The sequence below is a fragment of the Scleropages formosus genome, chromosome 3 (assembly GCF_900964775.1).
Source record: "Scleropages formosus chromosome 3, fSclFor1.1, whole genome shotgun sequence".
Lineage (NCBI taxonomy): Eukaryota > Metazoa > Chordata > Actinopteri > Osteoglossiformes > Osteoglossidae > Scleropages > Scleropages formosus.
In genome coordinates this window covers 30,918,067-30,979,014 of record NC_041808.1, presented here as the reverse complement: position 1 = coordinate 30,979,014, position 60,948 = coordinate 30,918,067, and the positions used below count along the sequence as shown (strand labels likewise).

The 60,948-nt window shown below is 44.3% G+C and overlaps 1 protein-coding gene across 1 annotated transcript; it reads right to left on the bottom strand.

The window, feature by feature from the left end:
- Positions 1-1,169: 1,169 nt before the first annotated feature.
- LOC108928828 (voltage-dependent calcium channel gamma-2 subunit) lies at positions 1,170-50,817 on the bottom strand. The gene is made up of 4 exons (XM_018742986.2): positions 50,166-50,817; positions 16,736-16,819; positions 4,152-4,292; positions 1,170-2,111 (listed from the first exon to the last, which is right to left on the bottom strand). Exons 1-4 carry the CDS (start codon positions 50,389-50,391, stop codon positions 1,576-1,578), a joined length of 987 nt encoding a protein of 328 aa, XP_018598502.1. The 5' UTR covers positions 50,392-50,817; the 3' UTR covers positions 1,170-1,575.
- Between the last annotated feature and the right edge of the window lie 10,131 nt (positions 50,818-60,948).

The following is a 60,948-nucleotide window of genomic DNA, read 5'->3' as shown; positions in this document are numbered from 1 at the left end:
GGGATGGTCACACATTGTAATAAGAATAAAACGAAACAAAACGTATGACAGTTGTGTTTTTGTTCCCTCTGGGGTTTAAGTTTATTTATCATTGGGGGACTGGATGCATCCAAGTTCAGGATCGTTCGGTTTTGGCACCTTTAAAAGATTTCTGTCATTTAAACAACACACAGAAAACCATAAAAGAAGCAAACAGAGGACTAAGGCTGTGTAAGATTAAAAAATAAATCACATACATATTCATATAAATAAACACATTAAAGTTAAAAAAGGTGTTTTTGTTTGTTTGATTCGTAAAACCCAAACATGAAATTAAAATTAATTAAAAAAAGCAAAAACTCAAAATGAAAATCACACAGTTGCAACTTTTTGTCTCTTTGCTCTTTCCTGTATAATTATCATTATTTTTTGTAACTTAAGTTTCTCAAGAGCAGATTTTCTGTAGGATTTTTTTAGCATGCATGTAAATTTGAGCCACTTGTTTCTTGTAAATATCCCCTTTTCACATCTTTTTAGTGTTTAACTCTAGTTCTACTGTCTCTTCTTCCTCTCTGTTTCCACTCTTCTCTTTTCCGCAGATGTCATGGTGAAAGTCGCTGGATTTGGTGAACCGAGTATACTGTTTTTAGGAAGGGTTCACGACCGGGTTTGCAGTCCTGCGATGACCACAAAAGAACGCAAACAGGGCCCCAGAAAAACACGAGAAGGTTCTTTTTAAAAGAATATAACTCCTTTTACTGGTTGGGTTTTTGCACCGGTGGACGACTTTGTAGCAGAATACTTACGCTTTAGTCTTCTGATCTTCTAAACTGTACTGTAAGAGTCTTTTCTCAGCAACAACAGTTTTAGTGTCCTCTTTTTTGCTTAAGGAGAGTCTTTTGCCTCTCAGTTATTGAATTTAAATATATATAGTTTATACATAGTTTATATATGTATATATGTGTGTGTGTATATATATATATATATATATATATACACACTGTATATATATATACTGTATATATACTGTATATATACATACATACATACATACATACATACATATATATTTTGCGGTTCTGGTTACTCTCTTTTGAGTTCCAAAGCCGCTAAGCTTCACAGTTTTAATGCAAAAAATAAATAAGTAAAATACTTATTACAGGTCAATAAATAAAAGAAAGATGTGGGGGGATGGGGGGAGGGAGGGAGGGATAGCTTGCAGCCCCCATCTGGACCGAGGTGAGAAGTGGGAAAACAAAAATAAATTGTCATTTTAAACTTTCAAACCTACGAGACCTCACTGCTTCCTCACCCACCAGACTCTCCAACACTCTCCGGGCCAGATCTCTACCCCAGCCCTCCCATGACTTCTGTCCCTAACACCAACTATATGAAGTTTCACTCTGTACCTTTACAAACATGTTTAAAATTCCTTTAAATAACAGCAGATGGGAAAGTCATGCATTTTTATTTTTTTTTAGGGATTTTTTAAACATGAAAACTCATTATATACCATCACATTTTCATAATCTGGGGATCCTCGGTTTCTTTGTCCCCCCATCGTCCTCCCCCCCCCATCTGTCTCCAGGGGCTTTCTCATACAGGCGTGGTGCGCCGATTTGCTGTGTTAGTGTGGGCCGAGTCTTTCAGGTCCTTCTGGATGCAATTGTGCACCTGTAGGAAGTTGTGGTCCCTCTCAGAATTGTAGGTGGCGGTGGGTGTGGCCGTGGCCTTGAGGGGGTCCCGGGTAAGGGTGTACATGGAGATCTCGGTGGAGGGCAGCGTGCTGAAGCCCTTGAGGCCCACAGGAGATGCATCCCGGGACTGTGAGGGTTCCGTGGAGCGGGAGCTGGAGCGGGAACGGCGGCGGTAGCGGTAGCGGTAGCTGGGGATGCGCGTGATGGCCGAGCTCTGCAGGTAGTCGGTGGCACGTGCTCCGATTCGCAGCTGCCGGTGCCGGTCGATGAACATGTGCACTGCCAGCACGCCCACCATCTCGGCGATGATGAAGGAGAGTGCGCCGAAGTAGAAGCTCCAGCCATATGAGTAACTGTTCTTCTTGGAATCACTCTTGGAGGGGTCCCCCGCGTTGGCTGATATGTACACGATGATCCCAATGATGTTGCTGAGGCCTGGGACAATAGCCAAAGTGGTTAGGTCCTATAAGTGGTGAGGAAGCCAGATGAGAATCCTGAAAGTTAATGTTTCAAGTCCTGGACTAGGCTAGGTGGCTACTGTGAGGAAGTTTCTTAATTTACATGGTACATTTCTTTAGATGAACGAGTCGCTTAAACAACAAAATAATATTCGTTGCTTGACTTACACAGCAATCAGCTTAATATACAAGCCATCTGAACACCTTAAAATATTCCAAAGTTTTATCTAAGTTCCTTGTTGAAGAATACAGCTGCAAGTTCAATCCTGGGATTTGAACCTATAACCATCTCCACATCCATAACCTAACTGTTAAAATTATCAGTCAAATTCGCGAATGCATAAGAAATATATTGTCAAATCACTGCCATAATGAAGCTCTCGGCTTCGTTGTGCAAACGCCGAAATGATTTCAATTTTACTGTAGTGCTAAGATTCGCGGCCTCTGTGGAAAATCAAAACTGATCATTAGTCCGAAGAAAGAAACCATACCGACAACCCGAAGAGTAAACAATAATTCTGATATCTCGTGAGCATGTAGTCTGAAGTTAAAAGTGTTACATCTGTTAGGTGCCATAGAAGCTGTGCCAGCACATAGTACTCTCTCAACTTTCAAATGATAACAACAGACAGCAAACCAGATCACACAGAGTCTGAGCTGCTTTTGAAGAGCTGTAACTAACAGAATAACTATTGCATAAAGGATGCTGGAGGGTTTATTTCTAAAGAAGCTACAAACATTATTTGATATAAACCGGGCATTTGTAAGTCGTGCTCTCACCGCGATTACAGATCAACACGGTTTGAGTGAGTTTGCTTAAAAGTTTGCGCTATTCACGGGCTAAAAATCAAAACGGAGGCCCAAATTAAATGACTGACAAAACAATGACTGTCAAATCTCCTGAGACACTTGTTTTTCATGCGCTTTGACAGGCTGCACGTGATCTGTGACTTAATGATGTCATGTCTCGCATACAGTACATTTTGTTGTGTCACATCTTGGACCAAAGCGAGATACATCTCATATTACAAATGTAAAGGACAAATTATGACATCTTGTTTTAATTGTAACCTTAACCTTGTAAGTCACTTTGGAGAAAAGCTTCGGCAAAATAAATAAATGTAAATGTAAAGTGTGTTAGGCAAATTAATATTTTTATGAGTTGAGTCCGGCTGTTTTGGCTCTGGTCCAGCAGCTAGCAACTAAACCATTTCCCCGACTTCTTCTCACACGGGCGATAGTTATTGCCGCATCTATTGGCTCACTGCGTAAATGAGCGGAACGTACGAAGGCAGCCGAACGCGGCAGCTCGTGGAGAAAGAACGTACAGAGACGCACAAACGCGACACTTCGTTCTTCCGCAAGCCTTGTTTTTTTTAGTGCTCATTGAGAGGTTTTCAACCCTTTCCACTAACTGTTTTTATCGCAAAAAATGAGTAAGCACTCTGACAAGAATGCGCGTGAGCTAACTCGTAAAGTTACCGGTAATAACTTGAGCGCACAAGTCAAGAAAAGCTTATCACTAGAAGGATTCAAGGAAATCTTATAAAGCGTTTAGAAGGAAATGAAAGGACCAGCAATATCCTTCGTCCCTTGGCATAAGGGAGTCAACAACGTTACGTTAGCGATTTTCAGCTTTTCAAGATACGAAGTTCTAAATATTAGCTGTACTATTTATGAGTTTGACACTTTTAAAAACACCTAACATCTTGGCAGGATTATTATTAAAAACTGTAATGCGTGAGAAATGGTTTCGGTTTTGGGTGGTCTGCCCCAAGCCTATTTTGCGTTTATTTTTGCACTATTATTTCTATTGAGCGATATTTCCCATAACGCGATGCATCAGAGGAACGCATCCAGCATGTTGTAGAAGAAGGGACTGTACCTGACTTCTGATTGCTCATTTGAAGGGTGTCATATGCAAAGCTGTCACTGGTTTGTGTATAGGAACAAATGAAATCTCAGACTTCTCCACTGATTCCACAGGCTGCATGTTCCCCCCGCAAGCCCTCCCCACCTGCCGACACGAAGAATATCCCGGCGCTGAGGATGATGTTGTGGCGTGACTTGTAGAACTCGCTGGCAGCTATGCACAGGCCCCCCATGAAAAGGAGGATGACGCTGAGGATGGGGAAAATGCTGGAGGCCCGTACTGCACCTGTAGAGGGAAATTATGGTTAGACGAGGACAGTTTCTTAAACCCATAGTGTCAACAAACACCAAGCAGACAGGTTGTTCCATTGCAATTCACATTCACTGTTTCCCGTAGACATCCAAAATGCTTAATTCTTATGAAATTGCGGAAAAAGCCATCAAATGATGCTGGATTCTTTCGGTGAGCCAATGTACGCAAGAAATGCGCAGGCAGACAACATAAGCTTGAAATATAGCATGGAAGTGACGTAACCCCTCTTAGGAAGCCTCGATTCCTTCGAACAGCTGGTTCCATCCCTGTTGACTCTGCCCTATCATACGTTTGCATTTTGCTGCTTAAAATGTCACCACTTTACGTAGTGTTCCCAACTTTCTCCACCCCCATACCCTGGGGGACAGTTTCAACTCTTTTCTTCTCAAAGGCTTTTTCAAATGACGACGAACCCAATGGTACGGCACCCACACTTTCCCAATCAGCCAGTGTGCTCTCTGTATGTACGTATTTAATGTCCCTTTGATAGTTTGGCTAGACCCGGTTATTGGCAAGGTCTCCCTTGTGTTCCAAACAGAGGACTGTGGGTCAGGCTGTCAACCCCAGCTCTGCCCTCTGATTTATCTGCTTCATCATTTTATCTCTTTGCCGTCTGCCCATTTGTGTGCCTGTTGGCAGATGCAATCATCTAGTCTTCTGTTCCTGGATTCAGTGCTCCATCCTTTTAATGGACTGGTGTTCTGAATGTGGCTCCTGTGCAGAACTCCAGTGATTTGACTGTAGATTCTTTGACAGTGTTTCACCAATAAATTGTTGTACAGGGAAAAAAATGATCAGCAGATATGTATAAATTCTACATTTTAGCACAGATAGCATATTTTTCCCCAATGCTGTGTAAAAATAGATCAATGCATATTCATTGATCTGTTGCATATTCTATTTTTTTAAACAGCAGCACAAATTTTTTTGGTTGCATTTGGGGAGCAGGAATATTGAGAGAGTAGACACTACATTTTCAGAATGTTCAAAAATATACTATTATCATAAATTATGATAAAAGCTCCTTTAGAAGTGCAAATTTGTGCTATTTTTTAAAATTTGTGTCTTCTTTTTATTCATTTTCTCCAACTTACTGGTGCCCACTATGCGTTTTAGTGACATTTGGTCATTTCAATTGTACTGAAAGGACCCTAGCATACTGGTGCATTGAAAATCAAAGACCCTTAACCCTTTATAGAATCCGCTAGTGTTTCAGATAAAGATTTCATAATAAAAACCTTTGCTAAACCATAATGGAGGTTGTGCAAAGGAGTGAAAGCAGTCGGGATGGATGAAACCAGAACATTTCTACTAATACCTTCTTCTCCCTGTCTCCTCCTATTTCACCTCAGTCCAGGACCTTCCATTAAATCTCCTATCTTCATCATCCATCCTCTATGTGTGGAGACAAGGGCATGTCAGGTGTAGGGTTACGGGTTCAAGTCTAATTAAATATTGAAGGGCTCAAGTATATCTGTGCTGTTGCTGTGTCTTATTAACCCCATGGATGTCAGTGCTGTCATTGGCCCACATTGTCTGAGGAGGCAAAGTTGGACTTTTTAATCAGTCCACTTAACACAGAAAAAAGTAGTGTAACAGTGATACTCTGAGGGTATGTGACCACATTGCCATGAGGCCATTCCTCTTAATTTTCTTTATTAGATTTTATATATTTATTATTATATGAGACAACACTTCTCAAACTCTTTGTGTCAAGCTTTTAGGATGGTAACATATCTGTGTGGCCTTGAGTCTATGATACATGAAGTGAAAAAGGTCAATGTCCATCTCCAAAATACACCGGAAGGAAACTGAAACTGAAGACAGATTATGGGACCTGGGTGTGTTCATGAGGAAGACTTAAGTTCTGCTCCTGTCTTGTAATGTAACAAATCACCAAATCCACTTTGCAGATGAGAGACAGGAGGTATCAGAGGGGAGCAAAACAAAAAGCATATGAAAGTGAATCCACATCTGGAAGAGCAGCAAGTCAAAAAAGTAAAACTTTATGTCAGAAAAACTGATTTATGTTCAAATCTTTGGAATTAATGCACAGCCCCTAAGTTGTACACACAACCTAATGAAAGTAAAATGTGTGAATATTACCTCAGTGCAAAGTGAAGAAAACAAAGACAGCAGTCAAGTTTGAGGTTTATTTTACCTTTACTGGTTTTACTTGACTGCTTTAAGTTTGTTGAATCCTTGACCTTGTTAAAAACTGCATGTCCAAAGTTGTTAGTCGTTTGCTTTGTAGCGTTGCATTTCTGTGCTGTATTTTTACTATGTACATACTCATCAAGATTGTAAACAGGTTACTTTCTTGTCTTTAGCAGTTTGTAAATACACTGAACCATTAACCTTTGTAACATGCTGGCTATCAAGTTAGATTTGTTTTTCCACTTTCACCTTTAGCAAATTAATAATTCATTGTTTTTCATTCTCATTAGTAAAGCCGTTGCATGTTGGAGCAATTGTGAGGAAATACTGAAGATGTCTAAATTTTGTTGGTTGCCTTGATGACATGTTATGTTGATGTGATATTTGCATCTGTACTGTTAGTTTTCTTCTTATATTGGGATAAAAGATTTACTGACCTATGAGCAGGATAGTGTGAAAGAGACTTATCCACAGTAGAGTTTGCAGCATCTAGAGACTCAGGATTCTTGGATGCCATATTTAATGAACTGTATCTATTTCAGCAGTGTATTGGTGATGATCTCGATGATGACTGACCAAAAGGGTTATTTAAACTCAGTTTGGAATGCGATCATAAGTATCCCACAAAGTATCCTTAAGTGTCTCTGCAGCATGTCTTGGTGGCTATTCGCGTAAATTCTGTGGGAACGTGTTCCAAGTCAAGTTTCATTAGCAAAGAATCTGCATTTCTCAATCAGCCTGCGTCATATAACCATTTAGGTTCAATAAACAGTGCTGCACAGAAAGGTAACAGTGAAAGATGTCGGTGACAGCTGTCAGCTGGTTCTGTGAAAGATGCTGAATTACTTGTATCTCCAGTGTTTCTATCCACAGTCAAAAAATTATCTGCTTCTGCAGCTTTTGTAGGTAACTGCCAGGTATATGCGAAAGGTGGCATCAAGTGACACAACCTACCTTGAGTAAGGTCCAAGAACCAGAAGTCAACAGGACCACTGAAGTCCACCCAAGTGGAGAATGGTCTTTATGGGTCTTTTTCCAAGGAGACTTAAGATTGTTTCCAAAGGGACCAATTTATAATATGGGTAGAGGGTTATTAAACACACTGTACTATTCCCTCTAAAATACATCAGAACCCACTGACCATGATGACTTTCAATTAATCATCTCCATTGTCAGCGAACTGTTGCAAAATGAGTGCGGTTAAGTCATTTGCTTCGCCACTCTGGAGGTTGGAATTTTTGCTTTAATTCACTTATATATCTGAACAGGTTGAAAAATACAAAGTGAGTGAGGGTGTTGCAGTTAATTTTTTTAATGTTTAAATTTAGCAATTTACAATCCAAATAAAACTAGTGATTAGTGCAGAACTTTTCCAATAAAGTCCAGAGGACTTGTTCCTCTTTCGAATTAATTATGCCAGGTATTTATTAGCGGAAATTTAACACGACAAAATGCAAACTACAAAGCGCTTATCCATGCATACAACCCTTTCAGACCTTGATTTATTTAGCCTCTGTTGTATGACAAGGTCTGTTCAACTCATCTGCACACAGTTTTATATACTACCCTGGACATATTGCCAAACTTCAATGGAAATGTGACTGCTGCAGTTGTTCTGTTGTTGTTATACTGCACTTATTACATTTACCTACGTAATCCTCCTTCCGCTATTACCAGCTTTACTAAGTGCATGACGTCATATCAGTGCTGGACTCGTGGAGAGGTTTAGCTGAGAAAAGTACAGACTGCTTTGTCAAGAACTGATGTAGCTGACACACATCCTCACATGCTCTATATACTCCTCTCCTAGTGCAGTAGGGAAACATTATGGGGGTAGCCCACAGTGCCTCTGAGTGCTGAGGCCAACAGCCAACCCTTCCACTCTTGCCCCTGTATGAAGGCACATGCCTCCTGGTCCAGTTGACAGCCTTGCCTGCTGCGCATGAGAGTCATTTCCAAGTGCTGCCATTTGTATGAAAGCTGTGATTCAGGGAAGCACAAAATACAGGTGGTCCTTGACTTACAATATATGCAACTTAGTGCGACCCAGGCTTAGGATGGCCATTCCATCAACCGTGTTATACTATTTTCGAGTCCTGACATCACAATGACCGCTCCGTCTGGGGTATGATAACATCAGCTGGCTCTTCTGCTGCAAGGCCCTGTATTTCTTATCGACGCAGTCAGTGTGCCTTTCGGTATCTGCGTTTTATTTGCAAAGATGCTGTTTTTTTTATTTACAGAGCATTTAGTTTGTGATTTCATTCAATTCACTGTTTTTAAAAAGGCTGGTTATTTTAACCATTTTTTTAGTATTCTGGTAGTGCTGCAAAGAAAAACCGAAAAACATCAGATTTAAACGAAAGTGAAAGTGTGAAAGTGTAATGATAATGGTTTGCAGTATTTGTATTATTTTTTACATAGTTGTATTATTTTAACATGACAATGTGTGAAATTAAAGAAAAAATTTAACAAAACCCAATTGTACAACATAGCATTCATGCATGTTAATTGTTTATGTGTCCTTAGGGTTTATATAATGCAGTCTAAGGGATTTGTGACTCAAATTGACTTAGAATGGGTTTGTCGGAGCAGAACCCTATTGTAAGTCAGAGACTACCTGTATATGATTCTTCAACTATCAACAGTCCTACAGACCAAATAACACAAGTAACAGTTATCATCATTTAAGATTCACATGCATGCAGAAAATACTATTTTGAACCGCATCGCAAATTAGACTTTGTAATTGCAAAAAAACATTTTCATAGCAGTTAAGAAGAAAACATGCAAAGGAGTGTTCTTGGTAATTTTGTAGCAACTATAGACTCTCAATGTCAAACTAAAGCACTGAAAAATGATGAGGAGGCTGAATTAAAACTCAGTGCCCCCACCCCCTGCTTAATAGCGAGCACTCTTGAGACGTCCTTCTCCGCAAGGCTTTCTTCCCCCATGAGAGACACCGTAGTTGGGAGTGGGCTGGAATGCAAGATTAAGGGATAGGTTGTGGTTTTGATCTGGGTCTAGGTCACGATCACAGCGCTTTGCCCATCAAACCGTTCAGGGATCCATTTGCCTCCCTTTTTGTCTCAGGGTATTTAGCTCAGCATTTTTCAGCAAGTGCAGAGGCTGATTAGAGGGTTGAAACGCAGACCGGTCCCAGAAGACACTCATTAAAAGCCTTGCTTGGCCACACTGCAGAACGGCATCTGTTCACTCACATGGTGATTGGCATGAAGATCAATCCGATGGAAGACATTATTATTATAGTGCGGACAGCAAGTAGCTTAGTGATTAGGGACTTGGATTTTTGGCCAGAAGGTTGTTGGCTGTACCCTTGAGAAACAATGTTAGCCTAAATGTATTTAAACTTGTTTGAGTGAGTAAACTGAACAAAATGTTACTCAGGAAAAAAGTTTCCTAAGTTGCTTTAGACAATAGGGGTGCAGTGGTGCAGGGGCTTGGCCGGGTCCTGCTCTCTGGCGGGTCTGGGGTTCGAGTCCCGCTTGGGGTACCTTGCGATGGACTGGCGTCCCGTCCTGGGTATGTCCCCTCCCCCTCCAGCCTTACACCCTGTGTTGCTGAGTTAGGCTCTGGTTTGCCATGACCCTGCTTGGGACAAGCGGTTTCAGACTGTGTGTTTGTGTGTGTGCTTTAGATAATGATTTCTGCTAATCAGCTTGTTTAAACAAGGCGGGCAGAATTTTAGTGCCCCCCTCCCATATTATGCCACTTTGACAGACAAAAACAATCCACCTCGGGTTGTGAACGGAAAATAAGAGCTTGCTGTTCTGAGTAGTGTTCCCACCTTCAGAACAGGACAGACACGTATCAGCACACAGAGTACAGTGCGAGTCAAAAGTCTGAGCACGCTTGCTGGAAACTTTAGTGTGTGAGTGACAGAGAGTGTGTTCCACCGATGTATGGATGAGTGACCCATTGTAAGTAGTGTATCTAGCAGTGTAAGTCACCTTGGTGAATAAGGTCTGTGGGCTGATAAACACTACATAGAGTTCATTAGAAGTAGCTTTGGGGAAAAGCATTTGCTAAATAAATAAATGCAAATCTAAACTTTTTTTCGTGAGGAATTCAGCTAATAACAAGCTCAAGCAGGAAATCAGTTGACATCTTCTCCGCTCTTCTGCAGTAGTTCCCTGACATGTAAGGCACTTGTGGTTTGCTTTGCTTTTCTTCTACTGTCCAGTTTGTCCCAGGATTGCTCAAGCGTGCTCAAACTTTCGACTTACATAGCACATGCACGGAAATGAGATCTACTACTTTCACGAGCTACGCATGCGTATTCTTCCTATGTACCACGAAGTGTGAACAAGTTCTGCAACCAGCAACATCAGAACTCAACTGCAAGGTGCTGTTAAACCTGAGTACTTATGAACAGAAATGCATTCAGCCACGTACATACAGGCGCCCACACTCAGGAAAGAGCGCACACACATTCTCTCTATCACACATGCCAGAAGTGAGAGGAAATTAGTATTCACTCTTAATCAGACCCCCGCAACCTTGAATTTGCTGAGCTGCAGGATAGGGTCATGCTAATAAGGAGTTTCAGCTCTCAAAGGCAGATTGATTAAACACTGTAAACGCTTATTAATCCAGCCCACTCCCCTTCTTTTCCTTTCAACTGCTCTTCTCTCCCTCACACACACACACACACACACACACACACACACACACACACACACACACACACACACACATACACAAACAACCACAAACAGTCTTTTTCTATTATAGGCCTCTTAACAGATGCACCTAATACACAGTTTTGGCTTCAAACATGTAACGTACAGCCCCTTCATTTGCTTGCCATTTTAAAACATGCTTTTCTACATATATTTAAGATTTTATATTTTGTCCATGACTGAAAAACCTATGCCTTTGGATTCTAATCTACATCAGTTTGAAATATGTGTAGAGCACTACAAGAAAAGAAATATTTTGGCTTTCTTTTTTTAACCACAGGCAGGCTAAACAAGTCCGTTTGGCCTGTGGATTCAGATTGCATTGATTCATATTTATGGAAATTGTCCTTTCACCGTTTTCCTTATTTATTTGCCTCTTTCATTCCAATATTTTCAGTGTTAATTAGATGTGTAGTCATGGCTGAAATAATTGGCACTATCTATGAGCCCAGTGCATTTGACTGACTAATTTGTTTTAATGAATGTTGTTTGCTAGACTATATGTGGGCCTGCTCGTCATTGATTTGGCAGATTCAGTCCAGCTAACTTCATAGCTCCTATTGCACTTAATACACTTTGCATACTTTTACAACATATATGTATACATCACACATTTTCCACATCTTTGTGCATTGCATCTCATTCTCTCAGCCCCTTGTTCAGAACTGAGAAGCTGAAAATTGCTATTATTTCTTGGCTCATCAGTTTTCACTCATTTGTACAGTTGTATATTTTCTTGAACCAGTTCAGGTCAAGTGACTTCCTGAAAGGGACAATTCCTATGCCTGTACTGAGTCGAACTGATAATCCTTTTACAATTCTCTCTCCAGCTGCTGTTGTCACAAGTGTAGACTACTACGAGGATACACGTGTGTCTATGTCTAACCTGTGGGCATGTTTCAAATAACGACGTAATTTTTAAATAAGGGGATCGGTGCAGGCCTTACCCAAACCACACCTGCTGCACGGCATAGATTATAACATATGACGTTTCCTGATGGGGCAGTAAAAGGAGGTTAGTTCAGGGTAGGTGTAGTCAAAGTCATCCCAGGTAGATCACATTGATCTAATCTGTTACAAGAGTGAGGAGCAAGCAAGAAACTCAGTGGCCAGCGAAATCACAGAGTCAGCCCCCATTCCATTGCTAGTAGAGAGCACACCCCAACTGTTGTTCACGTAACTTCAAGGAATATCAGAGGCCCCTTTCTCCATCTTCATCCTTCGCATTCCGTCATTACCGTGAATAGAGCAGATCTACGTAAAGTAGTATCTTCAACGCATGCCTACGTACAGTATGGCGGATGTGACTTTCCATCCTCTCTGTGTCTGCTTCCCTTTCCAGCTCTCTGCCTGGTGAGGACCCGCTGGCGCATGTGCGCAGCTCTTACATAACAGCGTGCGGATGTGCCACTGGCCGACCTATCGCGCAAGCCGAGGAGCGCGTAATCACAGGGGCAAAGCGTTCTGCCAAGGATTGTGGCCCCTCAGAAAGTCACAGTGGGTGGGTGAAGGAGAGATGCATTTGGGTATGTGTATAACATACTTCAATGTGCAGGTAGCAGTTCTGTGCCATAAGGTCATACGTAACACAGGGTTTTCCCAACGTCTGCATTTGTTGCAAGTATTAAAGTGTCAGTTCATTGCGGATTATGTTCGTTATGGAACAAAACTCCCAGGACTTTCAAAGTTCCATCATATAACTCATTGGACTTGAACTTGCTGACGAGATTAATCTAGCCACTGATCTTTTATTCGCTAATCATTGCTTTATCTCACACACACACACACGGGCTGAAACCGCTTGTCCCGAGTGGGGTCGCGGCAAACGGGAGTCTGACCCGGCAACACAGGGCATAAGGCTGGAGGGGAGGGGACACACCCAGGATGGGACGCCAGTCCATCGCAAGACACCCCAAGCGGGACTCAAACCCCAGACCCACCAGAGAGGATCTGGTCAAACCTGCTGCTCCATCGCACCCCCATTGTTGCTTAATATTTTGTATAAATTTTCCACAATTTTTGTTGGTTGTTTTGTTTGTATACTTAAAGCTTTTGTGAAACTTAGCTCTGTAATTAAAGAATGACTTGATTTATTTAAAAACAAAGTGAAAAAGATCAGTCGTAATTGTTACGTGCTTCTACATGTATAGTATATCTTGAGAAACCGTTGTCTGGCTAGTCTTGCAGTTCTAGGAGAGCCTCATTTAATCCCATATCCTTTCTCTCACTAGACATGGCATGTGGTGAACCCAGACAGTGAACTTTCACCTTAAAATAGTCACCTTTGGCACTACGCCTAGAGCCCGCTGTCAAACTTTACCTGTCCTGCCTTTCCCCGCACACTTACGCAACGGCTCCCGCTTCCTCTAGGCTGGCAACTGCTGTTTCATAAAGCGCTTCCAAATGCACCATGCTGTCTCTCGCCTCATTATGAAAACAGACATAAATCATGCACACAGGGCGAAAACGCGACTGACAGGAAGGGAGCAGGGACGCTGCCTGTATCTGCGTCAGTAAACAAACAAACGCAGGACATGTGAACACAATATAGTTTGAAGGGGGAATATGTTCTGTTGCGCGGAAGGAGCGTTGCTCAGCTGAGCAGCCAAGAGGGTTTGGATTTTCTAAACTGGATCCTTTTGAGGGATGAATAGTATATGAGTTGGGAGAGTTCGCCGGCCCCCGTGTGTGAATGGGGAGACCCGTGCTGGTCCAAGGTCAGTGGATCACAAAGAGCTAACTAGAGGCTACCCTCAAAGTACCCCCAGTCCCCGCTCTGTGTGCCACTCACAGTGTATTGACGTCCAACTTCCACCCAAAAAATGAAGCAGATGGATGGGATGGGGAGAGAATGTTGGGGACTTGACCTATATAAGAGAGCCTGAAGTATTTATGGGAGTGAATGTCCTCATTGGCAAGCCACCGGTAGTCAAAGCCTGCTCCCTTCATCCTTTCACACACATTCAGAGGTACAGGCAATCCCCAAATTACGAACGAGTTCCGTGTCCTCAGTTTGTCTTTAAGTCGGATTTTGATGCAAGTCGGAACAGTTAGGTATGGTGGGTATCTAACGTCAGTTTGTCAAATGTTTGCCTTAGTATATCGTGTACCTTTCTGTGCATAAAAATATTATAGAAACACTTTACATACACTAAAACATCTTTAATGTAACACACACACACACATTTTCAGAACCGCTTGTCCCATACCGGGTCGCGGGGAACCGGAGCCTACCCGGTAACACAGGGCGTAAGGCCGGAGGGGGAGGGGACACACCCAGGACGGGACGCCAGTCCATCGCAAGACACCCCAAGTGGGACTCAAACCCCAGACCCACCGGAGAGCAGGACCCGGTCCAACCCACTGCGCCACCGCGCCCCCCTAATAATAATACAATGTAATAATAATAATAATAATAATAATAAGAATAAGAATACATGTAACTACAGTATTTATAATAGAGAGACATAGAAAGAGATAATAATAAATGTTACTACTGTCATGATGAACAGAGGGCACAGAGGAGGCTGGACCCAAGTGCAGGATTGTTTATTCAGATCAAAGGACTAGATGTGTTCTTATGGTCAGGGACAGGCGAATGGTCAGTCAACTGGAGAACTGAACAGAGGCAAGGATCTGAAATTATGGTTGAGGGACAAGGTGGGCAGTAATTGTCAAAGAGATCTAGAACGGGACTGGGGAATGATGAGGGACAGGACTTGGAAGAGCAAAGCGAGGTAGGTTTGAGCACGCGGGTGGGTTGTCTCAAGTGAGATTCTGCAACCGGAAAGAAGTGTCTTTTGTAGCTGAGCGAGCAAGCAAGACGGACAGTGTGCATGCAAAACATTAAAGAAACTTTGTTTGTTTATCAGGAGGTGCAGTGGCACAGCAGGTTGGACCAGGTCCTACTCTCCAGTGGGTCTGGGGTTCAAGTCCTGCTTAGGGTGCCTTGCAATGGACTTGTGTCCTGTCTTGGGTGTTTCCCCTCCCCCTCTGGCTGTACACCCTGTGTTGCCGGGTAGGCTCCGTGACCCTGTATGGGACAAGCGGTTCGGAAACGCATGTTTGCTTTTCCATTCTTTGTTGGCATTTCACCTTTTTCTGATCGCTTTATTATTTTCACTTTAGTTTCAGTTGTGATCATTTCCCTTGTCTTGGATGCATCATATTTACTCTTTGGTGCCATCGTTAGGAGGGTAAAAACAAAAAAAAAACTAAAGCCAAATACAATAACACACGAGACACTGTTAATGGGAAAAGAGGAAGTCTGTCCTACATCGGGCTCACGCGCCCATGATCCAACGAACCGCTGTAGACACGTAATGTTTTGATTCACATCGCAAAGTAGCGCTGTTTGTTATTACAAAACATTGCATGTACAGTAACTCAAATTTATAATAAAATAAGCTTAATTATGAAGTTTTCATTTCCACTGTTACTTAAAGTTGACCAAAAAAGTAACTTCTGGTCAGTAAAGGGGCGGTTCGTAACTACAGGTTGTACGTAAGTCGAACGTTCGTAACTCGGGAACTGCCTATATATCCGACCACACTTTATCCAGTGCCTCTGCTTTTAGTGTAATCTTTGTTAGAGCCTTTAACGATGTAAATTCTTGCTGCAAGGTACCGCAGTACCAGGCACTTTTTTGGATTTACCAATCCAAAGTGCTAGACCCATTTTACATAAAGTAATTATTACAAAGTAAAAGTTGTCCTGAATGTTTACACTTATTTGCAAAGATTTCTTCCAGACCTTGCTCTATGTATTTGGAATTTTCGTCTCAACAAAGAGGATTTGAATCATGTTTGGAAGTTATTACTGCGCTCAGCCATGCAACAAGGTTTTTAGAAATATTTCAGACTTATCGCTGTGACAAGTATTGCAAGTTTTGCTGCAGAGTGTGCCTTCGATTGATACTTGTTTGCGGAGCAGCTTAGCAGAGAGCGAGAGAAGGAGAAAATCAATGCGCTCTGTTTACTCGGCAAACACTTGAAGATAATATGGTGCTTTATGGGCAGCATTAAAAACAGGAGAAGCAGTAGTCTGAGCTCTGTTAAGGTGCTCACTTTGGGCAGATAAAACTGAACTGTGATAATACAGAATCCAAAAGGGATTCCTTATTTTGGAGTTAGAAGAAACAGTTGCAGATAGCTCTGCTGGCAGTGCTGCGAATTGGAAGGAAGAAGCTAAAGATGATGGGGAAAACCTCTAGTCAGCACATGAATCTTAATCATCTGTTGTTTTGACACCAGATTGAGGCCACTTTGTCCAACGTTTGGTCCGGCTAAGAGACAGCCGGGATGCGATGGAGTGTGTTTGTCTGTGTGGTCCACTTGCGTGGGTGAAAAGTGTAATTTTGAGTCTTAAATGCAGTGAGTACTGGAGTACGAAAGGTGACGCACCCCACCATTCTGGGCGTCAGGAGCTCATCGAAAATAGACATCACCAAGGAACGTGAGATGGACAAACGCTGAGGTACACAGACGCTCCGGTAACCCTCGACCAGAGACACACCAGAAGCTTGACTGTAAGTGGAGCAGCAGCGAGGGAACTCACGTAGGAAGTACTCCGCCGTGTCTGCCTCGTAGTCCGTGTCCTCAGGAAAGTGGTCTATCTGTTTACAGAAACCTTTGAAGTTGCCTGTGGAAGAGAACAGAAAAGCATAGGTTTAGCAAGCCGTGTTCGCTGGCAGACCCCAATTCCAGCATGGCGTTCGTCTTAATGCATACAGTCCAATGCATAAGGGCTCTCAGAGCAGGACAGGATGAGGCTTTGCATCTCCGTGCCGCATTCGCATGGAGAGGCTGTCGGTGGGACTTTTCTGTTGCTGAAACGGTGCACTGCTGTCTCTCGGGGCAGAATTGTGGCAAGAGCTGTCACCTTCCACTTGAATTGCATGAGTTCAAAGGTTGGTAATTCATGGTTTCACTATGAATTACCCAGCTGAGTAAATGGGTGAATCATTGCAAGGAGCTCTGAGTACAAATCTGACATTCTAAGTGACCTTGGACAAAGGCATCAGATTAATAATAATAATAATAATAATAATAATAATAATAATAATTCACCTTTTTGTAGATCACCTTGGACAAAGGTGTCATATTAATAATAATTTGCCCCTTTATTAAACTGGTTCCAGGTGGGCTCAACATATAAAGTGAATTTTCAGGAAAACCCACTGGCTTCCATTTTCGGTGACACAAAGCCAAGTGTTAACAGAATTCCAAACCCATGCCAACGCTCTACGGAAAAGAGAGATGAATTTGATCACAGTGTTGCTAATTTGGCTCAGTTTTGTCCTTGAAGCTGAGCTGAACGGAAACTGTGTCAGATAGCAGTAGAAGCGACACGTCTGTCTTGACTGTGTGCTGCTTGAGTTAGGGAGACATTGGGCAAATGTCCATGAGATCCCTGGTTCATCGCCTTGGATCTGCTCATTATGCTTCCTCATTATTTGAACAGGTGTCTCACGACAACCAGATGTTGCCTTAGACATCTGACAGGGCCACCAGCCATCACCAAATGCACAACTCTGTTTGAGTGACTGATGTGCTTTAAAGGGGAGCATCAAGGACAGAAATGATTGATGCTGGGGTTTGTCACATGGAGTGCCTTTCTAATGTGAAATCAAACCTCTATAGAAGTGTATGTGTGTGTGTTAGGGAGAGGCTTTGATTACAGCACGAGAGAGAAGAAGGTGGTTTTGAAAGCGGTCAATTGATGAGGTTTCAAAAACTGGTCTTCTGTGGACTGACCGAGGACTGCGGAGTTTGGTGTCCAACACACCCCTGCCCCTCCTCTGTAAATTCTGTTGTGTAAACACATTGATGTGATCTTCATGGTCCATGGAGAAAGGGGAGATGCGGAGAGAGGAAGCAATGAGAAGTGTTCTGGCAAGAGACTGAAGTGGGGGAGGGAAAAATTGGGAAGTAGGAGCACTAATAAGCACGATATGTACAAAGATGAAGGGGAAGGAGCGGTGAAAACGAAGAACAGTGTGTACTCTGACTACGCTCCCTCTTCTCCGTGTGCTTAGTACAGATTTTTTTTTTTTTTTAATATCTAAAGTGGGGTGCGGTGGCGCAGTGGGTTGGACTGCAGTCCTACTCTCCGGTGGGTCTGGGGTTCGAGTCTCACTTGGGGTGCCTTGTGACGGACTGGCGTCCCGTCCTGGGTGTGTCCCCTTCCCCCTCCGGCCTTACGCCCTGTGTTGCCGGGTAGGCTCCGGTTCCCCGTGACCCCGTACGGGACAAGCGGTTCTGAAAATGTGTGTGTGTGTGTGTGTATCTAAAGTGACTTAAGTACCCTGCAATCTTCACACATTTATACTAGAGGACTTTTTATGAAGCAATTTAGCACGATTTAACAGTTCCCGCCCTACGATTTTACCCGTCTGCATTTTTTTCCAGCTGTCGTGTTTATTCTGTTCCCTCATTTCCCTCATGCTTCTTAGCGTTTATTACATTTGTGAGCATATGTCTCATACGTCATCATTTGTTATTCTTGCGTTTCGTATGATGCTTCTGTTTTCCGGAAAAGGGCACTTTTGCTACGAAGACCTAGCAGGAGCCCGATCCCCTGTGCCTCACCTCCCTGTCCTTTGGCATGAGCCCTGTTGCTTCTGCATCGTGCATCTGTGTCTTCTCACACTTAGCAAGTTGCCCCACATTAGTCTGCTAAATGTATGATTCATGTGGGTAAATAATGAGCGAGGGTGCTGGGTGCTTGTCCTCTTGGAGAAGAAGTGGGCCGAGTGTTGACTGGGTACTCGGCTCCCCCTCCCCTTCCCTAGCCACTGCAATTAAACAAGGCCTGGGTAATCAGTGATTATGGAGAGAGGCACCAGTGGGGAACCTTGAGTGAAATTAACACACACAAACACACAAACGTATATGCAAATCACTTGGGAGATGGATGTTAATGGCTAATGTAGCTGGATTTCTCTCTGTCTCTCCCACACGCTTACTGACACACACACACACACACACACACACACACACACACACACACACACACACACACACACACACAGCTCCTTAACGTAGAAACATTGATCCATAGACAATTTAATAAAGTGTAGTTGACTGCCTTCATAGCAACTCAGCAGAGTCCAAAAGAGCACCTGGCCGATGTTTAGCCTGTCTTGCTGGCCAGATATGCTGTGTAAGACACTTCTCTCTACTTCACACACTAAACATGTCAAATTTACAGTGGCTCTTGATGGGATTTGCTTGTTCTTTTGAAGGGGTTGCGATCCGTTACCTTCTCCTGCACAATTTTTTTTTCAGATTTGAGGTCCTCTTAAGGATTTCTTTCAAAGCCATGTGTGAATCAGTAGCCTGTAGTTTTTGTTTTTTGCAAGAGGTTTACAGCAGGTATTATGAAAATGATCACAAGGCTGCAGGATACTTCAATGAGAAAGATCACTGCTCTTGTACTGTTGAGAAATTCAGGTCTTTGAATACATACGTGCTTCTATAAATATTCAGTGGTGCAAGAGGAACTTAGATTTTCTGAGCTGCTCCGGGAGAGCTTATAATTTGATGTGCAGAAACTGTTCACAGAAAAGCAGAACAGCCTAAGAGCAAACCATCTGGAGTATTAAGAGTAGAAATACAGTACTGCTGCTCACTGCACGTCCATTAGACAGTGCTGCATCTCAGTGTTGTGATGTACCTGACCTACATGGAACCCTAAATTCCCAACTAAACCACCATGTATCACAGCTCAACAGTGTAATGACCTCTATGGATAATGAACCATTATACATGTTTTCGAAATGTACACATTTTAGCCTATGCTTGTATCCAAACCAGCTGACTTGGCCTTTGAGCAAATTTGCCCTATTTATGGAGGTTCCGTACTCTCCAAGGAGAGGTCCATTAGATTCTTGTTTGACAATGACCCATACCGTACTCCAGCTCTGCCCGCCCTTGAAGCCCGACATCCTCTGGCATCTCTGCTTAGCCTGCAGGCACTTACGCTGTCAGTGCTGCCTATTAAGTAGAGGATTATTCCCTCACAGTTGATCCGTTCTGTCCATGTGGACCCCCCAGAACCCCTTTATGCCCCTTAATACACATCATACTCTCATTGTATTAAAACTTCATCATTGAAAGAAAACAGGCTTCTAATTTGTCCTTTGTACATTCTGAGCTGTGTGAAACTACGCAAAGCATTTAACTCTTTTCTGCTGTACTACTTGGCAAGCCTCTCTGAAGCAGGGATGTCCTTGCACCAATCTAATACACACACACTTTCTGAACCGCTTGTCCCATGTGGGGTCACAGGGAACCGGAGCCTACCTGGCAACACAGGGCGTAAGGCCAGAGGGAGAGGGGACACACCCAGGACAGGACACCAGTCCATCGCAAGGCACCCCAAGCGGGACTCGAACTCTAGACCCACTGGAGAGCAGGACCCGGTCCAACCCACTGCACCACCGCAATCTAATATATTCAAACCTTTTAAATTTATACACTGAAATACATTTAAATGTGTGAGATTAAGCTGAGAAGATGGACCCCAGCTGGAAACTGGATTTAAGGTGACATTTTACACTCGATTTGAGGAGCACAGATGACCAGGAAGCATCTCTGCAAATACAGGTGTTCCTTTTCCTAAAAAATCACGTAACAAACTGTCAGCTCTCGCTCATGTGAAACATTACAATAACACGTATTTCATTGTACCATGGGTATGTTGAGCATCACAAGGTAAGCAGTACCCTCACACGATGAGTGGCCTCTTCTGCATGTGTCAGCTGTCAAACAGGTATAAATGTAGAGTCCATACCATCTGTAATAATAATAAGCCCTAACGCAAAACAGTTAGAAAAAATGTGCTGAATGTTCAGAAGACAAAAAAAGGAAAGGGTTAGCTGGATAAAAGATAGAGAAAACACTGAGTTTTATTGAAATACAGTCATTATAAATGACTCTGTGGTTTGATTTGCTATTCTTTTATCGGAAGTGACTCGGAAGAGTTATACTCACAATAAATGATTTGCCTGATTAGGAAGTGCTTTAATAATAATTGTTATTATTTACACTTAGCTGACGTTTTTTCTCCAAAACAACTTATGTTGTTAACATACTTTACAATTATTTAGCCATTATACAGCCAGGTGATTTTACCTGAGAAATTTCAGGGTAGGTACCTTGCTGAAGAGTATTATAACTAGCAATGAGATTTGAACTTGAAAGCTTTGGGCCTAAAGGCAGTAGCTCTCACCACAACACTACCAGATAGCTCCCTAGAATGCTGTGGGTCTAAATTCCACTCTTGCCACTGCTGTATTGCCCTTGAACAATGAGTTATATTTACCTGGCACTTTTCTCCAAAGCAACTTACAATGTTAAGCTACTTCATAATTAGCTACCCATTTATACAGCTGGATAGTTTTACTGGAGCAATTTTAGGGTAAGTACCTTGCACAAGGGTACAGCTGGAGGAGAGACTCAAACCTATAACCTTCAGGTCTGAAGGTAGTAGCTCTAACTACTATGCTATCAGCATTATTGTTATGTGTTTTTTTTATATAGGCATTCAAAATCAACTCAGTAAAGAAGTATGAGTTACAAATCTAAAGCAATTTAACGTAAATACTGTAGCAGCTTTTAAAAAGTTGTGGAATTTAAAGAGCAATAAAATAAAACAGCAAAATCAAAAAAGCAGGATTTTAAAATTTAGAGCAATAAAACAACAGCATAATCCAGTTATTATTAATAACCCCAATTTGGCAGTCCAGAGTCTATCTGGGAAGTGCAGGGTGCAAAGCTGGAACCCCCCCTTGGTAGACATGAAACCAGTTGATCACAGGGCAGTCACCCAGACTCATCCACTTACATTTAGAACACTTTAGAATCACCAATTCCTCTGAAACATACTTTTGGGCTGTGGGAGGAAACTGAAGCACCCGGAGGAAATATACATAAATATAAGGAGAACGTACAAACTCCACACTGACTGAATGGCTCAAAACCCACGGACCAAAAGGTAAGATAAAATACCTTACTAAATAATAGTAAGACAATTCATGATAGGAAAGAGGATGAACGATCACATAAATGTGTTATATAAAAGCATTTTGAACATGTGGGTCTGAAGTCTGCAATTAAAGATGTCCAGAGCAGTTCTGATATTCTGAGCTTGGTTTTGAATTAGATTTTCTCTATGTTTAAAAGCTAAGGCAGGAATTTTGTATGTCTGGTGAAAAACGATAAAACTCCTTTGGCTTAGGAAGGTATTATCAATTTTTTTTTTTTTTTTTTTGCAGTTTAAATTAGCAGTACTGAATAGCTTATTTATTATTTTTAGCAAGAATGCTCTTTACAAGGATAAGCGAATTAGTCTTGTTACGTGAGGGGAGCCTGTATTAAAATAATCACCTGACTGGAAATGTGGAAGCATTCACATCTTCTGCAGGGTTCAGGAAAAGTCACCTGTTGAACATGATGAATGTAGAAACATTCATTTCATTTACTCTCTACAACATAGTTTTTAACCCCCCTGTGACAACTGCTGAAGGCCGGACTCAGAATAACTCACAATGTAATGTTGACTCTGTAATATCAGTTGACTTTATCCAAAATTACTATGTAATTTTTTTTTTTTTTTTTTTTGCTTTTTTCCTACACTTCTTGTGTCTTTAGTATTTTCCTCCTACTGATGGTCCTGTCCAAAGCTGTGACTAGCGACCAACATTATACTCCCTGAGCACAAGTCAGAGTGAATTGTTTAAACAGCCCCTTGGAAAACACTTCAATTAGCGTGCTGAAAGATTAATGTGACACTTAACCACTACAAACTCTTCTTTCCTTTTACGGGGACATGTGAAGTCAGCTCAGCAGTAAATGTTTTATAATGATGACTTTTCTTTGTGAGGCCATTCAACAAGCCTTGAGAGACATGGAGGGTAAGCAGGACTGAGACAGGAGCTTTCCTGTTACTTTTGTGCAGGATGTATCCCTGATGAAACGAATATTAGGATGGGAAACTCTTTAAGCCAGCTGGTAAGAGACATCTCACTGAGCTGGTGTTTCCAGTAACACAAACGGACAAATTAAAAGCATTCAGTGATGGGATGATCATGCTCTCGCTCCCTACTGGTCTAAATCACCAGTGCTGTGTTGTAGTGAAGAAACTGTAAGTGAAATGATTCCAGCTCATGTCATGCAGAAGTTCTCCTGTTCTAGCTTTGAAGAAGGTGTCCCTGATTTTTTCCAAGAAAGATGCAGATTTTAGCTGGAGAGAGTCTAAAATTTGAAGTTGAGTTTGAAAGAAGTGGATGCAGGTAGTAGTCATGGTGCCTGGCCTCTATCCCCCAGTTGACCCCTGCCCTGCCTTCACTGGCCTCTCCCCCGTGTTGCCTTGTTATGAAGAGCATGATTATAATGGGGCCGTCTGAGGGGAAAATCAATGGGGAACTGTTGATCTGCAGCCATGTGCTGAGCTGGACAGTTATTCGGCCCTGGCTTCTGATATTAATCTGCTCCTAGTCAAACCGCCTGCTGCTCAGCATTCACCATGTTCTCCTCGTGGGCCTCTTCTTCATAATTAAGTGCTTTCAAGGCAAAATATATCTACCTATTAAGTACGCTTTTATTCTAACAACTTTAACGGATAGTTTTTTTTCCTGCATTTAAGCATTTATAACCTGGAAGTCTACTGCAGCAATTCGGGTTTTAAGAGACTACTTCAGAATTCCAACATGTTTTTCCCAATGTGATTTTTTATCCTGGAATCTTTTGTCCTAAATGTCCATTTAGCTCCTACATGACCGTTACATTACATACGTTATTTATAACTTGCTGTTGAAACAGAAGCGTTTGTTGTACAACACAATTTAAACAGCCTTTAATAGCTGGCATGGGATGCACTTTATATGTTGTTATATCTGAAATTGCAAACATGGTTTACATACCTCTAACCTGCAGCCAAGTGTGAGATATGCAACACTGTGGTTTGGCTTGTTGGCAAATGTAGACTTTGGCACAGAGGAAAAAAATCTTAGTCTGTGTATGCAGGACTTTGTGGTCTCTAATCTGCTCGATAATTGGACTACAGACATTCATTAAAGTAAGGACCCAGCTGGGTGAACATGAGTGTATAAGTCTACTGGGGTGGCTGAGAAAGAATAGGACAAATTAGGGCAAAAACTGATTTTATTTTATTGTGGTCTTTCGAGCTTATGCTTTTTCTCCACAAAATTTCCAGTCATGGAAGAAGATTGATGAAGGATTATTAAAGATCATCTGGAGTATTCAGTTATAACCCCTCTTCTTTTCAACTTTAAATATCAGCAATTATCACCCTAATTAATGTAGTGGTACACCGCTCTGAGTCTTGTTCTCATGTGAGCGTGAATCAAAATCTTCACTCTTAGAAGCATCACGCTGGAAGGAACAAGATCTTTTCATGATGTAGTGAGCCATATTATTGTGCACTGGGGCATGATGACAAAATAAGACATAGGTTTCTATAAATCGGGGTCTGGATTTTTATAAAGTGAGACCTGTAAGAGGAGCATAAAGAAGTTTGAGAATGGGGTTTTCATGCAGTAAGGCATATGTTACATCATGTGGAAATGCTTTATTATGAAGCTTGAAGTATAACCAACTGGGCCTTGTGCGGCTGTCAAAATATATCAAAGACTGCTTGTCTACAGAATTTCCTACATCCTTTGGCCAACTGAAGAACGACAGAGAACTGTTCAAGAGGCTAAGGGTCATCAGCAGCAACACTGCAGTGATGAATTTGCTCTTAAACCTAACAGCGGCTGCACGCAGGAAAAGGGGGGGTAACCGTAAGGATTTAGAATGGGGTCAATAACTTGACTTAAGAGCGACAAGACTGCAGCAGATGATATAGACTAAAGACAAATTTCAGTTTTCAGTGGGGAGCAGAACTACTGCAAACCAGGCAAGAAGCCTTTGAGAATGTCTATAATTGAAGGCTAGCCATTGCAGTGAAGTCAGAAGATCCTGTAGCCATACTGATGCTCTGAGGTCAGCGCTTACCCTCTATAACCAAGACAGTTGCCTGAAGTGTAAAACAATATGTTCCACTCTAAGTCATTGAATGTCCAACCTATTTCAGTCTCAGCACCTCACTGCTGGCCGTTCCTCTCAGACTAGTCTGTCTTCTCACAGCACGACTCTTCTCTTGAAAAATCAGTCAACACTAACTGAGTGTATGGACCATCTCCAGACAAAGTATTTCGTTCACTTGATTCTCCACTGTCCTCGCTAAAATTAATGGAATATATGCATACCTTAATCAGCTTCTGTTAGGCTCTTGACTGTCATCGATCTACTCGTCATAAACCTTTGCAACACAAAAAACGTTCCTCATGGGCTTACTCAAATATATGGATGCTAAGGCTCATGCTCTCATTTACTTAATAACAACATCACATTTTTAATGGCAACCACTTGCTACCTCCTTGTGTTAGCTTGCACTAAAAAACAGAGGCAGATCTGATTACAAGATGAAAACATGTTGTCATAAAATCCCATACAGCTCAACACATCTTGCTTCTACATTATCAGTGTTACCTCTTGTCAAGCATGCAGACAGCGACTCTAATGACAGCACTAATTTTATTTTATTAATCACAACACCGGTGTAATAACGGATGCCGTGGAGTGCGCTGGAGTGGAGCAGCAGGTGCAGTCAGTGATCATGTTGTTTTGGCCTTCATCTCAGGCTGCCAGCAGTGACATGTATGAAGAAAGGTAGAGCGCATTCCCAATCAGCCACAACTCTGTGTGTGTTTTTCACTTATTTTTTTCCTGTAGCTTTAAGCATCCTGAATGAACTAGATAACATCAAGGAAACCACAACTTTGCTGTTCAGGAAAGACTGCAAACTTGAGTAGTTACACACTTGTACAGCAGCTGCTCTCTCTCCTACCCTCCCTCCTTGAAATGCCAAAAAACAGCAGTGAGTACAGGAGTATGTTATATCACCCAGGTTGACTTTATTGAAGATGTTTAGGTAATGTAGGAAGAGGGTGGGTTGGGGGCACACATTGTTCTCTGTTCCGGTGTCAACTCATTGCAAAAAAAAAAAAACATGTTTTTTCCCACAAAAAGGGGGTGCAGTGGTGCAGTGGGCTTGGCTGGGTCCCGCTCTCGGCCTGCTCTCTGGGTCGCGGTGTCTGTGTGGGTTTCCTCTGCGTACTCTGGTTTCCTCCCACAGTCCAAAGACATGCCGTTCAGGTTCACCCATAGTGTGTGAGTGACAGAGAGAGTGTGTTCCACTGATGTATGAATGAGTGACCCAATGTAAGTTGTATATCTAGCGGTCTAAGTCACCTTAGTGAATAAGGTGTGTGGGCTGATAACACTACATAGAGTTCATTGGAAGTCGCTTTGGACAAAAGCCTCTGCTAAATAAATAAATGTAAATAGCACCTGATAGCTGCTGTTTTGTTACTGTCACGCTAGCAGGTCCGATCCTGTGACCTTTGCAATCACGCTATCAACGTGTGCAATATTGACCATGTGACAACCGCATATGCTCACATACCACATCAAGCCCAGTTCCTGTGGTTCACCTTGAACAAGTGGAGATTTAACACCAGTACCGAAGACTGTCATGCATCATTAATGAGGGTGTGAGAGAGCTCAACACTCATCACATACCCTGCCTTACAGAGCCGGAGGAGACTGAGCCATGAAACACTAAGATACTCTTGACATAACATTCAAGAACATTGCCTTCAGTGACATCAAACTATGGGTAAAAATGTTACCATGATACTGCTTCAAAATATAAATGTTTTAATATACCATAAAAAAACACAAAGAGAAAGGAAAGCACCCAATACCAATGAAAACCAAAAGAGGATATTAAATTAGCAGAATACCCGGTCCTTCTTTTCATCTCTGTACAACTCTTGAGGTTCAATGAGTTCATCTGAGCTACTGGATGGTACCTGAACTTGAGAAGATGAAGTTGCATGCCATTGTAAGTAGCAAGACATGAAACTTCCTGGAAAACTGAGTCATCTGTCAGATGCAGCAGTGCTCCTCTTGTGTGAGGTCACGCTACACGTTTCGGAAGGCTGAGGTCAATGATTGCAAAAGAAGGCCATGTTCTCCCACTCCCCCATTCCTGTCACAGGAAACTCAGGATCAAATCACTGCGTGCAAACGGTGGGCTCCATTTGAAGAATGTGTCCAGGCATTGATTCCACAATGCACTAACTGAGTGTTATCAACTCACTGTGCATTCTGTACTCTACACTAGAGAAGATTTGCATTTCCCGGCGATCTCTATTATTTATCTGCTGTCATCCATACAGTATTGTTGCAGATGTTTAAATTCTCTAAGCACATCCTGAAAACAAATATTTGGGCCACATTAGCGTCAAAGAAACATCATGCGAACATTAAAAGATCAGGCTATGAAAAGTGTGAAGAGCTGAACAGCTGATTCACAATGAGGGGATTTAGTATAATAGCTGAGCCAAGGCATTTTCCACCAAGCGTTCATGTAATGCTGTTTACTTCCATTTTATTCGCTCCTCCATGTGACCACAGCCTCCAGCTATTGTTCCGTCCTACTTAAGACAGAAACCTTTTATGTTGGCCCCGATTCCATTCTCACCTTCACAATACGAGCACAGCCTCCAGGTTGAGTTCTGCAAGCCAATGTATAGAGGTTAAGGACAGGGGAGTGGCTGTCGCATTTGGGGACAGTTTTAAAAATGGCCTGAGGTGGGAACTGGGTATTCTGTTTCCAGGTATTTGTGTTAACTGAGAGAACACACCCGCAGGGACTTTACTCTGGTACTGTTTGCTGATAAAGTAACTGACGTCATGTGACGTATGTGAAGTCTGTTTTGGACACACAACCATCACTGGACCACACAAAGCGTGCCACACTACACCACACTACAGGGCGGGGAGAGGATCATTGCACTCCGGTATGTCTGTCTCACCGCGGTATGATCATTGCACCCCGGTACGTCTGCCTCACCACAGTATGCTGCATTTGCTCGTTTGTAAAGCAAATCTCTAATTAACCAACTGCAGTCCCTGCAAAGGTCTGGCTCGCCATGGAAGCACTGATTTGATTTACGGCACCGTTGTGTTTCGGGACACCACCTGCATGACAGCTTTGCTCTGCGTGGGACCTCCTTGCCACACACACTCATACTTTTGATTACATAACATTCCAGACATGTCTTGTTCACACTCACAATATTTCTCAGTATTTACTATTTTTGAAAGAAAAAAAAATCACCGCACAAGGTGAGCAAAATGTGACAATAGGCATTTTTAAATTTTGTAAGCTTCAGATGCATATACCATGATGCATAGAAAAAAACTGAAGAGTAGCACAACATATATATGTTTCTATATATAAAATCTGTATGTTATATAAGAGGGGGGTGAGGGTGGTGCAGTGGGTTGGACCAGGTCCTGGTGGGTCTGGGGTTCGAGTCCTGCTTGGGGTGCTTTGCAACAGACTGGTGTCCCGTCCTGGGTGTGTCCCCTCTCCGTCCAGCCTTACGCCCTGTGTTGCTGGGTTAAGTTCTGGCTCCCCGTGACCCCATATGGGACAAGCGGTTTCAGACTGTGTGTGTACAACAAAAGAACCAAGTACCAATCCAGTTTAAGTACTTTCATTTTAACTCATGCATGTTGCTGAATGGAAATACATTTATTTCACACAGTATATTAATATGGAACATTTTAATTTGGTACAGAACTATATTGTTGCACTTTATTGTATTAATGCTACACAGAAAATGTAAAACAAATTTTAAAAAATATCGAAACCATATGCAGTAATCTAGCTTATTTTCATAAACAGTGCTGGGATGTAGTTCACAAAAAAAATGGCAGTGCCACAATTACGTGTACAACGTGGTCTGGGGTTTTTTAACAAACGTTGCATCTTTAGTTATATAATTTCTCTACTAAAAAATCGTGTAAGAAAGCAGAAACATGCTATCAGTGTACTATTTCTAGCCCAAATAGCTGAGAATGATCTAATAACTACTCAGTGGTCTTATCTAGAGCAACTGACTATTAATTGCCATTAAAGGGAATATATGAACTGAGTGTGTGTGTGTGTGTGTGTGTGTGGGGGGGGGGGGTGATTTCAGAATTGACCTAGAAGGTTCCATTAATGTTGGTCTATAAAAGACTGCAAGTAAAATGCTGTCAATGTGGCTGTTGCATAAGATTACCGAGGGAGGGAGAGAGTGTGTGGTTTGGCTGAAGGACAACGAAAAGGATCGTGTGCAGTGACCCGGACATGAAGAGGGGTTGGGGGTGGGAGGGGGGTGTGTGGGAGGATAGGGGGCGGCCAGTGAGAGAGGCACAGCCGGAACTCGGGGGCCAGGAAATGAAATTGCCCACATCAGGAGCGAGGGCTGCAGTGTTTAAACGATTGTCCTCCACCTTTGATTTCCTGTACCCTGTTCGCTCACCACTAACATCATTTTAATTGCACAGCTGCTAGAGGCTCACTGCTACAAAGGAGCGACAAAAAAACAGCAACAAATACAAAAGATATCCACTAACACACATACAACTCCTTCCAAACCTTTCCTTGACACAGATGCACGTACACATTATTTCCTCCCATGCGTCACACATTAATCCATTGATTTTCTGTAAAAATGTTTCACCGGATTCCCCTATATATGCAAAACAAGTCAACTCTGCAGCAAAAAGGACATCGGGCGTATTACACAATTTCTGCCACAATGGCCATGCCAGTCGTGCTGGATAAGAGAGTGTCAGCTAAGTGGACAAAATGAAATGGGAAATCAGGACGACAACGACATACACGGTTAACCGACCGCTTTCTGATTCCGAGAGCTGGCCGTAGTCCACTGATCAGTCATGAAGACAACTGGATCCAGTCCATGGACCAATCGGTGTTTGGGGATAGCTGGATTCAGTCCACTGACCAACCAGTGATAGGGACAGTTTGGTCAGGTTTCTCGGAGCCAGGACCATAGTGATAGGTCATAGTAATAGTGATGCCATGCAGGTATTGGCTAGGGTGGTTGCTCCTCCTGCCCGCTGTATAGCTGGTATCCCAGAGTCCCAGGTTGCCTCTCACCTTGGCTTCCCAGGCTCTGTAATTTACCTCCGCCAGCAATGGAGTCGGTGGCCAGGGTCCACGAGAAATGCGGCAAAGAGGTGCCACCGTTGACTCCTCAACATTGAGTCATTACAAGACAAAGGGCTGAGTGTTCGTCATACCTCTCCTGATCTGAACGGTGCCGCACAGGTGCTGCCGGAGCTGCAGCTCGTCTACTCGGTTCTTTGAGCATTTATAAGAAACAGGCGAGCAAATACACTCTGCTCACTTGATACTTTTTCCTGACAGTCTATTGTTCACTGTAAACTCCGGTCTTCCGACTCTTCTGCAGGAGGCCTGTGGGATGTGAAGTTCCACACATCACATCTTGGTAGATTATATTTTTAAAAAATGTTTTATTCCCATGCAAATGTGCTAGGTTAGGATAGCCAATAACAAATTAAAGAGAAACCATGACAACAGCAGGAGAATCCCAGTCACACACCCACGCAGAAAGAGCCAAGAGAGCCAATGGAGCTTCACGCTGTGGTCTGGCCTTTCTCAGATCCCAGTGCTCCGGAGATAAGGTGGTTTGAGTCTCCCCTCCCCCATCCCAGCCGTCTGTCTTCCCACTGGCCCTGCTCCTACACACACTGTCCATGCAGCCAGTGTGTTTCCGTGGTACCTCAATGTCTCGGAAGAAAACCCGTGTACCTGCAGACAATGAAAGATCAAATGATCTCTTCGGAGGCTTCTAAGATTCTAGCTCTTGAATGCAGCGTCACGCAAGGCCGTCACTTACATTTCATTGACACGTTGCTCGTATTTTGCGAATGAGAAAAATATCTGCTGTGATCCAGAAGACCAATTCATTCCACGTGTCATTCACCGATGTCATTCAGATTCAAAGATTTTAATTTTCAACGTTTAATTTTCCACATTTAGGATGCCACGATGGTGAACTTAAAAAAACTAACGTCAACAACCGCTTGTCTCGAGCGGGGTCGCGGCCGGCGGGAGCCTACCCAACAACACAAGGTGCATGGCCAAATGGGGAGGGGTCATACCCAGGGTGGGACGCCAGTCCATCGAAAGGCACCCTAAGCAGGACTCGAACCCCAGACCTGCCACACAGTGGGCCCCCCTAGCTTAGAAACATTTTAACTTAAATGTTTTTGAATTGAAGAAACGCATTCAGTGCTTTCACTTACATAATGTTTGAAAAACATTGAATTCCTATTTGTGTGCCTTTAGGGGTCTTATGTTTGCAAACATTTTTAGTGGGGATGACACTACTTCTTTTCACTTGTATCTCCAACTGTCCACAGTTGCTTTGTGTCAGCAATGCATCAAGAAGTATGCAACGAAGGGCCATCTCAGCGATGGTGCCCTCGTGATGTAATTGGTGTGCCTTTGTTGTTAGTGGGGACTTTGGATAGGTCACAGGCAGTCCTACTTTCACTTGTGAACTTGGGGTTGGCTTAGGATATGACAGCCACTCACAGCCAGAACCAGTACGCTGTAGTGGAGTGCGTTAACCACTCAGTCACTCACAATTTCTTGGCACCTCTGTACAAATTACACACACACACACATTTTCAGAACCGCTTGTCCCATACAGGGTCATAGGGAACCAGAGCCTACCCGGTAACACAGGGCATAAGGCCGGAGGGGGAGGGGACACACCCAGGACGGGACGCCAGTCCGTCGCAAGGCACCCCAAGCGGGACTCGAACCCCAGACCCACCGGAAAGCAGGACCGTGGTCCAACCCACTGCGCCACCGCACCCCCTTGTACAAATTACAATATACAGCAAAATATTTCAAAGCCCTTAGTTATGCTGATTCTTGTATTGATTACGATTAGATTACACTGCGACCTTACTAGGACAAGCGGGAAAGAAAATAGATAGACGGATGGATGGATGGATACGATTAGTTAAAGTTTACTAATTACAAAAATATCACTAGTTCTTCCACAGTGTCACTTTCAGTTTGGTACTTCACAATCATTGGAAGATTCTAGGAGGCATCAGCACATTCTAGAAGATACCAAAACATTCTAGAAAGCATCAGATCCTCAAAGGTACTGGAATATTCGGTGCTTGGAACCTGGTGCTAAAATTTGCTCATTTCAAGAATGTGGGATGTTGCCCTAAAAACTGACATATACTATGACCTAACGCCCAAAGTATGCTTAATCTCACAAAACTGAATGGAAAATGCAAAATAAATCAGCATCATTTTTGTTACATTGTATTATTTGTGGGGGTGCGGTGGCGCAGTGGGTTGGACCGCAGTCCTGCTGTCCAGTGGGTCTGGGGTTCAAGTCCCGCTTGGGGTACCTTGCGACGGACTGGCGTCCCGTCCTGGGTGTGTCCCCTCCGGCCTTACGCCCTGTGTTGCCGGGTAGGCTCCGGTTCCCCGTGACCCTGTAAGGGACAAGCGGTTCTGATAATGTGTGTGTGTGTGTGTATTATTTGTCAAACAAATACAGGGATAATATTGGGCTAAAAATATAAATGAATCAGAGGGGTGTGGTGGTGCAGTGGGTTTGGCTGGGTCCCACTTTTTGGTGGGTCTGGGGTTCAATTCACGCTTCGGGTGCCTTGTGATGGACTGGTGTCATGTCCAGGGTATGTCCCCCCCCAAGCCTTACGCCCTGCGTTGCCAGGTTAGGCTCCGGTTCGTTGCGACTCTGCTTGGGACAAGCGGCTTCATCCAGTGTGTGTATAAATGAATCTTCACATACTATGTGAGTACCAGGGACATGCCAGTGCATATATTGGGATGCCAAGATAATATTAATAATAGTATAAACTAGAGTTCTACACAATTTTTTTTTTGGACACATCCCCCATTCCCTTTTCACTTATGCCCTTTGTAAGTACTACACTGAGTACAGCCAACTTGTTTAATCAAACTTTGATTACGTAAGTGTGCACGAATGCTTGATATTCATCCTTAGCGTGCTAAAGAACATTGTCTATGAAAACTAGGACTTGCTTCAAAATTTAATATTGTTCTTCCTCAAGGAAAAAAAATGTAAGTTAAACTCAAGTTGAACGAGCATTCACCATTTCAAACCATCAGATCATCTCAGATTTTTCCACTTTCCGTACATGAATTGTGTTGCTAACATCCTTATTAAGGAGATGTGCGTTTGCAGCGGACATATCCTGTAAAAGGCATAATTTTGGCACAAATTGCTCCATTGCATTACATCCCAAATAATTGTCCTTGAGGACAAAAGAAACGTGGCTTGTTGCCAGAGGCTTGAGAGAGCGATGGCATGCCCTGTTGCTGGACGTTCAGTAAAAAGCATCAGTCCATGGAAAGGACACCGACACACGCATGGAGAAAGGCACGGAGCACACGGGAGAGCCTGCTTCAACCCCAAGTGTGCTTTGCATGGCTTCACACTGTTGAGAATGGGCCACGCAGCCAACCGACCGAAACCACGTCCCAAGTACCATATGGCTGCCTTTATTAAACCTCTTTATTAAGCCATCCACTGTAGGACACTTTCACTTCAGCTCATCCTTGCAGCTCATTGGTGGAGACTTCTGTCACACAAGGACTCCCTGTGTGTGCGCTTGTGTGTATCTGCGTGTGGAGATGAAGGAGCTTAGATGATTTTATCCGAGCAAATTACAGTTCAACCCATTCATTCCGCTGGATATTTTTACTGCTCCGTTTCAGGTTAATTACCTAGCCCGAGGGTGAATTGTTTTGTGTTTACTATAAAAAGAACTAAAGTGGCAGCTGCATTAAATTTTGATATGTGTAAAAATGAGCATATGTAAAAATGAAATCTTATGAATTAAGTCAATCCTCAGCCTCTACCTGTCCGCAGTGCTATACATGTGAATGGTTCCCTTGCAGGAGTTCCAGTCCTTTATATAACAGCAGCGCTCTCTTGCTGTCTCCTTTCCTCTTCCTAGCAAATAATTCCTCTTCCTCCTTTATTCTTGTTCTTTGGGCTCGCTCAACAGAAGGGTGTTTCAACCAAGTAAACGTAATTTGATTTTTTTTTTTTTAAAAAAAAAAGGAGAGGTTTTTCCCTCGATGAAACAGGCACTTGAAGTTTCCGTTGTGACCTCAGGCTGAGAATTGAGAGTCAGCTTCCCACACTGTACACTCACCATCTAATCACCGTCATAGAAAACCTGTGCTGTGCTCGCAATAATACTGTGAAAGGCTCCAAGAACTTATCCACCACCTTCTGGTTAAGAAGTCATTTTAACTCCAAGTTGCATGTTTGAACCCAAGGTTCGTATACTTGAACAACATAGGAAAGCACGGCGGCGCAATGGATGGTGCTGCTGTCTTACACTGTCTGAGCTGTGTGATTGGATGTGGGTTTGATTCTTGAGCAGTCTGTCTGGAGTGCTTCACACTGGGTGCTCTGGTTTCCTCCCACAGTCCAAAGAGATGTGTCTCAGATTAACTGGTGCCTCTAAATTTCCCACAGTGCGCGTGTTACAACATAAAAAATGAGAGATCAGTGAATGATTGCTGGGAGTTTAATGTAGTGTGTCAAGTAGTGTAAGTCATCTTGGATAAGGTGTCAGCTAAATACGTACTATAGTAGTCATTGTATGCCACCTTGGAGAAAAGCGTCTGCTAAATGAATAAATACAATGGAAATGTGCATTATCAAACAGACTGAATGCAGAGGTTCTCAGAATGTCAATACTGACACTCACACACACATTTTCTGAACCGCTTGTCCCATACGGGGTCGCGGGGAACCGGAGCCTAACCCGGCAACGCAGGGCGTAAGGTCGGAGGGGGAGGGGACACACCCAGGACAGGACGCCAGTCCATCGCAGGGCACCCCAAGTGGGACTCGAACCCCAGACCCACCGGAGAGCAGGACCTGGTCCAATCCACCGCACCCCCCTACTGACACTCAGTCTCTTCAAGAATGTGACAAATGCAAGGGTGGTAAACTAGACTAAAAGAACATCATGCTGGTGGGACCGATGGCTCTTTTTCTTTTCTGTCTCTCGCTGTTTCGCATCTGCACACACAGTACTGTCATTTCCATATGGATGTGTATTTCAACAAATTTGTTACTTTTCCATATTGAACGTGTTCAGCTGTAGCAGTGTTTTGGTGTGTATGACTGGGCTCACAAGTACCCTCCTACACAGCAAACTGTCTTCCAGGGTCTTTCGTAAGCACAGAGCATAATTTTTAATCACAATACAACTTTTGAACTACAGCTGCTCTTATCACCGTTATGGAATATTTGTACGATGAAATGCGAACCTCCAACGTTTTTCCCACGTCCCGTCAGTTAGGTAAGAAATGCGAGAGCCGTTAATAATCAATGAACCCCATTGACAGCCTGACATTTAAACATCAGCAAATAAGCATTTCTGCAATAATCAAAAATAAGCAGCTGATTGCTTGAAAACAATACTGGATCATGAGCTAATGATAGTCATATGATTTTATTCAAAAGAGATGAATCCCCATAACGAACTCGCTTGTATATACTGCCAAAACAATCAAAATATCTAGAAATGACAATTTACATGCCTCTCTCTCTTTCCCTCTCCCTCTCCTCTCGTCGCTCATCCACCGCTCTACCTCGCTCTGTCTTCCCATCCCCCCCAACACAAGCCGCCTCGGGCACAATGATTAATTTGTGGCTATTGATTCCTCCTCCTGAGCTGAAAGAGTGAGCGGAACAAGAGAGAGAGGGAGGACGAGAGAGAGATGGGGGGCATACATCCCGTATTCAGTGTAGCGCCTCTCTGCAGATCTTTTTTTTTCTTTTTTTGCTCCTTAATGTAGAGAAAAAAAAGCGCCAATGGTTGCAGTCTGGATGCGTCAAAACCGCCTCCCTCTCCCTCGTCTTGCCCTCTCTCTCTCTCTCTCTCTCTCTCTCTCTCTCTCTCTCTCTCTGTGTGTCTCTGTCACTGGAGACTGGCGATTCACTGAGTGTCCACATGCCGTTCGCAGCCCCGCTGCAACAAAGGGAGCGAGGAACGGCAGGACGGGGGAGGGCAAGATGGCCGAAGGGCTAAGGAAGGGAATTTGGTGCTTCTTTTTAATTCGTTGGAAATATCTATGGATTTGGAACAGGCGTCCATTTTTCTCTGGATGTTTCCTTGATGAAACAACAACCCCCCCGCCCCCTCCCCCCCACCAGCTTCACTTTGCTCTCTCCGGTCTCAATGAATCGGGCCCCCGCTGCTGGGTGACTTCGGAAACACTCCCACGAACCGTTCACCTGCAACATGTTGTCTCGGCGGGGTGAATTACACACACAGCACCAGCCCATCGCCACCCCTCCCTCCAGCGCTCCCTCTGTCTCTGCCTCCGTCTGAGTCGCTGCCTCTGTCTCGCTCTCAGCTTCCATCTCGCCGGATAATGTTGCGATGCATCGGCACCTAGCAAAAATGTCTTCTGCTTTGAAACAGTCCGTGACAATGAAATAAAAACGTCTTCAGGAGGACATTGCGGCATCCTATGAACTCCGAAAATGAGGGCAGCAGGTGAAGTAGCAGTTGGAGCTGCTGCCTTTATACTGAGAGGACCCAGGTTCAAATCCCATCTACTGCTGTGGTACGCAAGGGCAAGGCTGCGACACTGCATTGCTCCGGTAAAATTAGCAGGCTGTGTAAATGGGTTAGTCATTGCAATGTTGCAATGCATCATTGTTACTCATGTTTAATGCGGTAAGTTGCGTTGGAGAAAAGCATCTGCCAAATAAACTGGAGGAAATACCAGTAAGACCCTTGAGAGCACAGCACTTCCTTAAACACTATGCATTTCAGTTTTCTGCAACTAGAATCAACATGATCACCCAAAATTAGGGGTGATGCATCCAGTCTGAAGACAGCACCTGGGTATCCTTTAAATTAAACTTCAGTTATGCTGCCAGTACTTCAAGTGATTTCTCATGCCTCCTCATGGCTTGTCACCCAGCTGCATGCTGGGAGATGGGCCAAAGCCCAGTGCAGGGCAATGAGCGAGTGAGCGAGGCTTTGAGGGACGCAGTTCGTCTGACCCCGGGTCAGATTTGACTGTGTGTCATTTGCAATTCATGCAGTAATTCATACCGCGCTTGATTAATTGCTGTAATTAGGCCTCTGCCATGGAGGACACTTAGAGCCCTGTTGAGACTCTGACCCATAATGACGGTGTGCCTTTGATTACAGAATTTCGGCATGTTTTACCGTTATCAACTTTGCCACGTCGGTTCACTTCAGGACTGAGCTTACAGCCCTTTCTCCGATTTTGTCTGATTTTACTTTTTATTATTACCCTCCAATCAGGATTTTGTCGTTGCATCTCCAGGTTTTTCAGGCTAGACCTTCCGATCTGAAAACGATTTCACTCAAGCAGTTGGCCGCTGGATTGCTTAACGAAGGTGTTTTTATGCTGTAATTATTATTTTGAAATATTAATGAAGACGTCTAACTTACTGCAGAGTCAGGTGTAGATTTGCTGGAGTAAATATAAGTGTAAACTTGCACGGGTGGCAAAAGTGTAAGTAGTACACACTGACAGTAACAACATCTATAGATTTTTTTCATTGAATTGTTCTAGAAATAAAAAGAAAGGTAGGGTAAATTGTTCATTAGGTTCTTTTTCCACAGAATGCTGTGTAATTGGTCTGTGTGACATCTTGGTACATCTCACACACCCACACACACTTGCTGAAACTGCTCGTCCCATACGGGGTCACGGGGAACCGGAGCCTAACCCGGCGACACACGGTATAAGGCTGGAGGGGGAGGGGACACACCCAGGACAAGATGCCAGTCCATCTCAAGGTACCCTAAGCGGGACTTGAACCCCAGACCCACCAGAGAGCAGGACCCGGTCAAACCCGCTGTGCCACTGCACCCCCCTTCAGTACATCTCACTGCAAATTAAGTTACATGCAGCAAGAATAGTGAAAGTTTTTTAAGAACAGGCAGCAATTCCTGGCAGAAATCCTTCTCACAGCGTATGGACCAGAAGGACTAATATTGTATTACAAAGACTTTATCTTTTGAAGAGCTCCTCTCTAGGATACATAAGTATCAGGTCACATTACAGATATCCTTCAAGGTACCTAAGTACCTAAAATAATCAATCTTTGTAAACTCGAAACTCATGTTTACAGGGAATGCAGCACCAGATCTCAATTCCCACAATCAGAGCTTGAGAGAAATTCATCATGTTATGATTCAAGAGTACATACCGGTATGTCAAACGCCTGTAGTATGGGGAGTAAAATCCAGATGAGGATGGAGACTGCAACACACTGCAAATATATGGTAAAATGAGTAAATTCAGAGAGAGTTTTCTTTATGGGGACAAAATGTGCTGAATATCTGAAGACTTTTCTATAAGAGCAAGGAAGAAAAGTGCTCAGATAGAAGATTTGTGTGGACTCCTTAGAGGTCCAACAGCTCCAGCTCTGCCTTGCTTCATTTGAACATAGTTGGGAAACATGTCCGGCCTGTCCCCATGAAGAAGACACATGATCTGACATGAGCAGAGCATCACTGGCATGAAGACCAGCACTGCTGTGTGAAAGTGTGTGAAAATACAGCTCAGACAGGAGACGTGGCATTCAGTTGCATATCAGTTGCACACTATGGCTTTCTATCTGCCAATATTCAGTGTTAAGGTGGTAGGAAATGATGTGTGAATAGTTATAGTCAGCTCTGGATTATGACCTTTCTCAAGACTTTGCCAGGACATCATCATTGTGTGGGCAGTGACAAAAGCATCCCTATCTGGAAAAAACAAATACATTATTCTTAGCTTTCAGGATCAATTGTACCACGAGCTTCACAGTTTGGAAAACCATCCATATCATCTCATATCGTCTCTCTCTAGGTGGAGAAAATGCGTCACCTGTGCAAAGGGCCCACATCATAGCCCGAACAAAGCCATGACGTCATCCAGCCTGAGTAAGGGCTCGACTGCATTAGCTCAAATGACTGTAAAAATTAGGGACCAAATATTACCTTGAAGTGCATTTTACCTCACATTGTCTCCTGGTTTTTCTTGAGCTCATTTATCCAGATAAGAATATTTTTACGGTACCATAAAATAGCCCCAATGAAGGCACTTCTTTTGCTTAAAGCGCATAACTGCTTCACTCATCCAGACAAACCCTCAGTATGTTTCTCCTGCAAAATGATGTCCAAAAATGGATAGACACCAAGACACCATATTTTGCAACTTTATCTGATGCATCCTAATGCCTCTAATGAGGCTGAAGTCACCTTCACCCACCCGAGTTTTGGAGGATTTCCTCCCATTATCATTCACCTGTGTTTCAGGGTCCACCATGAGGGAATTCCCATCCTCAGGAAGAAGTAAGGTATTTCTTCCTGGGAAAAGTGAAAATGTCAAGAATATGAAACAAAATGTGCTGCATCGCTGTGGAAAACTGGGAAATAAGCTCTTGTAACCACCTCCTTCGCCGGCATCAGAATAACCTTGAGAAGGTGGCTTTCGAGCAGAACCAACAGCGGACTGACTTCTCAAGGATCACCTGACTAGGCCATCTCGTCACAGCGCCTTGTTTTATCTACGGTGGCTCTCGCTGTGACAGGAGGCGCCATCAACTTGACTGGAGAGAGGCATAAACCGAGCTGCCTGGGCGGTGCAGTCGTCGAGTGAGGCTAAAGGCTTAATGGAGCCTCAGAACCTGAGCACGAGTTTAATATGCAGCATGAACAGAAGTTTAGATGCTGTGGTGAGAATCTGAAGTATCAAATGCTCATTTAAAATGTACCCTCTTCTTCAAATAAATCACAGTTGTTAAATGGTGCATAGTAAGTACATTTTACCCTGAAAATGTACCAATTTATTATTTTTAAGCAATATACTTATTTTATTTTATTTTATTCACCATAGTAGGGGTGAAGTGGGGACAGCTGGTAGCATTGCGGATTGAGCCACTATCTTTGGACCCAAAAGTTGCGGGTTTGAATCTCACCTCTGGCTGTAGTACCCTTGAGCTGGAATTGCTCTAGTAAAATTACCCAGCTGTATAAATAGCTAAATAACTGTAAATGCCTTCACGTTGTAACTTGCTTTGGAGAAAAGCGTCATCTAAATGTGATAATGTTCATTGCATTCTATAGGACATAGTGCCTGTACAGAAAAGAAGTTTATTGGAGAAAACGTCATTCGTGAAATGGGAATTTTTTTTTTTTTTTTCACTTCTAATTACGGTAAACAGAAATTCAGCTTTGAAGTAAATGAAGACGTGTTTGGCAGAATGCTAAAAAAGCTGAAATATTCCTGCATGAGTATGGCTCGATATCGGACCGCTGAACGTGAGGTAGGAGAGCAGCTCTCGCGCTCTTGACAGTGTGCTCTTCTCTCAGCTCCTTGGGTCACACTTAGTGCCCTCTGAGCTCGCCTTGTGTTACTCGTCCCTGAGGCCAGCCTCACGTGCTGAGCTTTACCGGGTCCCACCAGGTTCGGTAATACCTCCTGTATTAGCAGGCAGGGCTGTCAGCACCTCCCCTGCAGGGTGTTAAGTGGGCTCTGCAGAGGCGGGAACATCTCAGTCAACTCTCCCCCCTGCCCTGGCTCCACCCTGCTGGGACAGATGGACACAGGACCCTCATCTGGAGTTCAGCTGTTCCTCCAAGCAGGACAACAATCTGCCCGCTCCTTATGATGCACGTATTCCGACGCAAAAGGCACGTCACACCACAGAGTGAGCAAATTATATGGATGACACAAGCAAGACTAGTTAATGTTTGACAGTGGATGTGCAAGGCGTTCATTGTTAGATCCAGGCAGCGAATGGGCACTGAGGAAATCGTTCTCTAATATCTTTTATAAAATAACATTTGCATTTCAGTAAAATTAACTTAATTATTTGCTTTTGCTCAGTGTAAGAGGCTCGCTGCAATTCAGACTCCGATCCACAGCGCTGTGAATAACAAATAATTTTAAATAACAAATGCTCTAATTTGCTGGTCAAGTACAGGATAATATGAATTAGGGAAAACATTAAACAAATCCATTAACAGCTCTCCACCTCGGTTTACTTCGCTATATCACAGCCCGACCATCCTCAGCTGACGAATGCACTTTGCTCTCTCGTAGTTTGAACTCAGGAGAAAACTGCTTCGCTGTTATTGCCAAATTCAACATCCAATTATTTTGCTAACCGCTGTCTCCTGCTCCAGAACAAGTCCGACAGGATACATCTGCAAAGGCAACGCTTTATTCCAGACCAGATTCGGCCCGTCTGCATTAAAGTGAAAGAGTCCGGCAGGTGCAGGATGTAAAACCAAAGCCCATGTCACTGTCAAATCATGGAAGCCTCATTCAAAAATTCATCTCTTATACATCTAGGGCCTGTTTTGATTCTACTCTTTTTTCATATGTGTCCCTTCTTTGATTTAACACCTCCGCTATACATCATGCAAGGTAATTTTTGTAATGAGGTATTTATTAGCAAGTGCACACACACACACACTTTCTGAACCGCTTGTCCCATACGGGGTCGCGGGGAACCGGAGCCTACCCGGCAACACAGGGCGCAAGGCTGGAGGGGGAGGGGACACACCCAGGATGGGACGCCAGTCCGTCACAGGGCACCCCAAGCGGGACTCGAACCCCAGACCCACCGGAGAGCAGGACCCGGTCCGACCCGGTCCAACCCACTGCGCCACCGCGCGCCCCCCTTAGCGAGTGCAATTGAGAGTAAAAGCAAATTACAAAGTGATCAAAGCTGTCACTCTTATTAAAGCACAATAAACCTGTTAAGGTGGCGTTTGTCCTTTTCTGTCAAGGTGCTTTGGTGTTCCAGGAGAGCGCTGATTGCTCCCGAAAAGAGAATTCGAGGAGGTGGGGAATCAAGCGAAGGGTTGAAGTTCAGAGGGTCTTCAACATATATTCTGCAAGGCCGAGGCAGGGCTCCAGAGAAGCAGCACCATAAGTGAGGGGAAAATGAGGTAGGTGGGTGGTATCATGAGCTCAGCACAATATAACGCCTAGGCAGTAATATGGCTATAGTGGGAGCCTTCGAGTGGGCGGGCACTTCCAGAACAATAAAATGTAATGAGTGGTCTGTAATACCCCAGGACAAGGATACTATGACAATAATGAAGTCTAATGAGACCTATTGCTATAGTATATAGTGGCTTTATGAAGGCCTAATATCAGGTTTTGATAAGTATTATGACTTGGAAATTTTATTATGCATCAATTTATGTGGACTCTGGGTACAAAAATGGAGTGCGTAGAATATATGAGAACAATTTATTGTGTGAACATCAAGCAACCCAGAATGTCTCAGTTCTCCTTTCCAAACAGAAAACACTAAAACTTCCCACAACCCCGTTTAAAGCTCTGCCAAGCAATCATTCATCTCGGATCTTAGGATCTTTGATCAGAGTAATGTTTCCGTGTAATCGTATCCGTGCAGCTGTGTGTACAGCGGAGCACTGTGGTAATACAGCGTAATGCCCGTTTAGGCCGAGGTCATTAGCTGGACTGGCCTTCGACAGTAGGATAATCTTATCTGAGCCGTCTACGATACAAATCCTGTTTGAGAGCAGAAACGCAGCGATGCCTTGCTGGCACTCTCCCTGCCGTACACATTCACACTGACGCCTACATTCACAGGCGTAAAAACACACCAAATAGTCCCTTATTTATAGATGTACTCAAAGTATCTTCTGCAAAGAAGCGTGTGTATGTGTACAGTTTGTATGACAGACCTACGGTGGTACATCAAGGCTGGTCAGCTGCATGGATGCATTTACCTGCTTGGCAAGGGAACCGAGCAGCTGTTTGACAGGGGTAACAAACCGTTACACCCGCGGTGCTGAGAAGCCGAAGCCGAGAAAAAAACAGACCCTTAGAACCAAAACATAACCGGAAAGCCAACGTAAACATACACTCATGTTCTAATCGCATTGCTGCTGCATTTTGCAACAACATCCTGCAGGGCCAAGGCTTGGTCTTTACCACACACTTTCTGAACCGCTCGCCCCATATGGGGTCGCAGCCTAACCCGGCAACTCGGGGCATAAGGCTGGAGGGGGAGGGGACACACCCAGGACAGGACACCAGTCTGTCACAAGGCACCCCCAGTGGGACTCGAACCCCAGACCCACCGCAGAGCAGGACCCGGTCCAACCCGCCACGCCCGCCGTGCCCCCTCTTTACCAAACTCCTCAACGGTTTTACTCGTGACTGACCTCGTGAGAATGCAGGAACCTGATCCCAAAATCCAAACAAGAACGCTTAAAGATGCTGTAGGATCCATCCGTGCGCTCATCTGTCATTCAGCCAGGTCACCGGTCATTTTTAATACGGAGTCTTTTCCAATAAAACACCTCGACGCTAAAGACTTTCGGCAAGCCAGTTCCATCTTCAAGGTGACAAATCCTTCCCCTCGTAAGTTCAAATTGATCTCCGACCTGTGTTCATAGGGCCTACTAGTCAGAGAGCCATTTAAGGGCAGTGTGTTTTACAAACACCTTTAAACCTACTGTATGCTTAACTGTGTGCGTTTGGGAGGCGGATGAGTTACGTGGACACTGGCTCTTCCCAGATCCCTGAACAGTGAGAAGAAGGGCCGATATCCCACCTTCCCTGAAAGGGCTGCGGCATGTTCACTGATTTATATTGCGACGAACACAAAGGCTTTGCGGATGCTATTTTCAAAGTGGTGCAGAAAGGGAAACAGGGCTTCCATTAGACTTCACATTTTTTCCCGTCTGATGTGACAAGGTACTGGATCCCTCCAGCAAATAGGAGCCACTACCGCAAACAAAAGCGCATGTAGCCCATATATTATTAATACTGCTCGTTGTCCGCAAAAAGCTCTTAAAAGCGAGACGGCAGGGAGGGAGTCTACACAGCGAGTTGCTCATGTTTGAGAAACTCATGGGCTGTGCCTCCCTACCCCACCCCCACTCCCACTCCCACCCCACAGCTCCCTCCCCATGACCATGATGATTGATCACACAGATTAGCAGCAGCTCTGCTGCACTGCATGAGGCAATGTGGAACCAGGGAAGGGTGGGGATCACACTCTGCCCAGAACCTAGAGGCCCATCCCAGGGAGATTAACTACATCACATTCTTTTAGTTGCTCAGCAGATGGTTTTATTCATGGTGACTTAAATAGCCTATAGTTTTTTCAATTTACACTTTTGTACTGCTGTAAATTTCGACTGAAGCAACACACCTCTTCCTTTACTCGCTGCTCCAACAACAGGGTTTTGTGTGGAATCTGACCCAGCAATTTCTTTGTATCCGATCCAGTTCAATATTTGAAACACCGATATGGAGTTCTCATCCAATTAAAGATCATACATGGTGAAAACCTGCTTACTGACTACAAACTATTGTTTTTCGCCCTTGCCTCGGTGATTTGTAAGAGAAATCTTTCTCTTTTGGAACCGGACCCAAATGGTGAAGAATTACTGTTTCTTATTTGCAGCCATCTTCCGACGATGATGACCTTTGAGCCGAGCTCTGGCTTCTTGATTTGTTCGGTGGATGTCCCTTTACTCCAGTATGATGTAAGTTCCAGTATCATATGCCCTCCCAGAGACCATGCCAATTCAGTGTCTCAATACAGCGAATAAAGCAAACTTGTAATGCAAACAGTCACAAAGTAGCTGTACTTCACACCTGAATCCTAAACGTGTCAGTAAATCCATGTGCGTACCATTTCCGAATGGTCCAGTATTCTTGTAAAAGTGCATGTGGCCGCAGGCTTCTCAAGAGCATGCAACTTACAGCAACAGTCTACTGTCTTGGTCCTCACAAACCATATTGGATGCAGGTTTTCCAGTTGTCCCTATGCCAGTAGCAGCCTTGATGACGAGAAACAGAGCTAAATTAGTTTAGTTAGGGAAAATAATCGGGCTGGGGAATGACTAAAGTGACCAGGTAGGATGAATCTGTGCATATACAATGACCTGCCAGGCTATGGATTAGTGATATCTGAAAAACAATTTTTACCCTACCCTCAAGTGGCAACCTTAAAAGGCTTCCCTTCAGACCTTGCCAGAGTGAAAACATGGGTGCAATACAAAACCTGCAGGGCTTGTGCAGAACCCATTCAGACTTTTGTATTCGGCACCAGAGACGAATTAGAGTATCCCCTTCTGCTGATGGGGCGAAGTAGGGAACCTCCGTGTTGTAAACACTCCTGTAAGCATAGCTGTATTCCCACACACACTGGGGGGTATGTACAAGGAACTGATTATACAAACACTTCTACCCACCTGCTCACAGTAAACTAATTACACCAACTGGAATGAATGAGAGGCTACAACCAGAAGCCATCCATTCTGTCAGTTTCAGTTTGTATTAGATCAGTCATAATCTGTCTAGATAATCTCACAGCGCCTGGGTGGTGCGAGAGGACATGGGTTTGATCCCCGCTCAGTCTGTGTGGAGTTTACATGTTCTCCCCGCGTCCGTGTGAGTTTCCTCCGGGTGCTCCGGTTTCCTCCCAGAGTCCAAAGAGATGCTGCTCAGATTCACCTATAGTGTGTGAGCGACAGAGAGAGAGTGTTCCACTGATGTATGGATGAGTGACCCACTGTAAGTACCGTATCTAGCAGCGTAAGTCACCACGGCGAATAAGGTTTGCGGGCTGATAACGTTACGTAGAGTTCATTGGAAGTCGCTTTGGAGAAAAGCGTCTGCTAAATAAAAAAATGTATCATCAAGCAGTATCAAGCAGTGTATCATCAATGTAGTATCATGTGTATCATCAAATGTAGCATCGAGCAATGGACCAGGACCTATCCTTTCTTCTGGACAATGCCATAGCCAGCTTCATTTGCAAGATCCCAAAGTTAGTTATCCGTTCTATGTAAATGACAACAGTAAATAGGCACCCGCTCCACCTCGAGTTATCAATAAAGGACAGCTACTAAGTTACATGAAATCCACACCTTGCCAGCCTCAACGATTCAAGTCAACTGCTGAGTAAGCTTGCTGTTCACGCTTTGCCACTAGGCGTTGAAAAATTTCTTGGTGGCTCACCGCGAACGCTTTCTTTTTTTACTGAAAACAAAGTGGTGTTACTCTGAATATCACCTGTTGGATGTGGCTGACCTAATTAGCACATCGCCTGTTCCTGTCAAGCTGTAATTGAGGCTCGAGACCAGCGCCGCCGAGAGCCCATCTCTTTAACACCGTCACCTTTCTCACCGGTCAGAAGACATCCATCATGCATTTTTTGCAATCGCTTATCAAGGCAGGGTCACGGTGATTAGGAAGTTATTCCAGGAAACACAGGGCACACACCCAGGGCAAGACTTCAGTCTCCTGCATGGCAGGGAAAACCTCAATGTAGTGAAATACAGGCTGCAGACAGTTTGATGCGGCACACAAAATAAATTATATGCAAAAAGGATCAGTGTCAGAATGAAAATCCTGTATTGCCTATTGCATAGGGACCACGCAGTGAGTCACAGAAGAAACAACACTGGAAACTGCATCACTAGCTGATAGGGCAGACTAATTGTGTTCTGTGGAATCAACCACAAGAGGAAAATGGCAACGCTTCAACAGGCAACCATCTTAGGCTGAGGTTATCCAGATCAGTAACTAGAAATTGCGGTTACAATTTAGCCTTCAGGTTGCGAAAGCAATCCAAAGCTTTGCAGAACTTGTATAAACCCCTCAAACTGCGGCATGGCTGCGGCGCAGGAACCAACTTGAGCAGGAGGAAGGGAGGAGCTCCAGTGTTATTTGCAGGCCCTGTAGCATCAGATCTCCCATATGCAGCCTCTGCACCTCAGGCGGAGATTCATTCCTCGCCTCAACACCACTTGCAGAGCATGGGCTTCGGATCTGAACATCTAGCTCTGCCACTACGTCCTGCTGTTGTCACTGTCTCTCACGAACGCACACATGCGTACGCTCTACAGATCCATCAGTCAATACACACACACACACACACTGACAGTCGTGAAACATGGGGCCAGAGAGGTGCAGCCGATCTAAATATGGGCTAGCATGTATGACCCACAGCGCTCATCAAAGAGCTGCTATGTCTAGTAAGAAACATTTCCAAATGACCAAAAGTTACCTAAATTACCATAAATTACTTTTGAATTACATGTAAAGGTCTGCAGCACATGCACTAGTACTCAAATACACATGTACACAGAAAAAACCAAAATAAATGGTGTATCTATGGGAAACAGGAATAGATTTAGGTATTAAAAATATGAAGTTAGGATTTATTTATGACATTTTGCCCATGTCATATTGCAAAGAAAAGACACAGTAACACAAGAACAGTCCATATCATGTAAATGAGTATTCTCTATAGGAAAAATGGGAGTACTGGACTGGGCTCTTGTGTTTACACTCCAACCTGCATACGAAATGTACTGTTTGGCTGCTCTTATCCCGTATCATGTGTCTACGTCACCTTGTCTGCGTTGTTAAGTCACCTTGGTGAATAAGGTGTGTGGGCTGACAACGCTACATAGAGTTCATTGGAAGTCACTTTGGACAAAAACATCTGCTAAATAAATTAATGGAAATGTAAAATCCATTGTATGATACAAGTAAATGTATTCCAACTACAATTTAAAAAAAAAAAAAAAAAGAATTAAAATTCCAAATCACTTTTATGTAAAAAGTAAATGAGCTACTTATGCTGGCTTTACCAAAAAAACAAAAAAAAAGACAACGGAAATTTCAATCCAAGACCAAACAGCAACTCAAAATTAACACAAAAATCAAGACAGGCTCTAAGAACATCATTCCTGCCCCCTATTATCACACAGTAATACAATAATATGAAAAATTTGACTGCTGTACAAGGTAAGGTGACTCTCAACCCAGCATGCTGTTCTCAGTGTCAGGAGTAATGGCACCTGACTCCAGAGTCGCCCACTGCATAAAGGATAATCAAAGACAAGACACACTTTCCATCACACCATCCATCAACCAAATGAGATGGTATCAGTCCAAAGAAGTGGCTTATATAAAGTTACTATAATTTTTTTATTCCTCCTTTAGTTAACTGATGCTTTTATCCAAAGCATCTTACAAATGTACTCCTTTACAGAGTCTATTACCAGAGCAATTCGGGCAAAGAATTTGCACAAGCATTTTGAAGCAGGTTCTCTCCAGGGACACGAAAAAGCATCCATCAGGTTAGAAGGCCACATTCGTGACCACTGTGCTACCTGCCGCCCTATGAAGAAGCAGCTCTGCTCTAAAATACAGCTATCATTGCAGGAAAGAGTACTCCTTTTGAAACTGGCAAAGGACTTCAAGGATTCCACCTCTTAAAAAGGCAAGGTGACATTATTCTGTTTCATATTAGAAACCGTCCTGTTCATTACATGAATAAAAGTCATTCGAAGCACATTCAGGACTGAAAGTGGACAAAATGTCTGAAAAAATCCACAAATCATTGCAAGGTTTTTCTAAGTCAGAATCTGTGATTGTTCCATTCCCAGACAGAGCACATCCACACCTGAAAGGTAACTGCTGACATTGTGCTCAAGTTTTCATGTGAGACAAGAAGAAAGAAAAAGGTTCATGAGCAATCGGAAGGAGCAACTTATGACCTAGCAGTTCAGACTAATCATTAGAGAAATTTCTTACAAATGTGAATTGGTGGTTTATAATTTCATATCGTAGACCCTTTAAGTGCATTTAGCTGCCAATGCTTACAGTGACACTAAAGATGAAACTTGACCTTCTTGTGCCCATCCTGTGCCACATCCGTTTCAAATGTTTATAGTAACAACATCAAGACTGATTATGTATTAAATCTAATGAAACAGTATGCACCATTTAAACCTTATGCTTTGCTTTCGGAAATATTCAGTCATTTTCACAAGCCACTGGTCCTAGTCAGGGCGTCCCTGAGCGTGTCCCAAAATCACTGGACACAAGGCTGAGGGGACACCTCTCTGTCACAGGGCAGTCACACATGCACTCACTCATTCAGATGCTTATGGGTGGTTTAGCACCAGAAATTCGCCTGACCGGATGTCTTTGTGGGCGGAAGCCCACTCGGGCACAGGGAGAACTCTCAAGCTCCACAAAGACTAAGCCAGATTCGAACCTATAACCAAACACCCCGGGCGCCGTGAAGAGCCAGCATTACCCACTGCACCAACATGCCACCTGTTTTAGAAACACTAGTTTTGTCATCCATGTCGTTAGGGTGAAACTACCACGGTCATTATGAATGGTGCCTAACCTTCTATCACATATTATATCAGTTTCACCTTCTTCTGCCTTCAGAGCAGTTTGAAAAATATGAGAACAACCTGTAGTGAGATGCTGTGCCATTTTATTTTTAAATAGGTACAGAAGGAATGTGGATATGAGTGGACAATTTAACGCTCTCAGAAAGAGCTTTTCTCAAAAAGCCAAGCACTTCGCTTTATGGGGGAAATATACTGAATACTGCAATTATAATTGCTCTTTGAAAGCTTCCTCCAGTCATCAGTCACAGGGAGCATACAGAGCAAATCTCCCTGAACTGACACCAGAACATGTTCCAGTTGAAACATGTCCTAATGTAATAACTCAACTCAGTCATCTAATGAATTGAATCTTCACCTTAAACACATTTGTGTCACAGATGTACGTATGCCTGTAAGAGTAATATTTTCCAGACACTGTGTTGCTTCTGAGCTCTCAGCAAAGCAAGAACATTTACCAAACTCCGGGCTGGTGAAAGACTGGAAGTGATAAACATGGTATTTGGTGCTGAGATCTGTGTTCCGGGCCTAATGTCACAACCATTCAAGGATGTTGAACAGAGAAAAAAGGATAATGATAATGACCATGCCGGCTAGGACCTTCATCGGTACGTCAACAGGCCAACCAATTATTGCGAACAGGAGACATAGAGGAAAAGCGGTAGAGGCCTTTAACAGTAATACGGACGAGCTCGGGTAGAAGGAACAAGGTTCTTTGCATTTACCTTCTAAACAACACGTTCTCCACAATCCCGAGTGGGTCATGACCTCCTCGTTCTTCTTACTCGTCTCGTTCTCGCTGACCGTTTTGGTCCTACACACGCCACGTGAGTAGAGCCAGTAGTCCGTGCCCACGGCTATAGTCATGAGACTGAAGGCGGCGAAGGCGCCCACCGTGGTCAGCAGCATCTGAACTCCGCGGTCAAACAGACCCATGTTGCCGCATTCCATGAAAGGGGGACCCCCCTTCCTCTTGACGTATAGGAAATAAATATTTGAAAATTGACGGGACCACAACAAGCAGAAAAAATGGGATAATTTTGACTGGAACGAGGGGGGAGGGAGAAGCTGTGGATGGAGCCTTATGGTTGCGTTTGGGTGAGAACACAAGGCTGGTGTTGTTGGATGGAAATGGAGAAGTGTAACTGGGGGCGGGTTAGTTTTCCTGCCTTGACTTGATTATTAAAGCTGACCTCGGGAAGAGGAGGGACTCGACCGCCAACTGGGAGAGCGCCGATCCGTCACGAGCGCAACTGGACCGAAACTTGCCCCAGCAACAGCGAGAAGCCACGGAGATCCCAGGAAACGAAGGGATGCTGATGCCAGACTCCGTGCGCTGATGTAAAATTCTGCACAAGCTACGAAAACGTGTTTGCCCCCCCTCCCCCACCCCCACCCCCCCCCAAAAGCGCCAGCTGGTTTGCTCTTGCGGTGGACGATGCAGCGCGCGCGCCTTACGGGGAACTTGTGTCGGCGTGTGGGCACGAGATGGGCTCTGGATGCGGCGCGGGATGTGCATTAAATGGTCGGCGGGGACGGGAGGGGGGTGGAGGACAGGCTGGAGCAATGGCAGCGCACCGCACGCTACAGTTCACCCCGCACGTCGATATTTTGGGATGGATGAGGAGCACGATTTTGTTTCCCTCGCTAGGTGCCTGGATTTCCACGTAGGTGTGTTCCTTTCCACCCGAGCGATCCCCCCCCGCCGTGCGTGTCTACGTTTATTTGAAAGTATCTGTCTGTATGTCATAGCAAGAAGAAGGAGGGCTGGGTGGGTGAGGGGGGGGGGGGGGTGCAGGAACAGAGAGGCAGGGATGGGGAGAAATGTAGGATAGGGAAAAACCTGGTGGAGATCGAAGACACACAAACACAAATGAAAACAACAGCGGCAAAAAGCGAAAGGAAAATAATGCTTTGGATCAACGCTGGTTCAGTTAATTCTGTGCGGCGGCTCTAACGGCAATTCAAAAATAAACCAAGGGCGGAATGAAGAGAGTAAATGTAAATAATATATAAACAAAGGGGGATAAGTGATGACGACAAAATGAAACAAAATTAAAAAAAAAAAAACAAACAAACAAACAAAAAAAAAAAAAAAAAACACAACCACTAATATTCCTTTTTTCTAAAGTTCTGGTCTCCAGTTTCCATATGTAGCCCCTAGCCCGTGGAAGGTTTCCGCCGAAAATGAGAAGCTGGTGTCTGTGGAGGAGCCGTCGAAGATCCGGGAAGAGCGGGGGGCATCCAGGGGGTCCGACCGAGCATCACTCAACATAGAGCCGGTAGAAGGATGAAGAAGAGGAGGATGAGCAGAAAGAGGAGGAAGAGGAGGAGCAGTGGGCGCCGTCGGAACCGCTACCCGCCGGTTGGACCGCTGCTGGTGCTGCTTGGGTATCCAAATCCACGGTGTTGCAATCACACCCAGAACCGGAACCAAAACCGACCCGTTTGCATAGCCCTTTCGCCATGTACAACACAAATTATTATAAATGAAATCAAAATTAAAGATGTGTATTAAAACACGCAATCCTTGTCACAATCCTTGTGTTTAAGCCTCTTTTTTCCCCCCGTTTCCTTGCGGATTCACACCGAAGCGCAGAGCTTGGGAGGGACTGGTAGTGGGAGGTCGAAGAAGAAGAAGAAGAAAAAAATTGTACAATGAGACGAAAAATAAATCCACGCCACGCCACGCCACGCCACGCCACGGCGGAGCCGACAACACAGAGGCCAGAAAGCGGTGCAGGGGACGCCGCTTGGATCCAGTGAAGTCAGAGCTGAGCGTTATATTTTTTGCCTTGTGCCCCACGGACGATGGTTAGTTTGAAGGCACCCACGCAGATCCCCCCGTGCTGTGGGTTACGGCACGAACAGCCCGCCACGCCGCCGATGCTGAGCTCTCTCCGCCGCGCGCTTGTTGCTGGAAAGATATGAAAGATTTTAATTCCATTTCTGTGTGGAGGGGGGCGCGGTTGAGGTACTCACCGGGGGTGGGTGGGGAGGTGGGGGTGGGGGTGGTTCTGTCTACGTGTGTGCCGAAAGAAGGGGGTTGGGGTGCGCGCGAGCCGACCGACAGACGCGCATTTCTTTCAGTGCGGGGTTACGGTCGCGTCCCGATTTCGCGCGTTTTCAGCCGCTGCGCGAATTCCTCCGTCATCATGTTCCGTTTACTAGTCATACTCATAGTTGCGATGCCTTCCTTTCGAAAATATGTGCCCAGAATAAAGGCGCCGCGCTCTCACTTGTTCTGCGCGTCCCCGCGCATTCTGATTGGACTGCGCTCGTTTCGGAACGGCTCTCAATGATCTTCGGTTCTTATTCTGCACTCTTCAGTAGGAGCTCCGCTCCTCCCTTCCCCCACCTACTACTGTATCTCGTTAACACTCGCGTTTTCCTCTTTCCTTTGTGCCCTTAACGCTGCAGCTCTCGACCCCCTTTACTGCCACTTTGACGGTATTGCTACAGAGGTACAGGTGGAGGGGCAATGAGACCAGGGGCCACCTGGGCAGCTGCGCGCCGCACGGCATCCGCTGCTTGTCGGTTGTCGTGGTGCTGAAACGAACAGCTCCTCTCCCCCCCCCCCCCTCCTCCCAGTTCAGGCCCAGTCTGTGCCTGCCCCTGGTGTTTGCATGCAGCACTGACAGGACCACTTAGTGAAAGTGTGGAGGAATATCGTCACAGACTATGAAACTCTCACGTTTTACACTATTATGTCCTTTATTTACTGTTTTGTGCAGGAACGATTTCTGTTTTTTTTAAAAATTTTTATCATTGGTTATTGCTTTGGGGGCCGCGGTGCCGCAGTGGGTTTGGCCATGTCCTGCTCTCTGGTGGGTCTGGGGTTCGAGTCCTGCTTGGGGTGCCTTGTGGTGGCCTGGCATCCTGTCCTGGGTGTGTCCCCTCCCCCTCCAGCCTTGTGCTCTGTGTTGCCGGGTTAGGCTCCGGTTCGCCGCAACCCCACTTAAGACAAGCGGTTTCAGCCAGTGTGTGTGTGCGCGTGTGTGTGTGGGTATTGCTTCTCATTCTTATCAGCTGTTCTGCTCTGTGTATTTTCCGCTTTCTGTATGAACTTCTTTCTCCATTCCCACTTTATAGACTTTCCACCAAATGTCATTTTACTTCCTTCCATATATATACCGTTCACACATCTCCCACACCACTGATAGGCTTACCACACTGTTGACGCTCTTTCTACGCAGCTCCTGCTCTTCCCATCCCTTCCTACACTGCTAATACTAACACGTGCCCTTCTATCACATTTACACTCGATGAGATTCGCTGTGTTTTTCAAACTTCCCTGGTTTGGTGCACATTGATGAAATGGCAGCGTAGGAGGCCTCACCTAATTATCAAAATGTTGCTGAAGTCCTACATCAGAACATGCTGTATCAGAGCATCCTTGAAAAAGGTGTAGACACTAAATAAATTAAGTTGAACACCCATACTTATTAATGATAATTATTATCAGGAGCTGCCTTTGTGTGTAATACTCACTCTTGTTCGAGTCCAAGTAAAAGAATTAAGAATTCCCAAGCCAACTTTTAATTTGTGCTCAACATTAGCTGACTGAACAGAGCATCAACTTGTCAATTTTTTTTTTTTTTTCTAAAAATTTAGAGTAAATTCTCCTCTGCAGAAAAGAGAAAGCAAAGCAGCACCATATAGGCATCCTTTTGAACATATGTTTGTGTTAATGGATTTAGACTGTTCAACATTCTGGATGAGTGTTGTCAAGGAGCTCAGGCCTATTGGACCAAGAAACAGAAGTGTCTGAATTATCAGTAACAAACAGGAACTGGTCTGTTCTTCAGCACACATGAGTCATGGTGGAAAAGGTTAGCTGGGGTGGGGCTCTGTGGGTCAGTGCTGTTTACTTACATTACATTACATTGACTTACATATCCTCAAACTTTTTGTGTGAATGCTGTAACACAGAGCAGTGGCCATTGGTTATTTATAGCATGAATACTTTCAAAAACTGTCAAACTCCGACTAATGCTGTTGAGCATTTCTGATTGTAGTTTAAACTGACCGCTTGGCTTCAGCAGATTTCCCATGTTATCTGTCGCCTGGGAGCATGACAGGAAAATTAAATGTTAGTGTTATTTGTTACTGTTGTCTCTCAACCTCTTATCACTGACACCCTGTGCAATTTTCTGTATGATATTTCTCACTTCCAGACATCACAGTAGTCAGGTAGCTTGTCTTCGTCTTCTCGGGTCTCCAAGCAATACATTTTTATTCTTCTTGTGCTTCCAAATAACATATTTCTGCTTGTGTTATAATTTAGTTGAATATTATAGTATTTGCTGCTGTGATGCTGTCCTGGGGCAACTTTGTGTTAGCAGATGTTCCTGTACGTTCTTTGAGGCATGCAGATTCCCCCTCCATCTCTCCCTCGCTCTGTCTGCCTGTCTGTCGCTCTCTTTTACTGTCCTGATCCTTCTTTGCATTTGTTAGCCTCCTCTCGGTGTGGCCCCACCTCTGTTTCTCAAAGAAAGGTGTGTGCCTGGGCAGCAGAGAGCACAGGGAGAATCAATATGTTTTCAGTTTGCAGCAGCGGGTCGCTCCCACGCATTCTAATCAGAGCTGCTGGGCACTTTTAGCTCCCAACTGGAGAGACACAGAGAGGGACAGAATAAGAGGAAGAGAGAGAAGGAGGAGAAGATAGAGGAAGGGATGAAGGGAGAGAAAAATGGATATGTGTATTAAAAGTGAAGGGTGGAGAAACTGGCATAGCTTTAGAGACAGCGAACAAATTTGGGGAAAGATTAAGAATGAGTGTATTGTGATCAGAGTGGAAGGACTGATATAAAAAAGCTGAATTCTGACAGCTGCATTAACTAAAAAGGAAACAATGTGCTACACTTCAAACATTGTTTGACTGAGGCTGAAAACATAAAAGTATTTCTTAAAAAGTACATCGACAGGTGCGCTGTGACAAGCCTGCAATGGCAATGTATTAGATCTGAGCATCTAAATAAATGACAATAATAGTTTTCAGGATGTAAATCGGGATGGTGATGGTTAATTTCTGGATTAAAATTGGTCTCTAGTATATATGTAGTGATAAGCTGTAGAACCTCATAATCGGGTTTGAGCTTTGCTGCAATAAGTTTAAATAAAGAATTGTGTGGAATGGCCACAGTTTAGCCTTTGGTTTATTTAGGGTTCAGACAGTGAGGAGTGTACAGGATAAAGGGAACATGCAGACCCAGCTGTGGCAGAACAGCAGTGATGGGGTTGGGGGGGGGGGGGGGGCTGGTGCAGAAACACAGATGCTGACTGCATGGTTTCCATGGAAACCGCACCCCCTGATTACACTTGCAAGATTCTGAGTTGCATGTTTTTGGCTGTGCTATAACATGCTATAAATCTGCATTCCACTGCATGTCCACGTGGGAGTTATTTAAAAGGAATGCGCTGGTGAAGGTGTGTGGGGCTTGTGTGACTGCAGTCGAATGTCAAATGTGAAAGAAAAGATTGTAATGTTTTGATCTGTATGTTTCTTCACATCTCTCGTTTTACAGTATACATATCTTGGCTTGTAGTTTACAGATACGCAAAAAATGTATGGTGCAGGAGATGTAAGCTTTGCATGTCTGCATTCACTTTGGGTGTGGCAGGTTTGTAGAAGGACATGGGAGACCGAGACACGAGAACAGCTCTGTCACTCAGTCTGTGTCCTAAAAAGGGATAGGGGAAAGTCGCCAATTCTTTTCCGGAAGGGGTGTCAAGGAGTGAGATACTGGAAAGGACATTGTTCATTATGACGAATATATTAAATGCTGCTGCTGCTGCTACATGAGGCCAAAGCACCAGATATATTTCTAAGTGCTGTGACATGGAAACAGGTGAAATTAAAGAACTTAAGGAAGTGAATTTTCTACCAAAAGGTTCATAGGTTCGGATGTTTTTCCCTAAGACTGACAGTCAAATATTTTATTTCCCTCATGTAATAAAATTGCTTTGAGAGTCCATTCATCTTACCCATTTTCATCCATCCATTTTCCAGACCGCTTATCCAACTAGGGTCGCAGTGGAAATTGGGAGAGCAGAGAAGCCCAGACGTCCCTGTCGCTCGCAACTTCCTCCAGCTCAACCCGGGGGATCCCCAGCCACTCCCAGGCTAACTGGGAGATATAATCTCTCCAGAGGGTCCTGGGCTGACCTTGGGGCCTCGTCACAGTTGGCTGTGCCTGGTATACCTCCAAAGGGAGGTGCCCACGGGACATCCTTACCAGATACCCAAACCACCTCAAATGGCTCCTCTTAATGCAGAGGAGTAGCTGCTTTACTCTGAGTTCCTCCTGGATGGCTGAACACCTCACCCTGTCATGGAGAGTGAGTCCCACCGCCCTGCAGAGAAAACTCATTTCAGTTGCTTGTATCCGTGATCTTATTCTTTTGGTCATTACCCAGAGTTCATGACCATAGGTGAGGGTAGAGACGTTGACCGACCGGTAAATAGAAAGCTTTGTCTTATGGCTCAGCTCCCTCTTCACCACTACAGTCTGGTACAGCAACAGCATTACTGCTACCGCTGCTCCCGGTCTGGGGCCGATCTCATGCTCCCTTCTCCCATCACTTGTGAATAAGACCCAAAAATACTTAAACTCTTCCACCTGGGGCAAATTTTCTCCCCTTACCTGAAGGGAGCATGCCATTCTTTTCCGTGAGAGAACCATGGACTCAGATTTGAAAATGCTGATCCTCATACCAACCGCTTCACACTCGGCTGCAAACCGTTCCAGTGTGTGCTGGAGACATCCATGTGACGTACCAAAAGGACAACATTGTCCGCAAAAAGCAGAGACATCACCTTCTGGCCTCCACATAGAATGCCCTCCTGACCTTGGCTATGCCTTGATATCCTGTCCATGAAAACCACAAACAGGATTGGAGACAAAGCACAACCTTGGCGGAGTCCAACACACACCTTGAACAAGTTTGACTTAATGCCGAGTATGCAGACACAGCTCTCGCTCCGTGAGTACAGAGACCAAATTGCCCACAGTAGTGGCCCTGACCCCTTATATTCCCAAATCACCTCCCACAGAATTTCCTGGGGAACAGGGTCATAGGCCTTCTCCAAGTCCACAAAACACATGTAGACTGGATTAGCGAACTCCTATGCCCCCTCAATTATCTGTGAAAGGGTGAAAAGCTGGTCCACTGTTCCACAACCAGGACGGAATCCGCATTGTTCTTCTTCAATCCAAGGTTCAACTATTGGCCGGAGCCTCCTTTCCAGCACAGTGGCATAGACTTTCCCAGGGAGGCTGAGAAGTGTGATACCCCGGTAGTCAATCCAAAGGCACTGTCCCCGTGGTCCATACAACATTGCAGAGGCATGTCAGCCATGACAGCCCCACAACACTCAGGATCTTAAGCAGTTCTGGGCGAATCTCATCCACCCCTAGTGCTTTGCCACTGTGGAGCTTTCCAACTACCTCAGTAACTTCCCCCAAGGAAATGGACTCTGATACCCGAGAGGCCTCTGGCCCTGACGTCTGTAAAAGAGCAATATTTCTCGGGTTTAGGAGTTCCTCAAAGTGCTCCTTCCACCTCCTGATAATGTCTTCATTTGAAGTCAGAGTCTCTCCACCTTTGCTGAGCAAGGCTTGAGTGAGGCTCCTCCAACCCCTCCTGAGCTGCCGGATGGTCCTCCAGAATCCCTTTGAAGCCGACCGAAAATCATTTTCCATAGCCTCTTCAAACTCCTTCCACGCTCCGGATTTTTCTTCTGCAACCACTGCTGTCTTTTTTGCCTGCTGGTACCTATCTGCTGAGTCAGGGTGCTCAGAGCCAGCCAGGCCCTAAAGGTCTCCTTCTTCAGCTTAACGGCTTCCCTCACCACCGGTGTCCACTGGGGGTTCTTGGGTTGCCACCGTGACTGGCACCCACAAACTTTTGGCCACAACTGTGCCTGGCTGCTTCCACAATGGAGGTTTTGAACAGGGTCCATTCAGACTCCATGTCCCCTACCTCCTCCGGGACCTGAAATAAATTCTCAGGGATGGTGGGAGTTAAAATCATTCCAGACAGGGTCCTCCGACAGTCGTTCCCAGCACACCCTCACAATATGCTTGCGTCTACCGGGTCTGTCCATCAGTTTTCCCCATCTGATCCAGCTCACCACCAGATGGTATTCGGTTGACAGCTCAGCACCTCTCTTCACCCGAGTGCCCAGAATATGTGGCTGCAAGTCAGATGAAACGACTACAAAGTCAATCATTGACGTTTGACTCAAGGATCTCTGGTACCAAGTACACTTATGAACATTCTTGTGTTCAAACATGGTGTTTGTTATGGACAGACCATGACTAGCGCAGAAGTCCAATACATTTCACCAGTTGGGTTTAGATCAGGCAAGCCATTTGTCCCAATCTCCCTCCTCCTGATTTCCCAGTCATTGCTAACGTGAGCGTTGAAGTCCCCCAGCAGGACTATGGAGTCTGTAGGTGGGGCCCTGTCCAGAACCCCACCCACTCTCTCCAAGAAGGTCGAATACTCTGAACTGCTGTTTGGTGCATAAGAACACACAATTCTCTGCGACTTTAGGTGGCATTGAGATGACCCTCTCGTCCATCTGGACAAACTCCAACTGTATGACTGCCAGATGGGGGCTTGTGAGTATCCCGACATCTGCCTGGTGCCTCTCACCTTGTGCAACTACTGAGTAGGAGAGAGACCACCCCCTATTGAGAAGTTTGATTCCAGAGCCGACACCGTGAGTGGAGGTGAGCCCAACTATATCTAGTTGGTATATCTCAAGCTCCTGCACAGTTCCAGCTCCTTTCCCCCCAGTGAGGTGACATTCCACATGCCAAGTGCCAGTTTCTGCTGCATGGTTGGACCTTGGGGGTGGCGGGCCCACATGGCCCCCCAACGTTGCCTTTTCGGGCTGAGCCTGACAGGGTTAAGTGGGCTGTCCGGCCACCAGACGCTCGCCCAGGAACACTACCCCCAGGCCTGGCTCCAGGGTAGGCCCCAGTGACCTTATTCCAAGTAGGGTACACGTTGTACTCATAATCTCTTTCATGGGGATTTTTGTATCGTGTTAGCCTAGATCTTCACTCCAGACCTGTTCGCCTTGGGAGACCCTACCAGGAGCATACTGCTTCCGACGATATAGCTCTGGAGATCTCTAGATCACGCAAGCCCTTCCGCCACGACAAGGCCCCCATCCAGGAAGGATCATTCATCCATTCATCTTATGACATTCTTAATAAAACCATCATAATGAAAATACACTACAGATCAGAATAAAGAGAAACTTTATCCAAAGCACATTATGTCAGCAGTGTACAACATTCTCCAGTATTTAACAATCCCCTAAAAGCAAAAATGTAAAGAAAGTTCGAAAACATAAAAAAGCCAAGGAAAGCCTTAAATATCAATTTAAAACAAGAAATGGTGCAACACATAGAATTTTCATGAGAAGTATTTTCATTGCAGGGGGTGCGGTGGCGCAGTGGGTTGGACCGCAGTGCTGCTCTCCGGTGGGTCTGGGGTTCGAGTCCCGTTTGGGGTGCCTTGCGACGGACTGGCGTCCCGTCCTGGGTATGTCCCTTACGCCCTGAGTTGCCGGGTTAGGCTCCGTGACCCCGTATGGGACAAGTGGTTCTGAAAATGTGTGTGTGTATTTTCATTGCAGACGACTTGAGTGTGATTTCATTTACTATTCTTTCGCTGCTGAAAATACCTTATGAACAGTTCAGTAGAGGGGCATTATGTGCTTTTTTGCAAAAATTACATAGAAGGACTCCTTAGTTAAGGGGGGTGCGGTGGCGCAGTGGGTTGGACCCCGGTCTTTCTCTTGGGTGGGTCTGGGGTTCGAATCCTGCTAGGGGTGCCTTGTGGCGGACTGGTGTCCTGTCCTGGGTGTGTCCCCTCCCCTTACGCCCTGTGTTGCTGGGTTAGGCTCCGTGACCCCGTATAGGACAAGTGGCTCTGAAAATATGTGTGTGTGTGTGTGTGTGTGTGTGTGTGTGTGTGTGTGAATCCTTAGTTATACACACATAATAATAAAAGAAATAATAATGATGATTATAATACTAACAACAATAATAAGAAGAAAAGAAGAAGAAAATTTATAACCTGCTTCACATCTTATGCTTTCTGTTTACAAACTGTTGTGACACGTGAGTGAATAATAATAATAACCTTCATTTTACCTGATGCTTTTAAAAGAAACTTCTCGAAGGAGGAAAGCAATTTACAGCAAATACAGTTCATACATTGTGTTAACTGCACATTCAGTGCTGGGTCATGGTGGTCTAGAGCCTCTTCCAGAAGCATAGAGCATGGTGTGGGGTGCACTCTGGATGACACACCAACCTATCACAATGACATTTATTCACTGACAGATACACACAAGAGCATTTTAGAATAACAAATTCACCTGCATTTTGAATGTGAGAAACAAACTGTAACACACCAACTCCATCTGTATTGAGCTTGATTTTAATCCATGTTTTCACCAACAGCCCAGAAGGCACCTATTAT

Excerpts from the sequence above, each read along its gene's own strand:
- LOC108928828 (XM_018742986.2), bottom strand. The coding sequence starts at position 50,391 with ATGGAATGCGGCAACATGGGTCTGTTTGACCGCGGAGTTCAGATGCTG. Across the intron at positions 16,820-50,165 it reads GAGAACGTGTTGTTTAGAAG|GCAACTTCAAAGGTTTCTGT; the intron begins GTAAATGCAAAG and ends TCTCTTCCACAG. Across the intron at positions 4,293-16,735 it reads CACGGCGGAGTACTTCCTAC|GTGCAGTACGGGCCTCCAGC; the intron begins GTGAGTTCCCTC and ends TTCCCTCTACAG.